Source organism: Pinus tabuliformis, chromosome Q, assembly GCF_031772625.1.
Source record: "Pinus tabuliformis cultivar Carrire ecotype Pingquan chromosome Q, CPIR1, whole genome shotgun sequence".
Taxonomy (NCBI): domain Eukaryota; kingdom Viridiplantae; phylum Streptophyta; class Pinopsida; order Pinales; family Pinaceae; genus Pinus; species Pinus tabuliformis.
Genome location: NC_142296.1, coordinates 596,097,607 through 596,169,695, shown reverse-complemented (window position 1 = coordinate 596,169,695; position 72,089 = coordinate 596,097,607).

Below are 72,089 nucleotides of genomic sequence, written 5' to 3'. Positions count from 1 at the left end.
GTTTAATCTAGAACTAGAGTAAAGTCCATGTCCATGGCCTCATCTATCAAGTGTATCCAAGAATCTTCCATCTTTGACTATGTCATATCTATCCAACATGTGCCCACCATGAGACCTACTACCATATGCTCCATTAGTCTTATCCTCCTGGCCATGACTGATCCTAATTGGCCCCTATCTTTGCAAGTCTGACAACCTCTGAAGAATCACTGCATTGACCTCTGCTTGTTTCTCCTCTGCCCTAGAAATTATCTCTTGTGATTAAATGATTCATTCGTTATCTTCTTTGGAGCTCCTTATTTCTACCTTCAAACTTCTTAGAGTGTCTGTTATGTGAGGAGAATATCCCTCACTGATCGAGGTGCCTCCAAACACATGCAGAAGTCCCAGAGGACTCAGAAAGGGTCAAAATTAAAAGTGGTTAGATTGCTCCCAAACCAGCACCAGATCGAACTGCTCGTCACCTTGATTCCAACGGTGCAAACGACACTCCAATCCGAGCTCGTATGAGGGAGAACAAGCCAGTTAAAGTTTTGGTCAAAGTTGGGCAGTGGGCCAGGTTTAAGTGTCCTACAAATTCACCGTCAATCGGCGTGGGAACCTAGCTCCTGAAATTGGTTGAAATTATGGCCTCTTTAAATTGCGCAATATCCCTTATTTTTTAAGGAATTGAAATTAACTATTATTATGAATATATATATATATATATATACATATATATATATATATATATATATATATATATATATATATATATATATTAAAATGGGTGGCGGGCCATGACCCCCGCCACCTCCACCGAACCCAAAATCCATTACATAACAAAATTTACTTTTAAAATGGGCCGGTGGCCATGACCCCGCTAGACCCTCCAACCGCCCTTCGAACATATATCTCAACATTACGTTAAAATGGTTGTGGGCGGGCCACCTCCGATGGACCCGGCCCACACCCAACCTTCGCTGCCATGTGGTGAACCGAGGGTGGCAGGGCTTGAACCCACCCAGACGGTGTGGCCAGCTCGCCTCCCGAGCACCCTCACACTCTGCCATTTATACAGCCAACAACCCAAAGCATACACCAGCCCAACTTAAAACATGCGACGGTTAGCATCATAAATGTAACGGTGTGTTGGGTGGGTCGCCCAAGGTGGGCCCAGCGCATATCAAAATTTAATAAAAAAGGAATCCATGCCCTTTTTAAACAAACTTTTTAATGGATGGCATGGGCAGGATTTGATCCCCTGTCCTATCTGCCTTATTACCTTTGCCCTAACCAACGCTCCGTGGGCGCTTCATTGTAATATCCGCCAACAAAATTTTATATAAAGCCATTTCTTCAGTGCATGAAGTCTAAGGAAAGCGCGAAAACTAAGACACATATTTTTTTTAATTGATTTGCGGGTGGAACCATGAGCCTCGAAAAGAGCAGGCGGAACCATGATTGCACTAGATTTCCAGGAGGGAAAATTTTTGCTAGTGTCCAAATTGGACAAAATTTATGTTGATCCTACACCTCTCAACGACACAAACCTGAAGGTGCAGACATAATTTTGATCTGAGTAGAAAATCTTCAAATGACTTGGAGGAGGGAATCTTTGACGAATTTAGGGGCAATCTAAAAGATTCCTATAGCCCCAGATTTTCACTTTGCCCGAATTCAGAATTTTGATAGTCGATTTTACACTATTCGACGCCACGAATCTAATGGTGCAATCAGATTTTCCATTTGATCATTCCATTTTTTGGTCTCTCTTTAAAGTGGAGCACAGGTGTTAGCATTCAATGTGCGAGCAGTCATTTCTATGAGATTCGATGCCATGAGATTGATGGTACAACTATATCCAGCAGTTTATCATATTATTCTTCAGATAACTCCTTGATGTGAGGTATATGCAGTGTGATCATGTACTTCTTTGTCTCTTTGCTTGAGATGCATTGTGATGTATAGATCCATGTTTGACATTTGATGTGGGATCTTGTTTTGTTCTTGATGTGGGATGTACTTATAATAATGTTTTGATTGAGATCCCTTTGTCATCATGTTGACGGGATACTCATGAAGACAAGCAAAATCCAGTTGAGCTAGAGGTGATTTGCTCGAAGCACAGAATAATAAGTTTTAACAACCACTAGACAAGTGCAGAAAACAACCAAAAAGTTGACTGGACAATCAAAGAACCGAAAACTCCCACAGAAGGCTCGACATACAAAGCCACTAGATACTCTAGGGCTGGGATATAAAATCGATGGAAATAGGCAAACACCCGAAGGATAACGGTAAAAAACCAGTCAAACAGAGTTCTGATACAATCCAGCAGCTGAAAAGGATGTAAAAGGACAAAAATCTGAGTTTGAAAAGCTTCCAACAAACAAACTAGCAAAGTTCACAGGACTGGCGCGACTGTCAGCCTGTAACTAGCGCTATTAAGGAATTAGCGCGAGTTGCTTTTGTGCAACATGCGCCAACTGGCGCGACTGTCAAACAGAAAAACGCGCCAACACAGTTTGCTGGCCCAAAAAATAAATAAAGCAGTCCAGGGTCTGGTCGACAGTATTCAGACAGATCCAACAGCAAGAAACAACTTTAAAACTGACCCAGAAAGCTCATTTACGCAAGCAAGCAAGAGAAAACTAACATGCAAGACAAATTCCAAGCTGTTCGGTTCGTAAACCAAACCGGAGATTGACTGAAGTAGGTGTTGATCTACTTTGCTAATGCAAAGCAATAGCGTTTCAAAGGCTGCCTGGTCGTACTTCAGGCTCCGTCCAAGGTTTATGAATCAAACAACAAATAGCTCGTCCCCAGTGGAGTCGCCAAATTGTTGGAGAGGTAAATCCCCTCTGCGGATAGAGGCGATCCCACTAGCCCAAAATGGGTCTAGCAACAATCAATTCACGCTACCATGCAAGTTCCTAGTTGCAAATCGAAAGTGGATTATGAAAACCAACCTGGAGTCCAACGCTAATGTCGAAGAAGAGTTGATACTCCCGTTCCCTTGCTTCGGCAGGTCACGATCCTCACGATCCCTGCGAATGGATACCTGCACTTGCAAAGAACGAAGCGAATACAAGCATAAAATCCACTAAAATACAACTATATATCAGTCAGAAAGGAAATAGATCAAACATTATCATAATGAACAGTAAGATCAAAACCATAATGATAGTCGTTTATTAATGAATAATCAACAGAGAAAGATACAACCAAGGTTCTGACGTTGAACCTCTCCTCTGGCTGGGCGAGCAGCTATGTACATCTTGCAATAGACCTTCTCTCTCTCAGACTTCCGGCAGCATAACCTTCCTATGCTTCAAGACTCTTACTATCACTCAAGACAAGCGTTATCACAACTAGCATTACTCAAAAACTAGCTTGTCAAATGCATGAGGACAGACTTTTATAGATGGAGAAGGGGAAGAAGATACAATGCACCAGGACACCCATTATGGATTGGCATTATCTCCAAAAAGCCGCTATGGATAGATGTCAAGGATAGATGATGACTCTCGACATCTAGAAGATGAGCTTTATCCTCAAAAGACTTCATGACTTGAAGGGAAAAAACATTTAGGCGCGCGTTTGTCAAAAATCTTTACCAAACTTGGTTGGCGCGGGTGTTGTTCTAAGACAGAGCGCCAATGGTCGCACCCTCTTTTGAGGATCTCATTGATTGGCGCGGGTAATACATTGTGGACCCGCGCTAATGGAAAAAGGGCACTTTTCAGGGATATTTTGCAGGAGGTGTCTTCAGGGAACATGAAGTACATACTTAGGGGAACATAATGCAAGTGTTTTTAGGTTATGTCACTGCTCACAGGTCCCGGAATGAGTCCTCCAAAGTATGGAAACAGGGGTAATAGGGACGGTGACCAATGGTGACAAATTACTGTGTAACACATGTGTTGCCATGTATGTTTGAATTGAGATCCCTTTGATGCCATTTTGGTGGGATGCTCATTATTAACATATGTGAAATTATGTCATGTTGATAGGAGTCCTTTTTGAATGAGAGTTCCCAAAGTGGAACATCTCTTGGAGCCACTCCTGTGTGAGGGAATATTCCTTGTATGATAGAGAAAACACATGCATGTACATCATCACTCTTTCCAACACGTAATGTAGTGGCCTACACCATCTTGACACTGGGGCCCGGAGACGTAGTACCTCCTAGACGAACTGCATTATCAACGTCTTGTGTTTTATGTTGTTGATTCTTGTCATGTTCCTTCTTCTTTACATCATGCATACATGTTCCTTTATGCTATTTTAAATGCAATTCTAATCACATCACGAAATAAAAAAATCTTCATTAAATCCGAGAGTTGAGTCAACTGGATCAAGTTAGGTATCAAAGCGATCTTCCCGTGGATGGGAATTGCAAACGTGAACAATGGAATGTTCAATGATGGAGGATGACAAAGAGATGTACGAGACCATGCTCAAAATTTCCCAAAAGGTGGAAATAATGTATGAAGCTCTACAAAAAGAGACAAAGGAAAAGAAGCGAGTGCAGCTTTAGTGCGAGCCACGGAAGAGGCCCTGGAAGAACTGAAGCACAACAACCAACATCTTCAAACATAGAACACTAAATTGAAGATGCTTCTAAATGAAGAGAAAGAGGAGAAACATAGTTTGTTACGACAGCTACAAGCTAAAGACGAGGCCCTGGAGAAGCTGCAGCATGACCCATGTGAGGTAAAAAGTAATTCTCCATCTTCATGTATGTTTCATGATGATGAATTTGCTGTTTTTGAAAATCATATCACAAGAATTGGCTCCAAAATGTTGAGGAAAATGGGGTATGAAGGAAAAGTCTTGGGCATTAATGGCCAAGGCATTGTAAACCCAATCAAAGTAGTGGAATTACCTTATCGAATAGGACTTGGGTATGTCGAAAGGGAAGTTGGGCAATGCGCTAGGATAGCCAGCGAACCACCAACAACAGATGATGAGAAGCCCTCATCAGTTATTTCCAAATCAACAGTGAAGGTAAAAGATGTTGATTTCCCTTCAGTTTCGCCTTCACATAGTATGATTTCTATTGGAGATGTGGAGATACCAATTATAGGGACAAACATGAGACTCCTTACCAGGATGAGGTACACAGAGGAAAGAACTTGGTGTTAATAACCAAGGCATAAATCAACCATTGGAGGTCATGCATAAACCTTAATTTGCAGGCTTGGGATACACTGAAGGAGAATGCTCGAAGGTGTCAGATGATTCCGAGACATTGATAAAATCCTCAAGGGAAGAGAATGATGGGAACACATCACCATCATCCCATGGCAGTTCCCATTGCAGGGAAAGAACTGAGGCAAGCTCTCATCGCCATAATGACACCAGAGACAGCAAGGAAAGGTATAACCAGTGTCGATATTCAAATGTTCATTTCGATTATAATCATGTTGCTAATGATGAACGTAAAACATGGCATCGAAAAACATGTACATTTTATGGATTACATAACCATACATTTTCTAAGTGTTGGAAAAGAATAGCAGCACACAAAAGGAGGAGGCATGGAAGACCCTCTCAATAGCAGGTAAAGAAAAATGTTAATTAGATTTGGAGGAAGATATATTACAGACATTGCAACAGAGGTGGCCATCAAAGAGCCACTTGTTGGAGGCTCCATCCAGAGAAGCACCTTAAAGACAATGTGTCGGTGCATGAACCAGATGAAACGGTTGTTCGACCATTGAATGCGCCACAAGGAGACGACCCATTTACATTGATAAGTAAGAAATGGCTCTTCTAGGCATGATAGAATGTCATGGCCTTATTCTTTTTTTCCAATCATGTGTTTCATTTTAAGAATGTAAAAGTGATGATGTGTTTGCCATCACTTGTTAAGCAACAATGATGTCTGGTCTTATTTTGTGATGCATTTTAAACTGTGAAAGTGATGTTGTGCTTCCATCACTTGTCAAAGGAACAATAGTATTTGGCCTTATTTTTGTAAATCATGCGTTGTGGTGATGATATGTTTTACATCACTTGTTGAAGCAACAATGATAATTTGGCCTTGTTTTCATAGCTGGGGTATTGTTTCCATCGTGATGTAAACTTGACCACCGAGTATGTGTTATAAACTCATGGCAAGTATGGGATGCTTGGGTAATTAGTTGGTCATGTGAATTAAGCATGTAATTCACAGAATTGTACAATAGGTTTGCAGAGGGTGGTAGGTGTTGGCTCATCGCTTATGGCTCCGAAGGACAAAGGTGAAGGAGAAGGAAGGGTGACTTATCAGACATTTGTAAGTGCAGACAAGGTACAAAGAAGTTGTAGATTATTTTTCATGCTTTTGGAGGATGAAAATCTCCTCAGTGGGGAGGATTGATCCAGGTGGCTCCAGACACATGCAGAAGCCCCAGAGGACTCAGAAAGGGTCAAAATTCAAAGTGGTTAGATTTCTCCCAAACCAGCACTAGATCGAATTGCTCATCACCTTGATTCCAACGGTGCAAATGACACTCAAATCGGAGCTCGTATGAGGGAGAACAAGCCAATCAAAGTTGGGCAGTCGACCAGGTTTAAGTGTCCTACAAATTCACCATCAATTAGTGTGGGAACCTATCTCCTGAAAACAAGTGAAATTGTGGCCTCTTTAAATTGCCCAATATCCCTTATTTTCGAAGGATTTGAAAATAGCTATTATTATGAAAAAATAAAAATAAAATATATTAAAATGGGTGGCAGGCCATGACCCCCACCACCTTCACCAGACCCAAAAACCATTACATAACAAAATTTAATTCAAAACTGGGCCAACGGCCATGACCCCGCTGAACCTTCCAACCGCCCACCAAACATATATCTCAACATTACGTTAAAAGGGCTGTGGGTAGGCCACCTCTGGTGGACCCGGCCCACACCCAACCTCTGCTGCCATGTGTTGAACCAAGGGTGATGGGGCTTGAACCTGCCTGGCCGATGTGGCCGGTCCACCTCTCGGGCACCCTCACACTCCACCATTTATACAATCAACAACCCAAAATATACACCATCCCAACTTAAAACATGCAATGATTAGCAACATAAATGTAACGGTGTGTTGGGCAGGCCGCCCAAGGCGGGCCCAACCCATATCAAAATTTAATAAAAAAAGAATCCGTGCCCTTTTTAAACAAACCTTGTTATGTATGGCGCAGTCGGGATTTGATCCCCTGACCTGTTCGCCTTATTACCTCCACCCTAACCAACGCATCGTGGGAGCTTCATTGTAATATCTGCCCAAATTTTTTTATATAAACCCATTTCTTCAGTGTGCGAAGGCCAAGGAGAGCGCGGAAATTGAGACACATATTTTTTTAATTGATTTTCAGGTGGAACCATGAGCCTGGAAAAGAGCAGGCAAAACCATGATTGAGCCAAATTTCGAGAGAAAATTTTTTCCAGTGTCCAAATTGGACAAAATTTATGTCGATCCTACACCTCTTAGTGACACAAACCTAAAGGCATAGACAGAATTTTGATCTGAGTATAAGATCTCTAGATGACCCGAAGGAGGGAATCTTTGGGGAATCTAGGGAATATAAAAGATTCATGTAGCCCCAGATTTTCGCTTTGCCAGAATTCAGAAATTTGATAGTTGATTTTACACTATTCGATGCCACGAATCTGATGGTGCAATTAGATTTTCCATTTGATCATTCCATTTTTCGGCCACTTTTCAAAGTCGAGTGCATATGTCAGCATTCAATGTGCGAGCAATCATTTCCATGAGATTCGACAACATGAGATTGATGGTACAACCAGATCCAATAGTTTATCATCTTCTTCTGTAGATAACTCTTTGATGTGAGGTATATGCAGTGTTATCATGTACTTCTTTGTCTCTTTTCTTGAGATGCATTGTGTCGTATAGATCCCTGTTTGATGTTTGATGTGGGATCTTATTTTGTTCTTGATGTGGGATGTACTTATTGTCATATTTTTATTGAGATCCCTTTGTTGTCATGTTGACGAGATACTCATGTGTTGCTATGTATGTTTGAATTGAGATCCCTTTGATTCCATGTTGGTGGGATGCTCATTATTAACACACGTGAAAATTATGTCATGCTGATAGGAGTCCTTTTTGAATGAGAGTTCCTGCAGTGGAACATCCCTTGGATCCACTCCTGCGTGAGGGCATATTCCTTGTATGATAGAGAAAACACATGCATGTACATCATCACTCTTTCCAACACTTAATGCAGCGGCCTACAACATCTTAACACCGGAGCCCGGAGACGTAGTCCCTCCTGGACAAACTCCGTTATCAACATCTTGTGTTTTATGTTGATGATTCTTGTCATGTTCCTTCTTCTTTACAACATGCATACATGTTTCTTTATGCTATTTTAAATGAAATTAAATCACATCACGAAAGAAAAAGATATTGGTTAAATCTGGGAGTTGAGTCAACTCGGATCACTCACCATGCTTCTCATATGATCTATAGGGATAATATCAGAGTTGTAGTTTATGATCTTGTCAGTCATCTTTGATCTTCTCTTCATGTAAGGTATATCATGTCATCTAAACCAAATTATAAACAAACCAATGTATATTAGTGTAGTTCAAGGGAGGATATCTCGTCTGCAAAATCAACCATATTAGCACAATACATGTATAATCATAATCATCACAGTATATAGACATCATCTCAATCAACATCAAATTACCATGCATGATGCCACAACTACAACATCAACCAGACACAATGTATGCATAAAAACATGTGTATGACACACATGCATACACAATACATACAAACACTGCCATCCATTCATGACAAACACATTCCGACAATAACACCATTAACTTCTGCATGATATCACAATGGCAACCATGACAACTACCATGCATACACAACAAGCACATAAACCACAAGCATAAGGACACATATGCAATCGACATGTCCGTATGACAACACATTCATCCAAGGAGAATGGAAACCAGACATCACTCAAGGAGAACAAAACCATGCTTTGATACCACTCGATAACTCCCTCCTCCCACATTTACACAAACTAGATCGTGCTTTAGGGAAAACATGTGACGAAGAGTTATTATGATATGATTCAACTCCCCATGTATAGTTAAGGAAGTGGAACCATCATGACAAGACCAAATTGACTTTCCTCAAAAGCTATAGAACCTTCAAGAGCCAACCAAACCCTTGAGGTGTCCAACCCCAAAGAGAACATGCTTTTTCATTCCCTAGATTCTTGGCCACTCCCATGACAAGGAATACATAAACCAGGGATCCTCTAGTCACTCCCACAACAAGGAATCCATGCAAATGTGGCATTTTTCAAGTAGTTATGTGCTAGCAACCTCGAATTCTATTCCACTTTTTCAGGGCTAGGACTCTAGCCACTGCCTAGAACTTCATGAAACTTTTAGAAATTATAAATAACATAGAAAAGGGGTACTAATGCAAACTCTTGAACAAGGAATTGACCTAACTCCTACTATCCATGACAAGCATTTCATCAAACATATCCCAAACATGTAATGTACAAGTCACAACAACAAATATGAGCATAAGGGTCTCATACTTATCTGAGAATAGTGAAAGAGGACTGATATCTCCTCAAAATAGTTGCATTATTATCTATTATGTCATCCATTCACTAACATTTCATATACTAATCAAAACATGATAGGAGCCATACATAATAACTATCATAAAACATAATTATAATGAGCAAATAATGAGAGATATATCAATGAGGAAAAACCATTAAAGCCACATAATATCAATCACATTTACTCATGAAAGTAGCAAGGAAAAATAGCTCTTATTAACATATGAAAATCCAACCAAGTTAGGGACTTCCACGTACCACCCGAGCATAGATTCAGCTGAACCAAATCTCTCTTTCAGCTAATCACCCCCGTGCCATATTCCAAACATGATTGTGGGATCTCATGAAACAAATCAATGAAAGCCAAACTAGGGCTTGTAGAGGCCAAACCACCTCAACCCTTAACCAATGATTCCACCTTATGGTCACATATTACTAACCATCACCAGATTGGTCTCTACTCAAACTATCCACGGCTCTAGAGTGTTTAATCCAACCAAGGCTTGCATGACTAGTAACTCAACCCAGAGTTGTTGTCGAGCTCCAGATCATTTGTCCAACCAAGGATTCCAAGAATAGTAACTCAATCCACTAAGGTCTCTAGATAATTTTTCCAACCAATGCTTCAAGAACTAGTAACTCAACCCAAGTTGTTACAGGGCTTCAAAAGTGTTTGTCCAACCAAGGCTATAGGAACTAGTAACTCAAGCCACATCCAACGTAACATGAGAACCAATGAAAAAAAAGGAAATAATCCCACAACATCATGACTATCCAGGAAAGAAAAGGCTAGGAAAAACATCTGTCAATCCATGAAATCCTCTACACCAATGACATATCATAACCAAGAAACCACATGCATGTGTCATACATGCCAAAACTAGCAAGGAAATCATACATGCAATTTGTTACCTACAAATAAAACCCACTGTAGCTACAAACACTGATGCCCTTTTACGCTTTCTTGCTCTTCCTTTGCCTTCTTTCTCCAAATCCCAAGTATGTCACACTCCTCGAAATCTTCTCCAAGAAAACTCTAAGTGTCCAAGAGTATGAGAGACAGAGAGAGAGTATAAAATGAGAGCTCCAAAACTAATTTGACAAAAAGCTACAAACTGATCCTTAGAAGCCTTTTTATTAATGAGACCTCTATTTTCTTCAATTTTCCATTATTTTCCTTCACTTTCCTCCTCACATGCAACCTATGGCCTTTCACCTCCCTTTTCTCTTATTTTCCATTATTTTCATAAATAAAATGTTAATTAATGCCACTTTTCCTTTCCAAAGCCTTTTCCATTTCCTTTGCCAATTTCCATAGCCATTAATTAATCGCAAGTGATCCCCATCGCTTATGTTTTTTCTCAACATTCAACTTGGAATACATGTCCCATGACATTGGTTATTATTTTTCCTTTATTAACTTTATTACATGGATTTTTGACCAGAGTTGTTACAGTGTCCAATGCCTTGGTCCTAGTTTTTTAACAAGTGATGTTTCCTATCAAATCCTCATACAAACAATTCATTCCTTGATTTGGTAGTTCATAATTATGTACAAACCTATGAAAAATTTTTAATCACTAAAAAGGTACCAGAATTCGAACTTCTTTAATGATGATTTTAGATCATGGGAGTTATGTTCAAGGGTTCAATCCTTTTCTCAGGAAACTCGGCCTTCAGTGAGCTATCTCCTTAGCCTTTTTGCCTTCAAAAATAGTGCTTCTATTCTCCTAATACTTCTTTGTTGTCCAAGAATAAGTATGGAGCCTAGTCACTGTAATTAGTGTAATGCCCCACTTAAATCTTATCTTGCAAATTTTATTAATGTTTACATTATCTGAAAATATTGAGAAATATTGGTCTAATATAAAATTCATGATTTCTATTATTCAAATTCCCAACTTACCTTCTCAAATTGAATCTTAGGTAGGATATGGTCTCCTTCCATTATTTCAAATAATATATGTATTTATTTCACATTCCCCAATGTACCCTCACATTTACTAGGGAGATGACATGGTCCTCTCCAACTCATTATCAATATATATATTCATCTCACATTCCCCAATGTACCCTCACATTTACTAGGGAGAAGACATGGTCCTCTCCAACTCATTATCAATATATATATTCATCTCACATTCCCCAATGTACCCTCACATTTACTAGGGAGAAGACATGGTCCTCTCCAACTCATTATCAATATATATTCATCTCACATTCCCCAATGTACCATCACATTTACTTGGGAGAAGAAACAATCCTCTCTATTTAATTATCAATATATATATTCATCTCACATTCCCAAATGTACTTTCAGATTTACTTGGGAGAAGACATGGTCCTCTCCCATTAATTTCCCAATTTTATATTCATGTCACATTTCCAAATGTACTCCCAGCTTTACTTGGGAGAAGAGAAGTCAACTGTAAGGATGGATGAGAAGTTAATGACATTAATGAGAGGTGGTTGAGATGGAGAAGAGAGGGAGGGTATAAAAAGGGAAGGGGGAAGGGAGAAAAGGGAGGTTGGGCCTTGCTTATGATTTTGGGGGTTGGTTGTGATTTTAGGATTTGTTGTGATTTTTGGAGACCTTAGGAACCTGTGGAGGTTTCTTGGGTTGTTGAGAGGAGGGAAATATTGTTCATCTTGGTCTGGATCATTCATCTTGGACACACACACTACATCTGGTTGGACTTGGGCTCGGAGGGCTAGGGAACCTGTGGAGGTTTCCTGGGCTAGGAATTATTTCCTAGTTGGCTGGGAGGTAAATCCAGTTGGGTCAGTCAAGAGGAGCATTCAGCAGGAGCAGCAGCTCAAAGGCATCTCCACCAGCCACTAGTACAGGTATTCCTCTGTAGATTACTCAGGTAAATTTATTAAAATAAAATGTTCTCCATAAGTTATAAGGATTAGAATGTAAATGGTAAAATTTTATTTGATTAAAAGCCTTGTAAGAAAGTAAACTATGGCCTCTTATTGCATTTAAATTCATCATAAATAGATCTGTTAAAAGACCCTAGTATTGGGCTCTCTTGTTAGAGTGCCCAGAAATAAGATTTTCTCTTTCTAGGAGCTCAATCTTAGATGACCAAACTTCTTTGCTTGACTATAAGTCCTTGTAGTCTCCATCCTATCCTTGTGAAAATGAACCAAGATTTGATACCATGTTGAGAAATCTAGGGAAACACAATTAGGGCTTCCCATTAATTCAATTTCTCTTTTACTTAACAATTTCTTGTGATTAGTTATTTCTTCTTCTTCTTCTTTATTACATTTTTATCATCAAGACAATTTCCAAAACTTCAAAGAAAACAAGAAAAGGAAATATATAAGCACTCATCCAGGGAAAAACCCCTAAGAAGGGGAAAATCCAATCAAACTTTTCCACTAGTATATTCAAATTAGATTGAGACAACCATGACCATAGATATTCGTCATCAACCAAGTACTTCTTGAAGTCAACTGTTTATCCTTCCTTTTTCTTCATAAGTAAACAAGGTTTGTTTCTTCCAAACGAGTCCATAGGAGTGTTGGTCCGATCCATACTTCTAAAGCTTTATCTTCAACCCTGTAGTTTCATTATTCTTCTTTGGATTTGAGATAGAACTTTTTGACTTCCAAAAGTCTCTCCTTCCTTCGTTGTAATAGTTTCTTCATAGGGACGACAAAAGACTTTTATTTGACCATTTCACACTTCTTTCTTTATATTTGAATTGTATATGGTGTTCTTCTTCCATAATAAGTTCAATGGGAGGTTATTAATAGTTCTTTGAAGCTTCACTTGAGGTCGACTTGTAAATTTTTTTGAGGCCAACTTAAAGGACTAGGAATCTGACTCAGTGGAGGAGGGGAATATACATAAAAATATTTTTTCTTTCTTTCTTGATATAAAGATCCCAAGAAGGGTCTAGACTATAATAATGATTATAGTAACTTAAGACATAAACCTAGAAGCCTACAATGGAGGCTTCGACCTGGTGAGCAATGACCCAAGCATGAAACCCATGATTTAATACGTCAATTTTCATTTACAATAAAAATTCATTTTTTTCTTTCTTTTGAAAAATACAGTTATGAATACTGACACTAGTTACATTCTTCAACAAAGAGGTCCCTTTAGTTTTGACAAGATCAATAAAATATATTCAACATCTTTTTTCTCCTTGCCACATGCTATTAATTGAGACAACAATGACCTAAATTGAGCAAGATACTCCTCTATAGAGTGATGCACATTAGTTACTAGGGTTGATAATTTAGTTTCCAATTCTAAAGCATTGAACTCATTGACACCTCCAAATACAGAGGCTAGTTTATCCCAACTTTCTTTAGAATTGTTACCTTCTTCATTGTGAAATAATAAGTTGTTTGAAACATGCATCCCAATCAACCCCATTGTTTCATCTAGTTTTTTCTTGTAGGAAAATCTTCTAAATTCTTTTGTAAAATTTAGTTGCTTTTCACTTAACATTTGCCAGAGTCCCTTGGATTGTAGCAGTTATTGTACGAAGTAGGTAACTCTTTTATCCTTAACTCGGCGATAATTTCAAAACCCCAATTTTACAAAAACTATAATAGAATGCCCAAAAATAGCTTACCCCCTTTCTTTATAAAAAATTGTTCAAATCTCTTTTTTCCTTAGTAAAAATTGCCAATAATTTTTGGTCAATTCTTTTCCTTTTTATTATTATTATTATTATTATCCAATTTTAAAGTCATGGCTAAGCTAGACACCAAATTGGTATATGAGACCCCTTGTTTGTGAAACAAGGGACCCACCTCCGCCCAACAATTTGACTGCTTAGTCTACGAAGGAATATATACTCTACTCCCTATAGTTTTGGACTTGTGACCTCTTAAGAGGAAACACATACTCTTAACCATTAAACCCAAACTCAATAAAAAAATACCAATAATTTTAAAGCTTTTTATCCCATAAATTTTCCAAACAATTTTACCCTTCATATCCTAAAAACAAAAACATTTTATAAAATTCATTTTTTTTAATACACCTTTCTCCTTTTTTTTTTTTTTTTTAACCCAAAAGTACTTTTTATAATAGCCTTTCTCCTTTTTTAAACCCCAAAATCACTTTTTATAATAGCCTTTCTCCTTTTTTTTAACCCTGCTTTCCTCCTTAAGGAAAAAAAAAATATGTGGGGAAATTAAAATGGCAAACTTTGTCAAATTTGTGATGCCTTGAGAACTTACGGTAGACTGCCAAATTAGTCCTCAAACATGGAAACCTCCACGCTCTTTCCACACTTCTTCAACTCACTGGTATGCTCACTGGTATTTTCAACGCATATGTGTGCGCCATGATAAACCTTTCCTTTTCCAGCTCGAGAGAATTACAACGCCTGCCACCACCCGTACGACGATAGATTCGTTAAATGAAGCTTCGAATCACCACGCTTATCGACTGCTGAAAAAAATATCGAACTTCACTGTAACTGACTAGTTAAGTGCAGAGTGGTGCCCTTCATGCGGTTATTGTCAGCTTTGAATACATGGCTGGTTGCCAGGTTTCAGATGTAAATACTCCGCGGAGCTTCTGTTGCACAGGGAAAATGTAAGCCGAAGACAACAAATTTAAAGTCTCCGACGATATCGTGAGGCTGCAGACCTAAGCATACAGAGCCACGACAATATTATGCCGATCTAGAAAATGCGGGGCTGGAGTCCACATAAACCACCACTGATCCCTTGAAAGAGAGATTGCAAGGGGCCTGGGTTATGTGTAGCAAAGGTGCACAACTGTGAGATTAGAAAGGGAAGTATCTTCACTTACGCGTTGCCTCTGAAAACAACAAACCCCAAACAAATCTTGATCCAAAACTAGATCCTAAGAAACTTTAAAGTAGATCTCAGAAAAAAGAAAAAATACAAGAAGGGAGTTTGTAGTAACGCTATAATACCAGGAAAGAGTATTAAAATTCCCACAGATGTAAAGGTAAAAAATTATTTACTAAAATATTACAAGATGAAGAATGAAAAGAAATAAATTCCCACAGATGAGGATGTAAAGGTAAAAAATTATTTACTAAAATATTACAAGATGAAGAGAAATCACACTTCATTACTTGAGAAAATTTGATTTACATGAACTTAATTTAAAAATAGAGATTGACTGAGTAAAGAAAGAAGTAACAACACAATTTATAAGATCGTTACATAAGCTTATGAGTTTCAAGACACTTTTATTGGAACTCTCACATATTTTCTATCTATGTACTAGATGTCCCTTAATTTTTTAAAGGAAATTCTCATCACCATTGAAACTCTATTTTGTATTACTCAATAGTAGCATATGGATCTTGGTAAAGACTTCCATTTTTCGTACCCAATCATATTACACAATCTTTTATGGTGATTGTATTATGAGCACTTTTTTCCATCTATAACCTCATCCTTTGGAGAAAATGGATCTCTAGTTTCGTTACACAAAAGCCCAACCTAACAAACCTCCATTGTGAAGACACTTTTCGTTAAGTAAGCTTCCATGGTTTCATGTGAGGACTCTATAGAAGCATTGCTTCTTATCCGTGACACCATGGATAGATAAAAATGATTTTTCTAATTTTCAATGATCTAAATGGAACTCACCAAACATTTAGGTATAAAATCTCAATAAATTATCCCAGGATGTCAATATTAGTCTCTCCCTTCAAAATCTATTTCTTCTGAAATGAAATATATATTTTTAATTTTTTTTGGTTGTATCCATATCAAAATGCTTCCTTAATTTAAAAATTAAGTTTGCCCCATTTGTATGTCTACATTACCATCAAGTAAATCATGCCACATATTAATAGGAGGTGACAACTTTCCAATCCTTTATCCCTAACTACTACTAAAAATATTTTATGGATATTTTGCGGAGGTTAAATCCCTACCATCTACCAAATAATTTTTAATAAATAAATTAAAATTGTGGGAACCCTATTTATAATAAAAATAATACTTACATTTAACAAATTAAAAAATAATAATAACAAAACAACTTTCAATGTCAACTATAAATAAAATACCTTAATTTTCACCTTAATTTGACATCAACTATGTATAATGATAAGTAATTAGAAGTAAAAAATAATAATTTAGTCTATAATTCATTTCTACTTTTTAATATGAATGAGATATGTAATTCATTTATTTCTCAATATGGAGTTGACATGTGACATGTAATGCCCATTTTCTTATTTTGTTATGCTATAATAGGTTGTTAACCTACCTATTGTGAGGTTGCTTAATGTATCTTATCCTATTATGCTATGATAGGTTGTTAGCCTACTTCTTGTGACATCATTTGATGTAATAGATCCTTATTACTGTTATTTGTATAGTTATGAGGTTAGTGTAATTAATGCTACACCTTATGCTACGATAGGTTGTTAGCCTACTTGTTGTGACATCATTTGATGTAATAGATCCTTATTAGTGTTATTTGTATAGTTATGAGGTTTGTGTAATTAATGCTACACCTGGCATGAATGTGCTAGTATAATTAATGATTAATTTTTATTAATGATTTAAATTTTGATTACCTTAAGCTTGATTAGTAGTTAATTAAATGATTAATTTTTAATCATTTATGTTGATTGATTGCTAACTTAGATTTTATAATGATTAATTTAGTATTTAAATTATTTATATTTATTATTAATCCTTGATTTTACCAACCTTTAAAAGATTATATTATTTTATATTGTGATTAATAAGGGGTGTGTGAATGAATTAGACTGTCCATGACATTAATTAGGGACAATGGGATACATAGGAGACATAAGGTGGGGTGGGATTGAGTGTCTTTAAATAGAGTTCGGCGACATTTATAAGGGGATACTTTGGGAACTCATGGGGAGATGACTGTGAGGGAAATGACATTAGAAAGTGTTGGAAAGGAGGGATCATTAGAGAACTTTTGAGGTCTAAAATGGACGTCCTAAGAAAAATGTACAACCAAAATAAAATTTATAAGAAATAGGATTCAAGATGATGATGTCAACCATTGGGGATGATTCACCATCTTTTGGGTAAAAACATAAAAAGTTAAAAAATAAAATAATAATACTACTTTTTAAACTTATCTCCCTAAGGTTTTACTCAAATTTCAAGCGGAAGTACTCATTGGATGCAAAATTTAATTCCTCATCCAAGGAGTGTCTATGTTGCATACTTTTGAGGGACCCTGGTACACAAAAAAAAAAAAAAAACATGAAAACATGTGATTACAATCACATTTTTCATGTATTTCTCATTTTTCGTGTAGCAGGATCCATCAAAAGTATGCAACATGGGAAATCCTTGGATGACGAATCAAATTATGCATCCAATGAGTGTTCTCACTAGAAATTTGAGTAAACACATAAGGAAATAAGTTAAAAATACGAGTTGAAAAGTAGTTTTTTTCTTTTTTCCCTCTAAAATTTGATGATGTAATCTAATATTAGTTTATTATTTTTGCTATAATTTTATAATTTCTTTAGGAGGCCCATTTTAGACCTCAAAATTCCCCTAATTGAAGAGAGGTTAGAAGAAATTGGGACAATCAAGTTAATTTTGGAGTTGGTTATTGGGAACTTGTTGGTACTTGAGAACTCAAACACACTAGGACTATTGTTCTAAACTTCGGCTTGCAGAATTTTAGGAAATAGGTTGATCTTAATTGGAAGGGAAAAATATTCTATCCAGTCATCTCAAATTTCTCAGAAGAAGCACCATTCAAGGGAAACAACCACAATCAAACAAGGTTTGTTTTGTTATTTGTCAAAACTATTTGAATTTTCCCCATTCTAAATGATGTTTTGGTTCTAAACAACGCTTTATGGGAAAACAAAGAGATCACAAAACACCATAATTTGTTTCACATATTATTTTTCTTCCTCCTCCTAGAGATCTTAGAAATGAGGTATTATGATAACGAAATGGAAATCGTATGCCAAAATTACGATCCCAGGAAGTTGGCAATCCAATTTACCCCAATGAGGCACAAAACTGTTGGTGCTTCATCTCCTAGGGTTAGGGTTTCACACTTCTTCTTTATGATAAAAAGGCCTCTAAACCTCCTTGTAACACACTTTAGAAGGCATCTAGCTGCATGTCTCTTCCCAAAGACAGGCTACCATTTCCCAAGCTATTTTTTCCCATTCTGTATGTAAACAATTTTCACTACTTGCTATTAATTAATTGAAGTTTTATTTTTTGCTATATCTTTGTGTTCTGTTTAAATCTATATTTCATTTCATTCCCTCATATTTTTGTATCATTCACAACCCCCGTCACTCTAGTCATGAATTGGTCAATGTTCTCATTCTCCTTCATCTTTAATGTCTCAAATTTCGTCCGGGGATTTGAGCTTCACAACCTTCACTTTGTCATTACCTTGATATTTGAATGCCTGGATATCCCAAGGTTGCTTTGCATTGGATGCGCCCACTATCTTTGGAAAAAATGCATCTACTACTGAAATTTGGATAGAAAACCTAGCCTCCTTTTTCCTCATTTCTTCAATTTTATTTTTATGGTTACTAGACACGCCCTGCAAAGTTGCTTGATATGGCTTTGTGAAGACATTCTCAATTGCTTCTCTACATCTATGTAACTATAAGAATCTCTTCATTCTTATGGAGTAAAACTCATAGTTCTTTCCAACAAGAACTGGTCCCTCTGCCTACGCCATATTACTTGTAGAATATATTAATAAAATAAAATAAAATCTTATAATACCAACAAAAAAAAATCTTTATTATTCTTGCAATTACACCCTTCTCAATTATTCTCTGTAAAAAAAACATTTTTCAAATAGAATAAGAAAAATCCATAGATTTTCTTGAAAACCAATTTTAATCATTATTTACTTAACACAATAAATAAAACATTTTACAACTTGAAGGAACCACCTGCAATATATATCTCTTATCTATCGTGCATGCTTGTGCATAACAAATATTTTTTTTCATAAATCACTTTTAGTTTTAGTTTTTTGGAGTGAAGGGAATGAAATAACCTTAAAAAAAAATTAATACCTACATGAATTTATGGCTTTGGATATTACCATATATATCTCAATTTCTGATAGCTAGCTAACAACTATAATGATCGTTAATACTCTTCTCTCCCTTCAATTGTTTAAGGCTCAAGCAAATATCTTTGGTTGTTAGGGTAAGGGTTGTAGGTCCGCCTTTTCAGCTAAGAAGTGGTTATATGAGTGAATAGGCCAACTCTTATGACCATTAAATTTTCAAAGCATGTGGCTGGCTTGATTGCTCTACAAACAAAGGTTGCACACTACTTTCAAGGAGGTTACAATATTATGATTGTCGTGATAGTAGCAGCAACAACTCTATTTACAATGTCAATAGCTTAAAACTCACAAACAATGATTTGTTACAGTGGACTATGCCCTACTCTTCCTAGTAGACTTGGAAGCAACAATTCTATTCACAAAAACACCGAATTTTTTTTGGGATTTGACTATCAATTTTTTTTTTTCTTATTTGTAGTGCTCTCCACTCTATAAAGAGGCTTAAAACTACTCATATATGTTGAGTGCTTCTTGCTCTTTGCTATTGTTCACAATTTTCTATACTCTCCACTCTATGAAGATGCTTGGGCTTGCTTTGATACCATGAAAATATTTATAGGGAGGAAGAGAGGGAATGAGGAAATTACATTGATTCAATTGTGTCGTAGTCTTTTTGTAGCAATGGGGTACCAAAAGACACCTTCTTAGCAGTTGGTTGTTCACTACAAAGAAATCATAGATAGAATTGGTTATTGTTAGTGGAAAAACATGGATAAACAAAGAACTATAAATGGTGAAGACAATGCATACACAACATAATCTAAAAAATAAGAAAAAACACATAAATAATGCTTGATGAAGAAAAACAAGTCAACAAAGTAATGGAAAATGACTCCCTTTATTGACTATTGAAAGTAAAAGATGAATACTAAACACTTGGAGAGAATTCTTTGAGCAATGATGCTCAAAATCCTCAGCAAGGGGGTTCCTTTCCTCGCTCTCTTTGCAAGCTCTTCTCTCTCTCAAAGAACTATCAAGGATCTCCTAATGGTGAAATCCTCTCTACACTAGAATGCTAGATTGTTGAGAAACAATTTGGCCAGCATAACAATGCTCTACTTCTTGTTCACCAATGGAATGCAAGATTTCTTGCCAACAATTTTGCTAGAATAACATTTCCTTTGTCTTTCGTCTTCCAATGACCTTTTTATATAGAATTTTGAATCCCTCTTCCCTCTCTTGTTCCATTAATGAGAAAATGATCCATGAGTAAGACAAGAGGATCTCTGGGGGCTGCATATATCTAGGGTGACTCGAATTTGACTATCATTGACTAGAACACGTCAGTGAATCTCAATTTCCAAGTGTGTGAAGCGGTATTGAATTGTTGAGTCGAATTTTTCTTTGATCGCATGACTATCGAAGGAAAATTTGCGAGGTCATCATTTTTTACCTTTGTATAGGCCACATAGTTTAATTTTATACTTGATACCTTTGGAAAACTTTGATTTTTATCTCTTATGATGTCTTCAGCTGGAATGTCTTCACCTGTACACTTTGCTTGGATGACTTTGGGTACCATTTGAATTCACGGAAAATTTTAAGGATGGAAAATTATCTTGATGTTTAAAAACATTGGCGAATCTCGCTAGTCCCTAATATGAAAACTATAAAATGTTTATAGATGTATTTGTAAAATTATTCAAATTTACTATGATTTTATATAAATTCTCTATATAATTTTGGTGATTTTTAAGGTAAAATAATTTTATATTGTAAAATTTGGGCGAACCATTTTTATAAAAAATGGTAATTGGCGAATCCTTTTTTTGGAAAAATCATGGAAATTTAGCCCACCTACGAATATTAGCCCCTAAAATTTTCCATGTCTGGATTGTACAAATGTATGTAGGATTTTTCCATGTTAACAAATTGCTTGAAGCTACCTGATTAAATAGTCTCAAAACTTCTAAGAATATATATGCTAATTTTAGCTCACACATTTATGATTAAGACTTTCTAAATTTATACTATATGTAGATTGCCTAAAAACTAAAAGCTCACTTAGTGTAACTAAAAGCTCACTTAGTGTAACTGAGACTAATTATCTCCAACACTTTTGGCCCTCACTTGCACATAAATGTGCTCCCTCTCTTGGTAGTAAATTTCCCCTTTATGAACTGAGTCGTTTGATGTGGCATACTGGAAAGAATGTAAGTAATGTACACCCAAATAAGACCGAGGGATCCCATTAACTCCAGAGAAAACTTAGAGAGAAGGGAATAATTATGTGAAGAGCGGTCCTTGGGTTCATATTTTTCATGGCACTGAATCTGTTTATGCATTAAAAGATGTATTTTAAATAGAAACAACATAAAAAAAATAGATCTGACCAAAAATTGTTTTGTCGAATTTTAGCCAATAACTCTAAAGGTAAAATATTTAGATAATGCCAATTAAATTATCCTTTTCATGAAGTATAGTGCATGTCACGAACAACCACACAAAGTCTTATGCTCTATTTTATGGGCTACTCCAATCGATATCACACAATCTCTTTAATTTGATTGCAATAAGGGACTCCAACGTTGTATTGGCACATTCATCCCTGTTTATTTCCAATAGATTTCAACCTTACTGTCCTATTTAAAAGTATTCTATCCCATTTGAAAATTTTCAATGAGTTCAGAATGGTCCATATTTTTGGACATAAACTCTATAGTGGACAAATTAGCAAACTTGGCAACATCATTAGAAATTGACATCCTTCTTATAAACAAGAGGGTAAGTCGCATGCCAATTCCCTATTATCATGACACGTGATGTTGAGTCTTGGACTTGGCAAGTTGTTGAGGAAGTAACATTTGTGTATATATGGAAAACTCCTTCAACAAAACTAGTGAGTCTCCAAATAAAAAAATACCAAAATACTTGAACTTAAACTATGCAAATTTTTTTTATTTGATATCATAATTGTATTAAAAAAATTACATTATTAAAATTTAAAATATGGAATTCATGTAATTAAAATCATGTTATCATACCATGTTTTCGGGAAATTAATATTATAAATTTTTACTTCTCTGTTTATGATATAACAATCCTATATATAAATTTCTTAATATAACATTTTCATTTACAATTAAAAAAATTAAAATTAGAACTTGTAGTAAGTCTATGATTAATTTCGTAGAAGCAAACATTGCTTATGATTTAATAAGTAATGATGTCGTCATATGTAATATTGTGGTCTCATATACACAATATTGTGATTCATGTGTGTGCTATTGCGTTTTAGGTGTTTCATTGTAGTAAAACGTACCATTCATCCCCTCAAACCTTCCTTTGTTGGATACTTGACATACTTATTATATATTTTGAAATTTTTTAACGGATATTTTGTATTTAAACTTACTTTTAAAAAGGATTTGTTAGAATTAAAGGATTTATTAGAATTAAAAATTTGAGTGGTCAAGTCTCTAAGAACCCGAATTTTTCAAAAAAAAATTATATGTGGTCAAAAATATGTTCTAAACAACAATAAATCACATTTTAACCAAAAATTGTTTCACTAAATTTTAACAAAAAAAAATTCCAAAACATATATAATAGTTAGAAGGCACCTTTACATATCATTCTCAAGCAAATGGTGTAAATTTTTTCCGTGTAAATTTTTTCCGTTCTGTTCCTCATTTAACTTAAGCATATACGTTAGACACTTTGATGTGAATATAAATGTGAAAGGTAGTTAGATGAATGATTGATTTCTAATTTTTTATTTGAAATACTTTCAATGTTGTTTTTTTAAATATAATTTTGTGATTTATCATATTGTTTGTAAATTATGAAACTAACTTATGGTTGAAAAAATTGTAAATTAGATCCTAAAATTCATAAGAGCATTTAAACCTATTACATTTAATGTGGACTATATTAATCTTTAATATTATTGGATTTTTTTGGTCTTAATCATCAATAATTTTAAACCATAACCCTAAAAATCCAATAATTTTAATAAAATTTTAATTTGAAAATTGTATAATTACCTTTTTAAATCTCTCTTTTTATATTATTTTGCTCAAATAATTTTATAAAATTTCAACGTTTCCACCATTTTACTTTGATATTATATATATGTTTCAGATAACTCAACAATATTCCTAAAATTGTAAACATTATTATTGTGGATCCTCGATATTAACTCTACTTTTTTACTTTCTGTTTTAATTAGAATGTCTTTGATATTACTAATTTTATTTTTAATATGACACAATATTTAAGAAGTAAAATCAATAACAAGGGTTTTTTATATCACTTTTATATTTGAATGTAATAATAAATATTTTAAAAACTCGAGTTAAATTGATCGGAAAATAATTTTTTATAATAAATAATAAATCACAGAATTAAGTTATTTAGAAATTTTATAATAAGTTTTAAATTTTAAATTAATAAATTTGCAAAAAAATATGTTAATGTAAAGGAGTATGTATATATTTGTAATGGGGAATAGAGTAATTGTATTGCAGTTTTATGTGAGTTTATATTTAGGGTTAGTGTAATATCAATAATTTATTTTTTATTTATGGTATAAAAGGGAGATTTTCCTTCCAAGGCGATATTCAATGCTCATAATTTTTAGTCATTTGAATTTAGTTTGGGTGGTTGGGTGAAATAGTCATAATCTTCCCCACCGAGCTTCAAGTCTTATAGATTCACATGTTTACGCTCTGGAATAGAATAAATGTTGCATTCTTAAGTGGGCCTATTTGAGGGATTGCCTATTACTAATGACCTCTCTCCTCTCCTGGCTAAGAGGGAGGCTAACTTTCTTCCCTAGTGATACCCAATGTCCCAAATTGTAGTCAATTGGACTTATCTTCGGTGGTTGAGAGAAATGGTTCTTATCTTCCCCACCCATATTCAAATCCTTTCTAGTGACATGATGAAGTATAATACCCTGATAATTGTTGTTGTAATGGGATTGTGCCTATAAGTGAGTATACCTATGGGCTTGTCTAGTACCAACAACTCCACTCTAGCTTTGCATCTTCATAAAAAAAAATAAACTGTAGCTCTATAGTTGAGAGAAAGACTAATTTCTTTCATTAGAAAAAAATACTCTAACCCTTCAGCGCAAAAAAAGACTAATTTCTTTTATTAATTAAAAGAAAAAAATAATTTAAAACTTAAAATTTTATGCTCATTAAAGATATTTATATATAAAATGAAATTTCGTAAATTTATTAAAAATAATAAAATGATTTTTTATGGTTTAAAGATAATAATAATATATTCAGTTGTATAAAATTTATTAGACTTATTCAAGATAATAAAAAGCTTTTAACTGATTAAAAAATACATTATTTTTTAAATTAGTTTAATATATATATATATATATATATATATATATATATATATATATATATATTTATTTATTTATTTATTTTCTAAATTAGTTTAATCTATTAATATAAAACAAAAATGTACAGAGAGGACCAAGCCTTAGCAGAGTATAACATAGTGTTTCAGAGTATATCTAGACTGCTCACTATTGGGGAAACCAGTCCACAGAGACAAAAAACCAGATGGGATATCAATCCTTAAGCCCGGAAACAACAAAAACCAGTAAATTTTTATCCTGACAAAAAGATCGAGACAGTTTCCAATAGAACTAACATAACAAAAAAACCAGACAGAAGAGACCTGGAAACCACGACAGATCATTTGAATTCGTTGGGATGGGTTCCTCAACAACTGGACATGCCCATTCATTCTCCACCCACATCGACACTCTGCTGTGTGGCCCACTTCCTCCACCATGTGGCTCATCAGCTGGATGGACGTCGCCATGGCTGCCAGCCGCCACCACTGGAGCAAACCATTCATTTCCGGTTCTACCTAGGGAACGCGTGGCACCAGAGCTGCCACCCTCAGCTTTCTTACCGCCACTAGTGCTCTTGCCATGCAGAGCAAAATTGCCTTTGTCCAGCAAATTCTTGCCTATGTCTTTGCCATTTCTGCAATTGAGAATCTCCTCTTGTTGCACTTCAGAATTATCCTGCTGGGTAGCAGGCTGCTTATTTTCTTTGGTGAAAAGGATGGTGATAGTAGCAGTAATTAATGGCTTGTTCAAAGCGCTACGAAATCTAAATTGGGTTGAGTGGGGAGCGGGGTGAGGGGGCAGAGGAAAACTAGCCGAGTGAACCGAAAAATCTCTATGACTTGCACCAGGAGACATAATACGACCCCTATACGACCCCTTCTGCTACGAGTACTGGGATATCTTTCGAAACCATGGCTCTGGGGGGGATACAGTTCAGGGGAAGGAGAGGAGGCAGCAGGCTCAGGATTCGGCTTAGTCCGAGGGTGGTAACTACCTCCCCGAGTTCCTCCTCTGCGACTTCTCATTCGATGTCACACCATGTCAGAATTTCTGGCTGAGAGTTCAAAGGGAACAATGACTGTGGGATTGAGAAGGGGAGCAGAGTCAGGCTGAGCTATGGTTAGATGGCAAAATTTGGAATGGAAATGGTGATGCCCATTTCCAAAATCGACACAACAAGTTAACCAGCAGCGATGCCCAGTAACTATGCGAGAGCTAGGCTCAGAAGCTTGGAGTGGGCAATTACAGTGGAGCAGGGGAGAGGGAGAGACAATGAGCCTAGGGGAATCCATTTCTGAGTAGTAATAGCCCTTTCTCGTTTCGAGCCTGCATTAAATGTAGCTTGCGGTCTGTCAAGATATTTGTTCGTGGTTGTATGGGGAGGGGCGCCATCGGGCAAGTGACTCGTCCTCTCACCACCGTTCTTCATGTTTCCCATAAATTCACTGTGTGTCACCCACATCTGGGTGCTCTCCTTCTTCTTGTGCATTCTCTTTCTTTAGTAATTCATTGAATTCTTTTATCTGGGCCTCCGTGGCTACAGTAGATAATGAATTTGCATTCAGAACAGTGCCACTCTCCACGCCTATGTTGGCAAGAAGGTCAGCCACTTTATTTCCTTCCCAGCGAATATGTTTGAAATTGACTGCTCTGTGGGTCCTGAGCCAAACCTCAATAAGTTCCAGTCTTTCCACTAGTCTCCAACTGTTGCCCACTTTGTTTGAGGGAGACCCTTGCAGAATCTTATTCACCATATTTATTAGGATTTGAGAGTCACCTTCAATCATGAGTGGGAAGAAACCATGCGTTTGAGCTAGAAGGAGCCCTTGCCATAACCCTTCGAGTTCTGCTGAGTTATTTGTATCCCATCCATTTGAGCCTATGAATGTTAGAAGGGGAGCACCTTTATGATCTCTGAAAATTCCTCCAAACCCTTCTTTACCTGGATTGCCTTTCGAGGCCCCATCGAAGTTTAGTTGGATCACATGCAGGGGTGGAGGAAACCATTTATTTGATGTTGTACTTTTTGTTGCAGATTTAACTGAGGTTTTCAATTCTTGATTCCATTGTAGATTCTAGTTGTCCTAGATATTCTTTTCCCGTGGCAAGGAGGGAAGGTCGTCGTCATGCCAAGTTTGAAGTAGAAGAGTTTCCTTGAGGTTTTAGCAGACAGTGTTCCAGAGGTTTTCCAAAGGTGAAGATTGATCCTTGAAGATACGTTTGTTCCTCTCTTTCCATATATTCCACATGAGGAGACCAGGGATGAGTTTCCATAAGGAGTTTAGTACCTTACTCTTATATGGATTCGTTGCCCAATTGCGAACAGTTATGGGAATGTATTCTTTAATTCTGTTGTCCCTTTGGCATCAGAAACTAACTTTTTCTCAGAGCTTGTGAGCTAGTGAGCAAGTATTCATGAGGTGCAAGATGGTTTCTTCTTCTTGTTTACAATTGGGACATATGGAAGGTCCGTGAAAGTTTCTCTTCAGCAAATTGTCCCAAGTGAGGATTCTGTTTTGACAAGGCAACCAAAGAAATGTAGACACCTTCGACCAGATATTGAGGGCCCAGATTGTGGTCCAGAGTGGATCTTTGAAAGCATAATCTTTTATGATTATGTTGTAAGCTTCATGCGTGGTGAAAATTCCTCTTGCTTCATAGCCCCATCTGAGCACATCCTTCTTATCTGAGTATCTTATGTTCCGATTGGAGAGTTCTGTTCCCAAGATTTTCTGGTCGGACTCCAAGCCGTTCTGGATGATGTGATCAGAGTTTAGCCATTGCCTGAATCCTTGGGTTATGGTAGGTCTCCAATATTGATTGATCTTATCAAGCCTTTGCGTTTCCCAGTTAGGAATTTGGTGGGGATTAATCAATTCCTTTAGCCTAGGTTTTTGCTGCCAGGAATCTTCCCAAAATCTTGCAATAGTGCCATCCCTAACTTCCCAGAAGCTGTGTTGCTGGATTAAATTCTTGTGTTGCTTTGCTGCATTCCAGACTAGGGAACCTGGGCCTATGTCAGTGAGTCGGATGAGTTCTTCAACAGGTCTGTTGTTGGCGTATTTTGCAATCCATAGAGTGGCCCAAGGAGTATGTGGTGCCGTGAGCCAATTCCACCAGATGCGGGCTCCCATAACTGCATTGCTATGATATGGATCGCGGAGTCCTGTACCTCCTGAGTTCTTTGGAAGACAAACTGTGCTCCATTTGACTAGAGCCCATTTGCGGTTTTGTCCTGAGTTGCCCCACAGAAAGGATCTTTGAAGCTTTTTTATATCTTTGAGGACCCATTTTGGCGCTGCCAAGACAAAAAAGAGATATAGTGGCATAGACTGTAGAACCGCTTTTATTAAAATCAAGCGACTAGCCATATTGAGGGACCTGTGAGTCCAAGAAGAGAGACGAGTTTCTAATTTTTCTAAGAGCAGTTGCCATGATGAGTGTTTCAGGGCAGTATCAGTCATGGGAGCTCCTAGATATTTGGATGGGAGAGTAGCTATCGGAAAACCAAGGATACGAGCAATGGAAGTTTGAGTTGCTGCAGGGGTATGAAAGAAGAAGATTTGGGATTTAGCTTGGTTTATAGTAGCTCCAGAAGCATCTGAGAAAACATTCAACAGGGATTTTAACTTAAGAGCTTCCTGGACTGAAGGATGGCCATAAAGCATGTTATCGTCCACAAATTGTTGGTACGTAAAGATATGGGAATTGGGAAAGGAGAGGCCTCTTAGCTACTGGGAGTGAAGAGCTTCTTTGATACATCTACCAAGACCTTCCACCATGATGACAAACAGAAAAGGAGATAAGGGGTCTCCCTATCGAATTCCTCTAGATCGATGAAAAGGGGAGGAAGGGATGCCATTAATCAAAATGGAGAAGAAGGTGGATGATATGAGACTCGTGACCCATCTAACCCATGGGGGGGAAGCCAAAGGCAGTTAGCATTTTTTGTATATAATTCTAGTTTAAGCTATCAAAGGCTTTAGAGAGATCTATTTTAAGGAGCATACCTACTTTTTTATGCTGCTTCAAGGAATGAATGATCTCATGTGTAAGAATAATGCCATTAGCGATCTACCGACCTTATATATACCTTGATTGCTCTGGTGAGATAAGTAAAGGGAGCAGCAATTTAAGCCTCAATATAATGACTTTGGAGACTATTTTGTAGATGACATTGCACAGCGTGATAGGCCTGAATTTGTTAGGGGTTCGAGATTGAGCTTCTTTTGGAATGAGGGTGATGAAGGTTGCATTCAGGGAGGGTAGCATCCATCTATTGGATCTTGATTCTTCAATGACCCACCAGACTTCCAATTTGATCAAATCCCAGAAATTATGAAAAAAATTGGAAGTAAATCCATCTGGGTCGAGCACCTTTCCTTCTTTTAATTTATGTATTGCATTTTCCACCTCCTGTAAGGAAATAGGTTTGAGAAGCAGCTGATTATGTTCCTCAGTGATTATTTTTGGAATAGACTTGGTTATTTTGTCTATGGCCTTTGTCCTATCGGTCTGAGGCTCTTGATGAACCTGCTTGAAGTAGGTGAGAAGTTCTTATTCTATGTCTGTGTGAGTTTCTACTCTTTCTCCTTGTCTGTTTTGGATGTGAGTGATGGTATTGTTCATTCTCCTTTTAACAGTAGTACGGTGAAAAAACTTGGTATTTCTTTCACCTTCCTTCAACCATCTAACTCGAGATTTTTGCTTCCATAGAACTTCTTCTTGCTTAGCTCTTTCCAAGATTTGAGATTGCATGTGCATTTCCTGCTCCGAGAGTTCCTATGTTCTACCTTCCATGATGATCCTCTATTGTAGCCTTTTCATCTCTTGATCCAAAGCATTTTGTGCCTGAAAAATATTGCCAAAAGTGGAATGGTTCCATTGTTTGAAGTGGAATTTGAGATTTTTGAGTTTTTGCTGGAATTGAAACATTTTTGTACCCTCAACTGGTATGAAGCTTTTCCAAACTGTATTAATGAAATTGTTGAAGTCTTGATGCGTCAGCCAAAAAGCTTCAAAGCGAAAGGGCCGACGTATAGTGTTTCCTGGTCTTGTCCATTGAAGCGCGATTGGCCAATGATCGGAACCTGTGAGGGGCAGGATTGAAGCTGAGAGGTCTCCGCCTAAATGGATTGCATTATCAGAAAGCAAGAATCTATCCAGTCGAGAGGCAATTTGATGAGAGCCTACTCTTTTATTATTCCAGGTAAAAACTCCATTATTAAAAGGCATATCAATTAGCCAGTTGTTTTGGATGAAGTTTTTTAAATGAGAACTCTCCTTATCTAGTTTGTTTCTGCCTCCTCTTTTTTCTTCCAATTTGGTTATCATGTTGAAGTCACCTCCTATGATCCATAGCGGGTGGGTTCTATCAACATTGATCAAGGATAGATTGTTCAGTATGTCTATCTTGTGCATGGCCTCCTGGGGAAAGTAAACATTAGTTAGATGTCCATGTATATTTGTCCCTGTTATGTGGAATGTAGCCTGAATAAAGTGCTTGTTCTTATGTATATTGGTAAGCGTGATGGTTTGTGCATTCCAGATGATTGCAAGGCCACTTGAAGCTCTTGAGGCATCCACTGCTATTGCTTGACTACCTGGCCATGCTTTTGCTATGGTTCTATCCAGAGTTGTAGAGTTGCATTTAGTTTCTTGCATGAAGAAGATGTGGGGTTTCTCCTACTGAATCATACTTTTGATCAGTCTATACTTCCCAGGGCTATTGATCCCTCGAATATTCCATGAAATGAGCTCCATGATGGGGTATTGGGAAGAATGTTGTAGTACTTTGTGAGCTTGGAATATCTTCCTGATTCCACTAGCATTTCCCCAATGCGGATGGTTCGTTGGAGATCCATTTTCCATCCTCTCTTTTTATTATCTTTGTTGAGGTTCTTACCGTCCCATTGGCTTCCAGGCTGTATGCCAAGGGTTCTTTATTGCTATGCTCTGGATAGAATTACTTCCAGGTTTTCCAACTGTCTTTCTGGAATCTTGTCATAATTTTTTGTCTTACAGGCTTGTTCTAAGCCTAGTATGTCCAGATCTCCTATATCTATGCTTTCTGGTTCCTCTTCCATGTTCTGGAGTTCATTTCTTTCCTCTGTATTTTCTATTGCTTTTTTGAAAGTGGCCTGCGTGTTGTCCACATCCATGCTTTGAATATTCCAAGCGGGGATTACACTGGAAGAGGGGGAGACGAGGTCAATGGCTTGCTTAGATTTTTGGGGTTTCTTTGTGCTGGTGGAGGCAAATTGGACTTTTGACTTGGTTTGCTCCTCAGAGGGAGCAGGGGTTTCAAGGTTGTTCAACTCTGGTTGAGCCAGGGTTTCAAAACTATTTTCTGTGGACGACATGGAAGGGTTATCAGTAAAATTCTTGGGGTTTGGGCCGGATTTTTTGGGGTGCTTTCTGCAATTGGAGACTTTGGTGAAGCCATCTGCATCAGATTTATCAGAGGGGGATGGGCCTGAGGTTTTCAGAATGGATGGGCAATCTCGAAACAAATGGCCAAGTGCATGACATTTCCTACAGTGAAACGGGACATGTTCATAGTCTATTGATTGGATCCATTCAAAATCGTCATGGAAAAGGCTTACCGCATTCGGAAGAGCATTGCTGAGATGCATGTAGATGCATATTCGAGCATATGAGGTGTATCTTCGAAGCTTAGTCTCCTCTGCAATCTTGACGAACTCACCAAGACCATTACCAATATCTTGTAGTGAAGCCTCATCCCAGTACTCCAGAGGGAGAGAGTAGAGGCGGATCCAAACTGGTGCCCAACTAAGATCTTCTTTATCCGGGTTGAATCTTTCAACCCAATCTCTTAGATATAGTCCAACAGCGTTGAAGAAATACGGCCCTCCATCCAGGATTCTGTTCCTGTCCTCTAAAAAGTTGAAAATTGTCGTGAAGAAACCTTTAGGGCCTAACTGCAGGGTTATGTGTCCTTTCGGCTTCCATTTGGTTGCTATCCAACCCTGCAGTGCTTTTTCTATGGGCCAAAAGCTAATAAACTTCCCAATCAAAGCATTGTCCTTCATATATTGGATTTGAGTATTAATCCTGCAACTTGGGAGCTCAATCTTTGGTCTCTTGGTTGCAACCGGCTTGCAAGGCATCGAAGTCACTTTGGGATTCTCCTTATTGGTTTCCTTGTCTGTTTGTGTATTTTGTCCTTCTCCCGTTTCTTCTTGGACATTTTGCTTGCAGGTTTCTTCATGCATTGGAGTGTGTTCGCTTTCATTGGGGGGAGGCTCTATGTCCTCCCCCTAAGGGAGACTCATGATTTGCGTGCCTCCCTTGTCCCTTATGGTTTGTCGTTTTGCTGTAAGAGTAGGCAGAGTTACTGCAAACTTTGCAGGTCTGCCGTAGCGGATTGGTTCTAAACCCTAAGCCATCATGAACGCCAGCGCTTCCTCTTCTTCTCGATTCTGCCTCCTCTTAAAAAATATATATTAATATTCATTTGAATTTTTTTTAGTTTCTTTTTTATAATTATAAGAATAATGTTATCTTTAATATTATTTAAAAAAAAATTATAACAACTAATTTTATTTATTTTTAAATTAACAATGAACGCCAGCGCTTCCTCTTCTTCTCGATTCTGCCTCCTCTTAAAAAATATATATTAATATTCATTTGAATTTTTTTTAGTTTCTTTTTTATAATTATAAGAATAATGTTATCTTTAATATTATTTAAAAAAAATTATAACAACTAATTTTATTTATTTTTAAATTAACAATATAATTGAATATAAAAATATATATATATATATATATATATATATATATATATATATATATATATATATATATATATATATATATATATATATAGATATATATATATAGATATATATATATAAACTCATACTATTGTGTTAGTTAATTTAATTAAATGTGTTAATGAAATTTGTAAAAGAAAGGTAAAATAAACTTCATTTTGTGTTGTAGATTAAAAAAAAAAAATTATCATTTCATTTGATATATAAAGCAAAGAAAAATATCATTGTTTTGTTTCATATATAAATCAAATGTCCATATCATAAAAAACAAGGGCTACATAGTAGCTAGTACTTGCAGCTTAGCTTAAATATAACTTAATTAAACTAAAAAATAATAAAGACAAATTTCATCACAAAAATAAAAGAACTAATAAAATATTGTATTGTTGAATGTCATCACCAAAAATTAAGAAATATGATTAACTAATATTGTTTATAACCATATATATATGTGTGTTTTTTTGTTTTTTATTAATATATATAATTTTTTAATTAAATTTATTAAAATATGTTTTTAATATAATAATCAGTCATCTCCAATTGAAAATATGAAGAAAAAAATATAATTCATGTAAATGGAAATAATATAAGAAAGAGAAAAAAATATCAAAAAGTTAAATACAAAGGAAATAAAACAAAAAACAAAAATTAGTAACTAATAGAAATTGAAGTTGCTAAATAGCCCATAATAAGACCTCAACCAATCACCTTAAAGATAAATAAATTTAAATAATAATAAAAAATAGCAAAAAAAAAATTCTTAGGGTTAAACTATGGATAAGCGACATAAATTTTTGGTCAAAGACAAACTAACACACAATCAAAGTAAAAACTGAATGTGTAATACCATTCCATGCCTATGGTAGGTATAATAAGTGTAATATCATTCCATGCCTATGGCAGGTATAATAATTATTAGATAATTTTAGCCTATAGGGTGTAGTATAGACGGTGATGGGAAGTCGTGTTAAGGATGTCCGTGAGGCGAAGGTCACCGATATGAAATTTCATGGGCTAAAATCAATCCATGTTAAGGGTTGGCATGGCCCATTCTCAAGCCAAAAGTTAAGCGTGCAGTCATCTCAAGACTCACACTACTTTGCAAATAAAAACAATATTAAATAATTTTTAAAATATAAAAAAAAAAAAAATTTGTATATTTTTAAATGAGTAATGAATACAAAATTAGAAGTATTTTTTTTTTAAATATTTATTAATTGCTTTATATTGGTGACTATTTTTACTTATATTCACTATACCTTAGGGTAACCATATAAATTAAATGCCTAGATAATGTTGATATCCCTAAATCCATAATAAATATCAAAATACTTATTTTATTATACATGTCACGTTGTTAAAAAAAATCATAAAAATCAACTAAATTACAACTTTATTTTAAATGTATTATTTTTATTGATTAATTAAACATATATCCATTTAAAAAGAATATGTAACAAAATTATGAACAATGGATATTCCAACCCACTTTAATATGGAGATTCTTACCCTATTAGTAGGTTTTATTACAATACCATAGGCTAATATGATAGTTTATTAATACCACATGCCAAAAAAACATAACTCATTTCATATGACATTTTTTCGATTAACCAATTTCATTAAAACGAAAAAAAAGACATAACTACTTTTGAGATAGATCTCAACCTTTGATTTATTCCATGGTGTTTGAATGAATACACATGAATGAAAACTAAATGACCCAATAGGGTGAACTGACACTACATCCACTAACATAGTTTAGAAGGCACACAATATACAAAAATATCCTCCTCATATAAGTTAATTTCAATTGATGAATTAATTTTTATTTCACTTGATAAGTTATGGAAGGGTAAAAATTATTCAATACACAACTGTGGTGGATACTATACACTCACATCAAGAATTTTACAAATATTAAAACATTAAACTATGTCTCAAGATAGAAACATTATCTTGGACATGCAATCAATTGGTTGAGGGAATATCTCAACCACACTCCAATATAGGAGCTAACTAGTGAGAGAGAATATCTCAACCAAGTAGGCACCCAATGCCTACTAACTAATAAGAACAAACTCCTGGTCGTAGAGCCTAGAACTCTACCAATATCTAACAACCCTCGTTAAAAATCCATGTAAAAAAATATATAAGGCCACGGCCATGGGACACATATTCCAAGACAAATGGTGGGTAAAACATCCTAGTGGATGTTCATTTTGGTTATTATGGGTAAAGGAATTTGGAAAAGGAAAATGCTAAGGCTTTAGAAAGGCAAATGGTATTTTTGGCACATACATTTATGAAAATAATCAAAATTAGGAGAAAGGGAAGGTGGTGGGCCCCAGTATTGTAGCAATAATGCTACAACTCCTGGAACTCCCTTCTTTAATTTTATCAACCCGGTAGTTCGTAACAAACTTGGAAGCGACGGTGCTGTATGCACAAGTACTAGCTCTTGTCGCAGCTGTCACTTGGTCAGCTGGCACAAGTCCGCTAGGGCTCAAGCCAACTTCTATATGCTCTTCAGAAGAAGCTTTCTAAATGATGGATGAAGGCTATCTCGAGGGAAATTGATCTACTTTGCAACAGTGAACTGAAAGCCAACCAAAACATGAAATCCTAGTAAACCCTAATTTGACTAGTTTGACCTCTATGATGCAATAGTGAAAGTGCAAATGTCTAAAAAGGATGCCATTACCTCTAATGATGTGAAATGCATGAACTCAAACTACTTCTATGAAAAAGAACATTGTTTTTGTATTTTTGCTTAAGTGGATGGAGTGATTATGACTTTGTTTCTTATTAGGGTTTGGCTGTGCAGAGGTGGTGCGAAGGGAGAGAAAGCTTGGGAAAGGTCAGGATGGCTAGGGGAGGTCCCAGAGGGTCCCTAGCATCAGTCCACAGAAGTCTACACCGTTCAGATGCTCGGCAACCAAGTGTGCAGGCTTCTACAGGATGTCTGCAGGGGTTTCTACAGGATGTTCAGAGATTTCTACAGGATGTTCTGAAAAGAGGATTTTGGAGCATGGATGGAGGGAAAAAGATGATGGAATGAGTATGGGGGTGAAATAGGGGTGTGAAGAGGTCTAGGACTTGGAGGATGGAGTTGAGGAGAAGGTGTGGATGGCTGGACTTGTTCCAAGAAGACTGGAGTAATGTTGCACAAAAAGATGAGAATCATGGCAAAGTAAGCGAATGAGGTAAATGCAAGGTAAGGGTTCTGAGTGAAGGATGAAACAGGTCGGTTGGATGGGGTATGTGCAGGTAAGGAAGGGTAATAGGTACTCTGCAAATGGTTTTCCAAACTGAACGAACACACACATATAAAACCTATGACCTAGTGGCTTTAATCTAATCTGACCTAACAACAAAAGGAAATGGATGGAAGTTTATTCGAAATGAAATACGTGAAATGACTCTACAACTAAGCAATCATAAACTGAAGCATGCAATCAAAACTGATATCAAGTTCGACCACTAAAAATCCAACACTATTAATTGCATGGTGAAGCAAAGAATGTGTTTTTGTAAGCAGCAAGGTTACATTGGTCCCAGCTCATGATTCCACTGAAGGGGAGGTGAGATCCAAAGTACTTGGTAGCCGTTTTCTGAATATATTCCCTGTGATTAACATATCAAGTAAATCTGAACATGAAAAGTTATTTTACTCATCAAAAAGACAAACTAAATAACAAAACAAAATAGCAGATTTTATTCTCAGAATGCAGCAAAACACATAAAGATAAACAAGGGAGGTACTGGGCGCTTGAGATGGGCCCAACCCCAAGAGCTACAGCCTCCCAAGAGAGATTTAGAGCTGGTGCAAAGCTGGATTCATCTTTATTAAACAAGAATGAAGAGTTACATCAAAACTGTCCACAAGGAGAGCTTAAGAATGAGCTGAAAGCAACGCTAATCTATTACATAAAAATCGAACTACAAACTAGCTAACTAATGGCTAAAACCAAATGACTAACTAGCTAACCAAATTGACTAACTACTAATCCCAAAAATGACTAACTGAAATGAGGTCTTAAGCCCTCTTATTTATACAATTTGAGGACCCAACAGTCCTCCTAAAATTTAGGGACTTGGCTGCCCAAGACTTGTAGTTAACAGCAGTCCAACTTGACTTGCTTGGCTGCCCTTGAGCTGATTGATTCGGTGGCCCTTGAACTCTGAGCTGATGGTGGAGAATTCGAGGTAAGGGCCCATAAATGAGGGGGACACCTTCCTACAAATCCTCTAGCTTGTTCTCCCACGAATTTGGCTGCCAAGTGCTCATTAAGACCTTCAATTTTGTCTCCAAGTTGACCAAAAAGGCTACACAAAGCACCCATTAGACTTGTTGGCATAATGACTAACCAAATTCACTCTATTAACATAAAAATAATCAAAAACATGCAATAAACAAATGAGAATGGTGGACTAAGCCAAATTAGGAGGTTGAATGAGCCCAAATAATTGTACATTTTTGGGGCTCATCAGAAGGTGAAAGGTCACATGTTGCATGTGAGGAGGAAATTGAAGGACAAAAATGTAAAATGAAGAAAATAGAGTCCTCATCAATAAAAAGGCTTCTGAGGATCATTTGGCAAGATTTTGACAGGTTTTTGGCGGAGCTGTCTTCTATTCTCTCTCTCTCCCATAATCTTGTACACTTAGAGCCCTCTTGGAGCATTTCAGCATTGGATCAAGAAGGAAAAGGAGGAAAAGAGGAACAAAATACCAAGCAAGGAAGAACAGGATCAAGAAACTATAGCAGGATTCTTTACAGGCATCGATTTTCATGTGTGATTTACTAGCTAGATTTTGGCATGCATGTTATTGCATGTGGTTCTTTCCTATCATGGCATGGCTTTTTCCAGGTGTGACAATGTTTTCAACCTAGCCTTACCATTTTCGGATAGCCATGGTATGATGGGGTTCTTATGTTTTTTTTTGAGCTAGATTTTTGGATGGATTCAACGCTGAGTGAGGTGGATCTCTCAAATAAATAACACATGGCCTAGTGATCCCTGAACTAGAATGTGGATTGCGGTAAAGCCACTACCCTAGTGACCCATGAACTAGACTGTGTGTTGTGGTAAAGCTAGGTATTATGTGCCTCGTTGGGCCTAGGAATCCTTGTCGATGAATGGAGAGATATATGGTAGAACCTAGAGGTGTTTTCCCTTGATTAAGTCTAGGAATCCTTACTAGTGAATGGTGGGATATACGGTAAATCCTAGAGGGTGGTGTCTCAGTTTAGGGCCTAGTGATCCCTGGATTGAAATGTGGATTATTGTAAAGCCTGAGAAAAAAGGAGGCAGGAAAAGTCCTCACGGTGTAGGTGAATAAATCTAGTGGCATCCATGCTTGTTTTTTCCTAGTGATCTGGTGGAGATCATGGTAAAGCATGTCATTACATGTCTATTGTTTTGGCCTAGTGATCAGGTGTGGATTGGGGTAAAGCCTGGTTTCTATTGATAAGGGTGAGGTGTTTTAGCCTTGAGATGCCCTAGTTGGTTATTTTGGTTTAAGCCCCACATTCATGCTTGGAATATGGCATAGGGGTGATTGGCTGAAGAGAGATTTGGCTCGATCAATCTATGGTCGGGTGGGACATGGTAGTCCCATACTAGGTTGGATTTTGCATTCATTAATAATAGGTTCTTTCCTTGGTATCATATGTGTAAATGTACTGCTTTATATGTGGATTCTATGGCTAATGTATCCTTGACATTTCTATTGTTATTATGTTGGTTATAAGCATGTTTTATTATAGTGATGATGTATGGCTCTCCTCATCTTTTGATTTGTAAATGAACGAATAATGTATCTATGATTTAATAGATGATAATGAAGCTAATGATATAAGGGAACAATGTTTCTTAGCGATTCTTAGATAAGAATGAGATCGCTATGATCAGATATGTTGTTTACACCTGTAGAATACATATTTGTGACATGTTTGATGAAATGTTTGTCAAGGCTAGTAGGGGTCCAGTCTAGACCTTTTCCTTGCAAATGCATCATTGTTATGTGGTGAAAATTCATTTCTGGGAGTGTCATTGAGTTATAGTCAGTGACCTGGGCTCTGGGCTTGAAAAAGTGGCTCAAATCCCAGAGACATAGGCACAACACTAGCTAGAAAAGTCCCTGGCACATGCAGACCCATGTTGTTGGAGCATCTAGAGCCTCTTGGACACATGCATGTCCATATCAAGGGAGCGTACGGGTGTTTAGTGGTCTAAAAATTCAGTTGGTCTTAGGGGTTGGTTACCCGAGTGGTTGGGTTAGCTCCTAGGAGTCATGTTGCTAATGTGGAGGGTTTGTGTGGTACATTTTCATCGATTCCACTTGCTAAAGGTCTCCTAGGAGGTTGAATCCCATTATAGTAGCCTCTCATCGCATGTTTAACCCGCTTGGACGGTTACTTGGGTGGATGTGGGAGGAGGATGTTACAGAGTGGTATCAGAGTGGGTTGCACTCTCTTTGGGTCATGTCTGATACCACAGAGTGGTATCATAGTGGGTTGTGCTCTATTTGGGTCATCTATGATACCAAAAAGTGGTATCAAATCACGTTGTACTCTCTTTGGGTCATGTCTGATACCATAGAGTGGTATCAGAGTGGGTTGTGATCTCTTTTGGTCATATCTGATACTACAGAGTGGTATCAGAGCATGGTTCACCCCTCGGACTAGATGGGTGGTCTGTTGGTCATGCATTTATGTCTATTTCATATGTGTTCCTTATTCTTGTAGTCCAAGTGCTTGTTGCATTTGCATGGTGTTGATCATGGTTGTTGTGATGTCACCATGTGAAGGTTGATGGTGTTGTTGTTGGGATGCTTTAGTCATGAATGGGTGTCAGTTGTATATGCATTTGTTATGCATGTCAATGTCTATATATTATTAAGCATGTATTGTCATGATTATAGTTATACATGTGTAGTAGGTCAAACATGCATTGTGACATCATTGTATGCATTTTAGGTCGTCATGATGTTGTTGGTTGTTAGGATGATGATGTGTTGGCTAAGATAGATCAGGAGATGTAGATCACCAGAGCAAGATTGCAGCACTAGACTTTGTGGTAAGAGCATATCTCCATGCAAGTTTGTATGGTGGGCATGCAGGTATGTGGTTAATGGTCGTTATAAGAATTAGGGTTACTTACACACTTGTCATTTTATTGTTGTTATGGTTACATGTATGATAAATGTTAGCTGATTAGTGTAGTCATATGCAAATGTGTCATATAGTCATGAATGATAGTAACTTGTTGTTGTATGAATTATGGTCATATGCATGATGGTTATGTTCATTGCATTGAAGATCATGATGTTACATGTATCATGATAATGTGGATTGGTGTATGCATATGATTATGGTTATCGTATTCAGGTAGGGGACAACTTATTTGTGAGAGTGTGTTGTACTAATCTAGGCTGACTCTACATATGTGATTGTTATGCATGAATGACAATTGTTTATGGGCTTATGATGTGAACATGTTAGCTAGTCATTTTTATGGATATCATGACCTTATTTATGTTTGAGTTGATATGTTTTAAAGTTATATTGTGCTAATGTAGATTGATTGTGTAGACAAGATAGCCTCCCCTGAGATACACTAAGATATGAGTTTTCTTATGTCATCTATTTAGTTTTTGAATGTTCGACGATGTCATTTATTTAGTGTTTGAGTGTTTAGTGTCTATTATGTCATCTATTTGTTGTTTGAATGTTTGATTACTTGAATGATATGAGTATGTGTCTATAATATTTCTTGGAAAAATGATCTTGTTTTAAGATGGTTGTACTAATACATATGTATTGAGACAGCTGATATGTACCTGAGTCTAAATATGTGATAGTTTTAGCAATATGTATTATGACAGATGAATGTGAGTTGATTGTTGAGAATGACATGGTTGTTAGACTAGGTTGAGTTCAAATTAATATACATGATGCCTTGATCTTTGGAACGTGAGACTGACATGTGTGAGCAGGTGTAAGGTAACATGCTTGGCATAAGTATGACAAGGTAAGGTAACTAGTATGTTGTTATGTTTACTTAATAACTGACAGTTATGTGTTTATGACAGTATGGTGCATGGGATTGCATGGAAGAAGAGATTGTCATGAAATCTTATAGAAGGCTCAGGTTGAGCTTTCCTTAGGAACCATGGGGATTGAGTCATGGTGTTTGTTGTGACTCTTATGATTTTGGTCTGTTATGATTTGTTTTAGCTTGGTTTGTGGGTTTTGATTGTGTGTAGTACAAGGGTTTGCCACTTCTTTTGTGATGTCGTATTGTTATAGCTCTTCCATGGTTTTCTTCTTGTTTGTGTTTTTTCTTTCCTTTTATGTCTTAGGAAATGATTGGGAAAGAGGAAAGTTAATGGAGCTCAAGGAGAGTTGAATGAAACCTAGTAGATAATGTAAGACCCGAATGAAGCTTGGTGCATGAGTAAGGGAAGTTGAAGGTAAGAATATGAAAATCAGTTGGCTTGGTTTGGTACATTAGTGTAAATGGACACTGGAAATACAACCATGAGAAAGGTAACATGAAAGGTGAAGTAAAAGGATCTGAGGCATCAAATGCCTTGGGTATGTTCAGAAAGATTGTTCTCAATGTTTTTCATGGTGTGCATAGATAAAGGGAGTTTTCTTAACCTGGACCTTATGCTATCTAGTAACTATGTTATGATCTAGTATCTAGTCATGGATCACAATTGTTTAATGCTAATGTTTATATGTATATATGTGCATATGTATGTCATTTTCTAACAGGATCATGATTTTTTTTATGTTAATGCTTACGTATATGTATGTATGTATTCATGTATCTATGTCACTATCTGATAGGGTTGTTAGGGATCATTCTTGTGGAGGAATGGTTTCTTATGCAGGTGAATGGCATGACGAGGTTCCTGGTCTTATGGGGAATCAAGTGGGGAGAGTAGTCATGACAAATATACAAGGTTGGGATCATGTGGATATGAATTGATATTGTATGCTTGTATTGCACTTATGTTTATGTTATGACAGGTAACCATGAGGGATACTTCAGCCGAATGAAAGTAGTGAGATCCAAGGCATTCTAGGATAAGCATGGATGGCGAAGAGACACTAGAAGCAAGGTTTCTTGGTAGAGACAGTGTGGTTTTGTACAGATTGCATCGGTGATGCTATGTGCATGCCATGTTGTGCATATATAGTGTCTGCACATGTTGTTTATGTAATGTTATGTACAGGGTGGTACATATAGTGTTGTGTGAATGTTGCATATGCAGTTATGGGTATAGATGTTGCTATGTGCATGTCAGATATGTGGTGTTGTGTATAAATTGTGTTGAGCGCGCGATGGGTATGCAGCGTTGTGTGCATATGATGTTGTGCGCATGTTGGATATGTAATGTTGTGTACATAGGGTGCTATATACATGTTGTATATGTAGTGCTATGTACATATGGTGTTGTGTGAATGTTGTACATGTGGTTCTGTGTACATATAGTATTGTGTGCATGATTGTACATGTGGTGTTGTGTGCATGTGGAGTCGTGTACATGATGTACATGTAGCGCTGTGTGTAGGTGGTGCTGTGTACATCTTGTGCATGTGACACTGTGTACATATGGTGTTGTGTACATGGCATGCATGTGGTGTTGTGTACGTGTGGTATTGCCTACACATTGTGCAGGTGGTGCAGTGTGCATGTGGCATTGTGTACATGTTGTGGAGATGGTGTCATGTACATGTGATGTTGTGTACACATTGTGCAAGTGGTGTTGTGTACAAGTGGTAGTGTGTAAATGTTGTACATATGGTACTAGTGTACGTGTGGTATTGTGTGCATGTCATACAATTTTTTTTGCAAGCACGTGGTACTATGTATGTGCATTTTGTAGTCATGGTATTGTGACGTGTATTTGTTGTTTTGTGCTCTGTGTACGTATATGTATTGTCTTGTACACCAGATGTAAGTGTATGTATTTTATTGTGTTGTACACTGGGTGTAGGTGTATGTGTTGTAAGTCAGGTGTAGCTGCATGTATTGCATGGTGTTGTATGTCGTGTGTGGTTGTATGTGTGTGATGCACACTATGTGTTGTGCACATGATTGAGGAGAAGGCATTGGGTGTTTGTTAAGTGTGGCATCTGATCCAGTTTGCGTACGGAATAAAGACAAAGGTAGCAGCTAAGGACTGATTAAATGATAAGTATGAGTATTTTATTTTAGTTTTATTATGCACATGATCTATGATTCTGACTTGTCATGGTTACATGTGATTTATGATTATGGTTTATGATGATTTCATGTGATTCATGATTTTAATTTATGATGGTTGAGTTTTAGCTAACCAGATGTGATATGTTTATTCATGATGATGTGATCAAATGGTTAGTTTGAATTGTTGTGACAGGAAGTAAATGGGATTGCAAGTGTACCTTATTGACGAGCTACCAATGAGGAATGATGTGAATTTATTTCAATTTATTTTAAATCTAATAGAAGTTATGTGCTTGGTACAAGAAAACATGAAATTCCCAGTTGGGTGGTTGAAACTGGCGACAAGCATTAACATCAACAACAAAAGGAATTTGAATAGTTAGTAGTATGTTGGTAAAGCATTCAGGAGCAGGGCCATTGTGGAACACTGGTAACCAATAGTTTCCATTGATTTCCATGAGCATGTTATGATCAGTATGATAGTTTTGATGCAGGTATATGCCTTGGTTATTTTACCTTCCAATGCAAGGAAGCCTTTCCAAGGAATGGATCGCCCGGGATAGGGGATGTCGGGGAACTTGGAAGGTGAGTGACTACACATAAAGGGTGACCAGATTTCTTGAGGGACTGTGTAGTAGAGAAGGGAAGGTTGGGGATGGATTAGTTTTTCTCATTATCATTGCCAAATGGAATCAGACGCACATTGGAAGTGCACCCTGGAACAATGAGATGATAACTATGCAATGAGAGGACAAGTGGCACAAGATTATAGCGATGGACATTGGATGCACATTTGACCTTTCAATGGATTATGGAATTCTTGGGAAGGAGTTGAATCCTGGAATTAGCTGAGGGTGGAGGTGTGAGCCTCTGGATTCCCTTGTTTCAGATGTAGGAATCATATCCTTTTATTTGTTGGTTGAGAAAATGTGCATATGTGTATATGTGTGTATTATTTTAAATATTGTATTAAGTTGGATTTATAAATCTCCATAGATAGTATGATTATTTGTTGGGTGAAGCACATGTATATGTGTGTATATGTGGTTATAATAGTAGATATTGTAATGAGCCATGTTATAAAGCTCCAGTAAATGATATGTCTTTCATGTTTCAACAATGGTCATTGTAAATGCTGCAACGATTTATGTTATAAAGTTCCATGTGAAGTATGTTTTGTTTTCAACAATATTGTTGGTTATAGGTGTCATTGAACACCGAGGACAGTGTTCCCCGAATGGGGAGGGTTTTGTAACAACCCTTGTTAAAAATCCATGTAAAAAATTTAAGGCCACAATCATGGGACACATATTCCAAGCTGAATGGTGGGAAAAACATCCTAGTGGGTGTTCATTTAAGTTATTATGGCTAAAGGAATTTGGCAAAGGAAATGACTAAGGATTTAGAAAGTCAAATAACATTTTTGGGATATTATTTATGAAAATAATGGAAATTAGGAGAAAGGTAAGGTGAAAGGTCACAGGTTGCATGTGAGGAGGGAATTAAAGGAAAATAATGGAAAATGAAGAAACTAGAGGCCTCATTGATAAAAAGGCTTATGAGGATCAGTTGGCAAGCTCTTGACAGGTTTTTGGTGGAGCTGTCTTCTATTCTCTCTCTATCTCTCTCATTCTCTTGGAAACTTAGAGTTTTCTTGGAGAATTTCAACATTGAATCAAGAAAGGAAATGGAGGGAAAGAGGAAGCAGAGACCAAGAAATGAAGAGCAGGATCAAGTAACTATAGTAGGATTATTTGCAGGTATCGATTTGCATGTGTGAATTCCTTTCTAGATTTGGCATGCATGGTATTGCATGTGGTTCTTTGTTGTCATCACATGGGTTTTTCTAGGTGTGACAATGTTTCCGGCCTAGCCTTGCCATTTCTAGATAGCCATGGTGTGATGGGGTTCTCATGTTTTGGTTGGGCTAGATTGTCGTATGGATTCGTAGTTGAGTAAGGTGGATCTCTGAAAGAAAGAACACATTGCCTAGTGATCCCTAAACCACATTATGGATTGCGATAAAGCCACTAGCCTAGTGACCCTTGAACCAGACTGTGGATTGCAGTAAAGCAAGGTATTGTGTCCCTTGGTGGGCCTAGGAATCATTTTCAGTGAATGAAGGGATATATGGTAAAGCCTAGAGGTGGTTTCCCTTAATTAGGCCAAAGAATCCTTGCCGATGAATGGTAGGATATACAGCAAAGACTATAGGGTGGTGTCTTAGTTTAGGGCCTAGTGATCCTTTGATCAAACTATGGATTGTGTTAAACCATTGGAGATTAAGAGACAAGAAAATTTCTCAGGGTTTAGGTGGAGAAATCCAGTGGCATCCATGCTTTTTTTAGCATAGTGATGTGGTGGAGGTCATGGTAAAGCCTTTTATTACATGTTTATTGTTATGACCTAGTGATCCGGTTTGGATTGCAGTAAAGCTTGGTTTCTATTGATGAGGGTGAGATGGTTTAGCCTTGAGATGCCCTCGGTTGTTCTTTTTGTTTAAGCCCCACATTCATGCTTGGAATATGGCATGGGGGTGATTAGCTTAAGATAGATTTGGCTCAACCAGTCTATGGTCAGGCGGAACGTGGTAGTCCCATATCGGGTTGGCTTTTGCATTCATTAATAATAGGTTCTTTCCTTGGTATATTATGTGTAAATGTACTCACTTATATGTCGATTATATGGTTGATGGATCTTTGATATTTATGTGGTTATTATGCTAATTATAAGCATGTTTTATGAAATTAATGATGTATGGCGCTCCTCATGTTTTTATTTATAAATGAATAAATAATGTATCTATGACCTAATAGATGATAATGCAGCTAATAATATAAGGGAACAATGCTTCTTAGTGATTCTCGGATAAGTATGAGACCCCTATGCTTGGATATATTGTTTACACCTGTATATTACATATTTGTGACATGTTTGATGAAATGCCTGTCCTGGCTAGTAGGGGTCCAGTCTAGACCTTGTTCTTTTTTTTTCAAATGCATCATTGTTATGTTGTGAAAACTCATTTTTGGGAGCTTCATTGAGCTCTAGGCACTGACCTGGGATCTAGGCGTGAAAAAGTGGCTCAAATCCTAGAGACATAGGCACAACACTAGCCATAAAATTCCCTAGATACATGCATACCCATGTTGTGGGAGCATCCAAAGCCTCCTAAACGCATGCATGCCCATATCAAGGGAGCCTTCAGGGGTTTAATGGTCTAAAACTTAGTTAGTCTCATGGGATGGTTACCTGAGTGGTTGGGTTGGCTCCTGGGAGTCTTGCTGCTAATGTGGAGGGTCTGTGTGGTATGTTTACGTTTATTCCACTTCCTTAAGGTCACCTAGGAGATTGAATCCCTTTATAGTAGCCTCTCGTCGTATATTTACCCTGCTTGGCTAGTTACTTGGGTAGATGTGGGAGGAGGGTGTTACACAATAATAACCAATAAAATCAATAATAATTAAATATATGATCACACACACATATAACACAAGTAGTAGTTACATATTCTAACACTCCTCCTTAACAACTACTTAATCTCAATCAGTTGAGGTCCTCACCAATATGTTGTTTGCTACAACACATTCCATTATAAACTGAAGCACCTCCTAATTAGCAAAGTCTATCAGTAAACCAAACTAGAATTTATAAACATTATAACAAAAAATGTTGACATCAATATTCAGGAACAACAATGCATGAAAATGCATGTGTCACTAGCCACTGCAATCGTTGGTTTACTCGGGTGTCCCTTCAAAGACATGATTCATTCAATCATCCTTACTTTCATACCTATACCTTTAAGCCCCCCTATGCCACCACCATCATCACCCTGTTTTTCCTAGGATGATACATAACCATGCTCTGGGTTTTCTTTACCTCCCCTTAACCATGCTTTGGGTTTCCTTAGTTAGCCCTCAACCCTGCTATCTATGTTCATGCATCACACAGATTCTACAAAAATCGCTATCTACTTCCCTCTCTCAAGTTCTTTCTAGATTACCACAAACATTCTAGGGATACACCATCATTTATCTCAAGTACAATTAAAAAATTCGTTCATGGATATATCAGGTACTCAATCAACTGAAACATAACTCTATAGACTTTCTTACAAATACATGTATAACACACATTATATGTCTACTATATTCCACACAACTCTAACGATTGCACCTTTTTTTTTCCCATCATCACAAAATTTCCCTTGTTGTTATTGCAACCATCTAATATCCATTGTCACCATCATGCTTCAATAATCATTCAATCTTCCATAAATACTATTATTTTCATTCTCTGGACCAAATGCCAGAGATCACTCTATTGTAATCAAAACCCCTCTATCCTCCCTACTGCAAACTCATATTTCCACTTAGTCTGCACCCAACACTTTGTTATCTCAAGTGAGAACAATGTAACTTGATTCCACCTCAAAAGGTGTCCATGCTCCTCCCTTCATCTGAAGAACTGGTATTACTTACTAACTAGAAACCAATGTACCAGTGATACTTCAAATCAATCAAGAACCTATTATACTTCGAGGTCTAACATTAATATGACCATAAAGATTAATTCACTAACCATCCTATGGACTTACTTTTATGTATTAAGATACATGGGTGCCATTTGTTTTGCTTGCCAATTTTCTGGGTAAGTAGTATGGATATGGGATGTATCCATATCCGTCTTACATTCTCTGCACCTACCGAAATGAAAGTCCTAATTATAATCCACCAATTGAAAAACAGTTTAATGAGAAAACTCGTAGCTAGAACTCCCTTTTTACTACAACATTTTTTCACTGTGCAGTCTCAAGAATGAGTTTACATCACAACACATTGCAACATTACATACATTAGAAATAGATATTAACAAAATCACATGATCATTATTTTCTTCTACAATTATTTCATACATTGGTCATCTTTTGATGTTTCATCGTAAGCATCTTCATTCAACATTTTTCTTGGATTCCCTTGCTACCCCTATCATTTGTTAGAGTCACAAATTTTGACAAAATTACCACATTTATAGATTGAGTTACCTAGGATCAATATATAAATTTATGACAATGTTACCAAGACAAAAAATCACCTCCTCAATGATACTTCACACAACTTGAAAGTTTCCTTTAGATAGATTATGCTCCAAGTAGCTCCATACATGATGTCCATGCTTCTTTACACAACTTGTAGGTTTCCTTCACACAGATTGTGCTCCAAGAATCTCCATACATGATGTTGCAACTATGTAATAGAGTTGATACTAGGGTTCATGCAACTTAACTCTCTCTCTTAATTCTATCAAATTTTGAAAGCTCGCACTTGATCTCTTTGCAATATCCTTCTCTCTTTCTTGTAAGGCTACAAAACCTCTTGGAATTGAACTTGGATATATTGCGTCAAATATGTGGTCGTACCACTGCATTCGCCATGTCATATCACACTTCTCAATAACACATAAACAAACACCTGAAACCTCTATAGCTCGTTGCAACCCATAAAGTATCCATAGATGCAGGCACAGGGACATTATATATTGTTGTTGCATTCTTAGCAATTTCTTTCAAAATAAATATAGCTATAAACTGAAAATAATCCCCCATAAATGCTTGCGAAATTCCTCATGCACATTGCCCATACTTTATTTGTCATTTAGTAAGCCTTCCAATAACATTATCAACTATACTATGTCGAAAAATTTGTGAATTGAGCTTCAACCTCCAATTACATCACAACACACAACCAATAGATTTCCCTATTATCGTTTTCATGGTAAACCATGACCACGACTAGTATGGAAATATTTAAATAGATTATATAGAAGAGAAGAAAATTGCATTATTTCTCCCTGAGCACATGCTAAAAAATAAACTATTTATGTCTCCATTAGGTCCTTTGTAAATGATGAATGCACACACAACACGGGCTCAATATTTCACAACAACTCTACATTGCACTCCAATGATTCTCCAAATACAAAGACTGACATGGGCCCATGTTTGGTATGAACAATCCTCCACTCTAGTGATTATTTGAATGTCCATCAACATATATTTGTTAAAGCACTCATGCCAAAGAAAAATGTGCACAAAATCGATCAACTGACTTGACTAAGTGCAAGGTAGAAGAAGTTAGGCTTGATACTACCACAAAACCTATCCCTCTTCCCCTACACTCATGTTTTCATTTCCGCTCATTAAAAAACATCACAACAACAACTATAATGTGTTGATAATGCTACTAAGATGTTGCAAAGACATGCAAAACAAACAACATTGACATATTCAAAGGTAAAATTTAATCACCATATAAATTCCTCTCATGAAAAACTGTCGATCTTTCCCCTTCTATTTCTCTTGTCATTCCAAAATACTCAATGAAGTAGTCAAACCATTGGCCCAAATATTTCGTCTCTCAACTACGTTTGCAAACAAAATTCTGTCAACAAGAAAACCAAGCTCCTTGATAATGTTAAGAATCTTCGTCCCATAGCATACTCACTTGGTTCATACTCTTTCACCTTCATAGGCACACTGACTTAGTTCAAGATCTTACACCATTAAATACTTAGATCAAAACACCAGACTTATTGTCAGAGTATGTAGGGAAGACTTGTTCTTTCTTCATGGGAATAGTTATGTTCTGTGACATCAAAACATGTTGGAAATACTAAATTACTCCCATATGCATGCAACACATCAAGAGTTAGTGTGATTTAGTTCGAGTTCGATCTATATTTGGAAATGTATAATTTAACGTGAGCTTGCATGAACAAGTTAGTTGGAGTTGAGTCAAGTCAAGTTAGAGTCTGTCATGATTCCATGATAAGTAATTGTGGTCTTTATATACCTGTGGTTGGGTCATTGTAGCGTGTGTGAAAATCCAGAGCCGCAGCTTTATGGATGGTTGTATGTAAGAGAGCTTTATGAATAGAATTTTTTTTATTTTTTTTTTGTGTGAAATTTGTGTTTTTCCTCCTCTCCCTTTCCATCAAAATGGTATCAGAGCTTTATATCGAAGAAAATTTTGCATTTTGACAACCCAAAAATCAAAATTTTTACCAACAATTTTTTATGCTCAAGAACTCCACTGTAACGTGGATAGTGAAGATTATTTTGAATCCCACTATGATGAGACATATGTGGATGATGACTGCAAAGTGAGATGTTAATTGCTGAACTCAACAATAGCCGATGAATTTGGTGAAGTTGAAATTGTTAGTGAGCACATGCATGCTCAGATATCCCACCATAGAGTGGATGAAATATATGTTGATGATATTTGTGGTAAACTTTTTGAAACAAGGATTGATCATGGAAATATGGTAAGTTCCATATTTTATGAAGAATTGATGGTTGAAAATTCCATTGTAGCAACAAGTTATGAAGGAAAAGTTGGAACTTCTCATGAAGTAGTGTGTGGAATAGAAGCAGTTGAGTTTGTGATAGATAAAGATACCAATGGAGTAGAAAGTGGTTTATTGAATGAAATTGTTGATGTTAAATTTAATAAATAATCATTAACCGATGATGAGTGGTTGCACATGATGCAACAAAAATATCTAATTGATATGTTGTTATTTGGTGAGAGAATCCCACTTGTGTTTAGAAGCCAAGTGGAAGACAACCTGTTCACGGCAACAAAAGTTTGTAAAGAAGTGGAAAAGGAGGCAGTGAAGGAAGAGGAAGAGGAAGAGAAGAAACCTCTCACCGCAGACCATAATGAATATATTTCTAATATTTATTTTGAGTGTGCAACTACACAGGATAGCAGTCCAGTTGAAAAAGAAGATGAACAAAAATATGTAGGAAAGGACATGAAAGTTTCTGAAGACGAAGAAGAAAACAATGAGATAATATTTCCATAATGGATCAAGAAGAGATCAGATTTTTCTATCAAGAAATATGGCAGAAATAAGATCAAGAATGGGAAGCGCAAGAAGTAGAGAAAAGTTCACAGTTTGAATATGAAGAGTTGTTGCAACAGTCCATCAGCTAAAGAATCTTTGAAGAGGAAGTTGTATAAGACATGATCAGATTGCTTTTCAGAACAAATAAAAGAGATGTCGAAGACAAATTACAAAAGCAACAAGTGAAGAAATATGGATCTTACAAAAAGAAAGCACAAACAAGAATTAATCAATTTCGAGGGTATAGAATTTGGAAGAAACGAGAAAGAAAATTTCAATTTGTAAAAAGTTTTTCATTGTAAGCCTCGCTGAGACTTAGGCCAATAGACATGTTTAAGTGATGATTGAGTCAATTTTTATAGTAAGACTAGCAAGCATAGTTGAGTCATGTTCATTCATGTTTGAGTTATGTTGATTCATACAGTCATAATTAATGGGGAGTGTCAAAAATAGTAAATTACTCTTATATGCATGCTGTGTATGGAGAGTCAGTATGAGTTAGTTCAAGTTCAATCTATATTTGGAAAAATATAATAAATTAGTGTGAGTTTTCATGAATAATTTAGCCAGAGTTGAGTTAAGTTGAGTTAGAGTTTATCATGAATCCATAATTAGTAAGTGTGTTCCTTATATACCCGTGGTCAGGTTATTGTAGCATGTGTGAAAAGGGAGAGCCACAACTCTGTGGACAGTTGTATTTGAGAGAGATTTATGAATAGAAATTTATTTTTGTGTGAAATTTTGGTTTCTCCTCCTCCGCCTTTCCATAAAAACAATCATCACTCCTCTAGCAATTTCCAATTCAACAGACAATGTAGTAACATCCAAAGACAAAATGTATTGAACCTTCTCATTTCCTTCTTTACAAAGAATTGCAGTTGCATTGCAATACAATAAGAAACAACTTCATTGGGATAGGCATAAGTCCTCCTTAAACAAAACTGCTTGAACTACATGTAAATTCATTAAGAGAGAAAAACCATAGCGAATCTACATAGCATTTGAAACAGACTTTGGCTTTGCAACCTCAAATCTAACACATTCATCATATTTATACTCTATATCAATGGATCCAAGCATTCAAGAAGTTAGTATGAAATTAGATCAAGCTTCAAAGCTGACAGATCAATAAGATCTAGACATCAAATATAGAAATTCAAATAATAGATATACCCTTATAGGTCTATGAATAGATCCATCATTTTCCAACGAATTATTGAAGTTCACTTACTTGCAACATCCCACTCTCACGGTGGATTGATTTAGAGCCTCTTCCTTCTACAATGACCTTCTGCCAGCTAGAAAAGTTGTCAAGGTGATTATCTTATGGAAATGGAGACACATAACTCTCTGCCAATGTAGTGATGAGGATAATCTTTGCCATTGCTTCATTTTCTTTCTTGAAAATGGCATGCACTATGCTAAAACCTTTTAGCCTTTGAGAAAAACTGGGCGCACCACAATCTTTGTGAACATCTGAGTACTGAAGCATAGACTCTACTTCTTCAGCTCTTCTGTCAAGTTAGTCCACATAATCCCTTGTGGGAACTCTCATGATCTCTAGAAACATTGTCCAATCAAAGCTTCTACATTGTCAGCAGTCATATCTAACTAAATAATTCCATGCTATATATCGACTCCAACAATTTTGACTTCTCCTTTGTCGCATACTCCCTTTCAAATGAGCCACTACTTGTGTTCATTAAAAGTGTGAGCCTCATTCCAAATTCCACACTCCAATGTATGTAGAAAAAGAAAAATCAAGGGGGAGATTACTTGATCAGCATGCAAGAATTAATCCGTCAAACTTTTGGATTGATAATCCATTCCACACACGTCCTCTGCTAGATCTCTGCGGGTAGAGCTTTCCCTCATCATCTTTTTCTTTTCTTAATCTTCAGAGTGTTGTTTCACATGTTTCTTGCACCTCCTAGTGTGTTTCCTGCTAATTAAATGGGTGAATGATGCTCTCTTTCCCAACAGTCAACTCCAACAATAAATACACTTGGATGATACCAATCTCCAAAGCCATTGCAAGGTCTAGGTGACACACCCTGCAATATGATGGGCATCAATAGCCAAGCTATACACATGACTCATGAAGCCTATGGTTCACGCAGTAGTTTGTTTTGTCCCCACACTCTATAGCATTTCAAATCAAGAACCACTCACAACAAGGATCCACTCTTCCACAACTCAGTAACAAAAGTCTAACTCCAAGAAATTCATAGGTAGAGACAAAAGTGTCTCACAGAGACGGATCACTTCATGGAAAAACAAAACACTTCAAATTCATAATAACAAACCGCACTCATCTACAAACACTTCTACTCCCCTACTTTCTACAGTTTTCATATATGTGTCCTCTCTCAGATCTTTTTCTTTGATATCACAATAAGTCAAGAGTAGAAATTATTATATTTGCTGGTATTAGACATTGGATTTTTATTTTGATCTAGTATTACTTTTCCTTTCACCAAAAAAAATTATGCAATTTTTTGTAGCTTAACATTTTAAATTAAATTTTATTTTTTTTTATTAATATTTAAATTTATTAATCTTCAATATGATTAGTTTAGATATCATTATATAATCATTATACTAAGTAAATCTATCACCCCATATATAACCATATCAAAATACAATATCATCTCTACTTTTTTTGTAACATCCTCATCCTTAAATTCTACTTAAATTACTAATGAATGAAATTTAGATTTCATTCCTGGAATGTCATCCTCACCCATCTCATGCCATTTGTATTTTTTAATGTAGTAATTTCCATAAACAATTGAAAATACATGGACCACATCGATTCAACTATATTTAAAAATTTGTATTTTTTAATGTAGTAATTTCCATAAACAATTGAAAATACATGGTCCACATTGATTCAACTATATTTAAGAATAACTTTTCGCAGTGGCCCTTCGTCCCCATTTTGCTGATCGTCGACTTTTCTAGATGCATGTGTGCAACTTGAAGACTGACAAATTCTAAATTTGTTAAAATTTTTCCACACAGCCATGACGTACAATCCTAAAGCTCTACTATAATGGTGGGTGAAATTGTGCAATTATTATTTAATGGGATGCCATAAACTTGCATTTAACGACACTCCAAATACATGACAGTTGACTTAAATTATGTGAACGAAAATTTAAGTTTTTTTACAAAATATTAAATAAAATTGATTATTAAAATTTACTTATACATATTTCAATTTTTTTTCAAAATTGAGTTTATATATATATATATATTACTTATACATATTTCATTTTTTTCCAAATGTGAGTATATATATATAAACTCTAATATTTTTTTATAGAGATTTTTAATCAATCATTCATTTACTAACATCAAATAACTATTTAAAAAAAACAAATATAATAAATAATAAATGTAATAAAAACTATTATATTTCTTTGCTTAAATGTAATTGTCTTATTCCTATAAAATAGGATAATGTAAATTTATTTTTTTTATTGTTTTTATTTTAATTTAAATATATTTAAATTAAGAAACAAAGAGTGAGTGTTCTATATTGGCTTCTATAATATTACAAATATTTATACATCAATTGTCTCAGGCTTTAATCTAAAAAAAACTAACTAAAATAAAATCTCTAAACTAGCTAAACCCTAACAAATTCCTAACTAATCAAATGAACTCCTATTTGTAAAACCCAAAACTCTACCAATAAATTTTACAATAATTAAATATATAATCACACATACATATAATACGAATAAGAACTACATGTATTGCACTAATCGACACAAACCCAACTATTATAATATATAATCCACCATGATGAGGGTGTATCGAATATTCCACTCAAAACTCTACCAATAAATTTTACAATAATTAAATATATAATCACACATACATATAATACGAATAAGAACTACATGTATTGCACTAATCGACACAAACCCAACTATTATAATATATAATCCACCATGATGAGGGTGTATCGAATATTCCACTCACTATGTTGGGCATCGAAAATTTGGGTGCAAGCCGCACAATAGCAGGAAGCTTATGCTTCAACAAGAGAGCCAACAAGAGAGCCTACAAGCCGCACAATAGTGCCTTACTCTTCTAGCCAAAACACAACAGGTCATATATATACTCAATGAGATTTGAACCCTCTTCTCGTGGATTTCACCCAGCAGAACTTACCATTAAACCCCATATCACTATAATATTACCAACATGCCTCTATACAACGGGAAGAGTATTATTTTTAATCCTCTAATCATAGAGGAAGGATCATGACTTGTCTGCTTGCGTCAGTTTGTGTTATCATTTTATATCCGCCCAACATAGATATAGTGACAACATGCAGTTCTATAACGACAACTTGCTGTTTGGCTCCACATCAAGCTTAAGGTTATATTAAAAATACCAACGCATAGTCAATGGTGGTTTATATTAAGATTGATAAGAATTTGTAAATTCAATTTATTAAAGTGTATTTATATAAATTAAATTGTTAGTGAATGTTGATAACATTTATGTTATAATATATGCTATATTGTTAAGATTTAATAGTATTATAAAAATTATCTAAATTATAAAATACATGTAGGAATATCTTTAATCATGGAAATGTATTTTTATTTTGTCATTCAAATTTATTTCCGTTTTCTTATATAAAGATTCATAATTTGTAGATAGGATTTATTATTATCAATTAAAATTATAGATTTATTAATACTACATGCCCAAAAAACCATAACTCATATCCATATAATATTTTTTAAATTAATTAATTTAATTGAAAAGGTAGAAAAAGCATAACTAATTTTAAGATAAATATTAACTTTTGATTTATGGATATTATTAAGAATATTTTAAAATATTCCATGTAGATTAAATCTTACTATCCACTGGATAGTTATTGATAATTGAATTAAAATTTTGTAAATTTTATTCCAAAATAAATGTGTATTGATATAATAAAATAAAATTATATACATGTTAAATAAAGAAATTTAAAAAAAATGTTTATCTCTCACTATATATTTAAAGAAATTGTATATTTCATATGGATTTAAATAATTCAAATATGGTTTCCCCTAATAAATTCAAAATCAAAATCTTTTTATGGAAAGTAAAAAGGACACCATGTTTAATGAATTCATATCCTCTCTAAAATTAAAAAATAAAAATGATAAAATATTTAATAGGGTATAAAATAAAATTATATTTAAAATTTGAAAGATTTTTTTAATTTTTAATTTTGATTGTTAATAAATTAAAATTAATTCTTGGTTTTTTTTAAAATTATTATTATTTAAATTATATTTTGAATATATAAATAAATTTGGCATATTTAAAAATGACATTTAAAATTACATGTTTTATAATTCAAACTTAAAACATACATATTTCACAACTCAAATTTACCATTCCAATAAATATTTTAAAATTTTAAAATAAAATTAATCAAAATTATATAATAAACTAATTTAGGAAATTTAAACTATAACATATTCAAAATATTTTATTTTTATATAGATGTGTGGTTTAAGGGTTTCTAGTTGAGTTGCAAGATAAAAACATAATATATAATTATAATTACTTTATTAATTTTTTTTGTAAGCTTGGCAGGACTGCATCTTCATCATGTTCAATATTTCACATAAAAAAGTGCCTTAACAGAGCACCCATCACCCTGGTTACCAGAAACAAGACGATGGGAATCGTTTCTTGGAGAAACCGCTCTAAAAACCTGACGACATGGAAAGCATCGTCTTATACACCCATTTTCGTTTCCAACGGTCAGAAACATGTTTCCTGTGAAACATGTCGTTTCTGGATTTCCTGTCCAAACTCATGTTAACTCTAGTTTAGTTCAAAAAATGTCAGTTTCCTTTTCGAGTTATACATGCAAGTTATTTTCCTTTTATAGCTCTGTAGCCACCCATGCAAACCAGTTATCTTTTCAATCTATACATGCAAGTGATTTTTCCTATTTAGTTGTGCACTTGCCCGTTGTTTTTCAAGGATTTAAGCTACAGAGGAGAGAAAACTCATCACTCATCAGATGCAGGCAAGGCACAAATCATAGCTGACTCCCAAGCCAAGCAGCTTCACGCCCCTAACGACTTAGCTTCAACGCCATTGTCTCTTTCTTCTGAACAAAGATCTCAATTCTTAGGTACAAGCTACAATCTCTCCAGTTGAACTTTTCCGGAAAAATGTTTTGACTTACAATTGGCTTTCCCTCCAATTACAGCGAATAATCTCTTTCTTAGCCAGTTGTTTTGATTCTAGTTGTTTATTCTACTTCATAACTTCGTGCTTTTTGGTTTTGTTATGCTTGCCTAACCAGTATTAAAGAATTCATTGAAAGTATCAGACACTAGACAACTGCATTTCTAATCCTCTATTCCAAGTTTTCAATAACACGAAAAAATTTCATTAAAGCAAGAATAAAGACCCATTCAATTGAATAAGAAAATAGATCACGAGTAGAAATTAGAAAAACTAAGAATGTTTTAGATATAACTACTATGTAATGATTTAGTTATTTCTGAAGATTAAATTATCTGCGGCCTGGCATAACCATTTGTTGTTACTGCATTTTAAAATCATATGATTTTCATTTTGATATCAAAGAATAAGTAGTCAGCGAATGATGGTAAAATAAAAAAATAGATAATCTCCTTCGTATTCATACCTAAGTTTTATGTCACTTCTCTAATAGAGGAATGAGAAACTTCAATCCAAGTCAAATAGAACATAGCATGGAAAGGATTTGTTGCCATATTAGCAAAACTACATGTCCCCAACAATTTTTTCTTCAGAATGTATGTCAAACATTTGGAGCGGTAACATGTTGTGTCCATGTAGAGAACAAATGCTTGACACGGTAATCAAGTTCGCACCAATATCATAACAATTTTATCGATAAAAACTGAAAAATTATTATTTTTTAATTAGATGCTATATATAAATTTAAAATCTTTATAGTGTAATCTATAAATATAGATTTTATCCAAGGACCTTCAAATTCTGTAAATTTTTTTCAATTCTGCACATAATGAAATGTCATCAAAATATAAAATCGAATTGTCTATCTTTATGTAAAACTGGCTAGATATAATTTGTAGAAATTCTGCAATTCTCTACAAATCTCGCTCTAAGACCATATAGAAAATATGACAGTAGATTAACCCGATAATGCAATATAACCAAAGAAAAATAGTATAAACTACTTCTACTATCAATTTACTTTGCGGAAGCTTAAACATCGAGCTGAATCAGAGCTCAACATATATAACCATAAGAAGAAGAATCAATGCACAATACACTTGAAAATACTTTGGGGAAAGCCTCAGATAAAAACACCACTATCTATATTATCATATAAGGTGGAAATACATAGGAATTATACAAAGCTCCGGCTCTCACAGCTAGCCAACTCTTAACACAATCCTCACATATGCTCACAGGCAATCCAGGCTTCTCACAAGCCTTCTCATCTGTTCTCCAAGCTCCTATTTCCTTGTGTTGTTCCTCTAGGATGATTCACCTTCAACCAAGTGGAACATTGCTCTTACACACTATAAAACTGTGCAATACTCAAGGAACCTTACCTTGACTGCATGCATGAGTTTTGTTTATAGCAAAACACATGCAACTGATAGTACACTATCCTTGTCTTTAATCTCAACTGGGTCTTTCTCATAATAGACATGCATGAGTTTCTAATGAGGGAATATTTAGTTAACTGGAGTACACTAGTTGAGTGCATGCATGCATCAACTGACTGATAACTCACCATTAGTTCCTCAAACAGTTTGGAACTAATTTAACTGGACTTAAATCAATAAACTGAGCTGACTAGTTACAACTCAAATATAACTTAATCTTATCTCCTTAATTTAAGGCTTATCTCCTTAATTTAAGGGATAACTCTTGCATGACTTCAGAAAGACTTCTAATTTGAATTTCTCCAACTAATTAATCCATAATGAATTAATTAACTATTTCCAAGCAACTGGTGAGACTAAATTCGATTTTAATTCACAATTTTAATTCAAGGACAAATTAAAATTGGAATATTCTGGATTCTATTTTTATCATTTCTTGTTGCTATTTTCAACACTCCCTCTCAACAAGAAAGGAATTCAACTCAATCCCGACCATGAACCTTTGGAATGTTATGCATGCAACACTTCTCTCTAGTGTTGTTGCTCCAGCAACTCAACATCCAACCTGAATCAATATGATGCATCTGTCATCAAAGTCTCAGACTGCTATTGTCTGTGTCAACTAAAAACTTTGTACTTCTGTTGACTCTACCTTTCTGCACTGATGTTAATCCTTCTCTGCGCCCTTCAGTATCTGACTTCCCTAGCCTCTGTCACTTTGATCTCTGACTGCATCAATCCCACTGATTCCTCCACCTACTATGTACTTTGGGCTCTCGTAGCAAGGTATGATCCATGAGATAAAACCTTTCAATGGACCCTGCCCAATTTCAGCCTTCTTGGGACTATCAATTCACATCGCCCCACCTCACACCTGGAGGTATGGCTGCATGTCATCCCTCTACCCACTTGGATCGAAATTCCCCCCTAATGCAAGTATCTACATGAGTGGAACTCTTCACTCGGTCTCCTCTCTGCTTCTCCAATTGTGGCTCCTCCACAATTGTCTCAGACTTCTTCTGGGACTGCATGTTGGGAGGTAATTTACTCTCCCTCTCAACCACCAAGTCTCTAACATTTTCCTTGCTCCTCAAGGCTTTGCATGCATCTTGAAACTCAAGAGAATACAGGTTCTTAACTCGTGAACCGATCTGTTTCACCTGTCCCTTGGTAATGTGTCTAAGGAAAACCTTTCCCTTACTAAAAAACACATCATAGCCACGGTCTTCCAAAAAGCGACCAATACCAAGTTCTTCTTTAGTCCAGGCATATATTTCACATCTGTCAAGGTGATAGGAGCTCCATGCTCCCTCTAAAAGGCAACCGTGCTCACTCTTGAGACACTATACCTTTCGTCGTCACCCATCTCTATGCACATCTTGAGGTCTTTCTCCTCCAAGGCATTGAAAAAACTTTTATCACCGGTCATGTGGAATGAGGCTCCACTATCAATATACCATACACAACCCATCATCGATGACACCATGCATGTGATGAGGGCAAAGTCCATTTCGAACTAAGAGGCTAGTGCCTCACCTTCCAATCATTCTGAGGATCCCTTCTTGGACTTCTTCGATGGGAAATTAGTCACATAATGTCCCATCTCAATTGAAGTGTGATATGAATTCGATTTGCACCTGCAACCTCGAATTTCAATCTTCAAATTCTCTTCTCTGTATATTGTTCACAACTCCGATAAACTCGGCTCCGATACCATGTACAAATTCTGCAAATTCTCTACAAATCTTGCTCTAAGACCATGTAGAAAATCTGACTGTAGATTAACCCGATAATGCAATATAACCAAAGAAAAATACTATAATCTACTTCTACTATCAATTTTCTTTGTAGAAGCTTAAATATCGAGCTGAATCAGAGCTGAACACATATAACCATAAGAAGAAGAATCAATGCACAATACACATGAAAATAATCTGGGGAAAGCCTCAGCTAAAAACCCCACTATTTGTATTATTATACAAGGTGGAAATACATAGGAATTATACAAATCCTTAGCTCTCACAGCTAGCTAGCTCTCAGTACAATCCTCACAGATTCTCACAGGCAATCCAAGCTTCTCACAAGCCTTCTCCTCTGCCCTCCAAGCTCCTATTTCCTTGCGCTATTCCTCTGGGATGATTCACCTTCAACCAAGTGGAACATTGCTCTTACACACTGTAAAACTGCACAATCCTCAAGGAAACTTACCTTGATTGCATGCATGAGTTTCCTTTATAGGAAAACACATGCAACTGATAGTACACTATCCTTGTCTTTAATCTCAATTGGGTCCTTCTCAGAATAGACATGCATGAGTTTCTGATGAGGGAATATTTAGTTAACTGGAGTACACTAGTTGAGTGCATACATGCATCAACTAACTGATAACTCACCATTAGTTCCTCAAATAGTTTGGAACTAATTTAACTGGACTTAACTCAATAAACTGATCTAACTAATTACAACTCAAATATAACTCAATCTTATCTCTTTAATTTAAGGCTTATCTCCTTAATTTAAGGGATAACTCTTACATGACTTCAGAAAGACTTCTAACTTGAATTCTCCAACTAATTAATCCATAATGAATTAATTAATTATTTCCAAGCAACTAGTGAGACTAAATTCGATTTTAATTCAAGGACAAATGAAAATTGAAATATTCTGGATTCTATTTTTATCATTTCTTGTTGCTATTTTCAACATAATTCTATAATGTTAGTTTAATTATAAGAAGAAATATTTCGACATAAATCACATTCAGAAAATCATTGTCGACGCGTTTCCAACCAACCAGTGTGGTTCATCGTCAGGACAAGTTGAAAACTCAGATCTAACTTTGCCAGTTAGTTTAACTGGCAAAGTTAGATCTGAGTTTTCAACTTGTCCTGACGATGAACCACACTGGTTGGTTGGAAACGCGTCGACAATGATTTTCTGAATGTTCTTTATGCCGGAATATTTCTTCTTATAATTGTTATGGATCATAGAAGCCTCAATTCAACCATGTTAGTTTAACTTTGCAAAAAATGAAATGTCACAACAAAATATGGAATTTCGCTATTTATGAATGTTTCTTTATAATTTCAAAAGAAGAAATATTGGATATTTATGATTAATGATTTGTTTATATTGTTCAACTTTAATCTTGATTTTTTCTCTCTCCTAGTTTCTTATATGAGAAACCTCCAAACTTCATTTATCGTATCGTTCTCATTTCTTGTTCCTTGTTTTTGGTAACATAGCCCATCACTATCTATCCAAGGCCATAGACTATAATTATTTAATTAATTAAATTAAAAAGAATTTAGAATTTTTAATTAGGTATCAAAGTTGTTCTGATTTAACTTTCTCAGAGTAGGGAACAAAATCAATTAGAAAATATTTCAGTAATTAGTTACATTCATTTGTCCATGGAGCAAACTTTTTGTGTAGAAGTGATAAGCTACAAATGTTTGAACAATAAGAACTCAATATGTGCTAAGTTATTGCATCTTGTTGCTACCATTGGTGTCCACTTCGGGATTCTATGGAGATCGTTATAGGATCACATTGTTTCTATGGATGTACCTGCTAATAATGTTTTTACTCATAATCATGCTCTACTGCTTGAAGGCCTTAGCCTCTGTGGTGACCAAAAAGATGCACCAGACAACAATGCACATGGGCGTGCAAATGGACGATGCCAGGGCGTTGAGTGGCATGCTCATGGCCATGAGTGCCTAAAAGTGAGCTTTGGTGAGTATTGTTGCCACTTCTATTTCATAGAGCGTGACACATTCATATTTGATGATGTTTGATTGTCGATGTGCAAAGCTAGTTCCATCGAAGCATTGATCAAGAGAATCGTGATGAAGGTTGCCACAACTTATGATAAAAGTTCCAGGAAAATAGAGAAGAATGATTAGGGACTTGCATACTAGAGACGAGCTTGTTATTTATTGTTGGAATCACTTATTTTCCTCCCTTCCTTTGTCAAGGCCCAAAATGATGTTTTTGCCAAATTTTTTATTATTATTGTAAGACTATAAAGTTTGTCGTGCAAAAGGTTATAAGAAGATCTAAAGTTTTTTTTTTAACTGTAAGACTATAAGGTTGCTTGTGCAAAAGGTTATAAGAAGATACGTGTTGATTTTCACGAATCTCAGTGACTTCAATAAGTTTAAATGGTGTAGTGGCAGAAGTGGTTCTAATACGAGAACATAGTTACTAGAATATTGGGGTATCCTCTATTGTTCCAAGTGGTTGGACATTGCCAAGATTGATGTGTTTGAAGATTATAAAGTGATAATTAAGTGGGAAAATTAGTGATCCACCGTGTAGGTTCAAGCCCTTTCACAATGGATGATAAAAATCAGGTCTATGATTTCATCATTTCCTAGAATTGAAGTTGATTTATTATCAAAACAAAGGTGTAGTGAGATCGTGGGAAAGATATATTACTAGTTCTATTCCAATGACACTTTCTTGTGGAATGGACATGGAGATATGAGGGTAGTCATGTCATATTTTCTTTGTTTATTTTTGTGTGGCAAGGGCCCATGCCTCTTTTTGTATGTTTTAACAAAAGTCTTTATTATGTTTATGGAATTGGTTCTGGGATCTGTCATGATCGGGTACTCGATAGATTAGCAACTTTCCAAGATGGAGGTTACAGATATTAAATGGTCTCCCTTGTTTTTATTAATTGGAAAATGGGGTTGGATGGGAAGGATATCACTAAAAAAATCCCATGTAACTCTAAAGTTTCCTTCTTTTTTTAATGGAAAGAAAAATCGTTTTTTTCCTTCAGAAAAAGAAGGTGTTGGTAATTGTTTTACTATAAGACTATAAAGTAGTTGCAGGTGCAAAAGGTTATAAGAACATAAGTGCTACAATTACCAAATATTGGGAAATTAGGGATGACGAGGACATAAGGATCTGAGTCATGCTTCATTCCACATCCGGGACTGGCTACACACCCGACTGTAAGTTTTGTTTAATATGCACAATGCCAAAATATGCAGTTGGAGCTACAACAGTTGGAACTGCTGCAAGTGCAGAAAATGGGTATGGGTTTTGAAGGCAAAGGATAATGTACATAGGCAGAATAAACTCCACAAAGAAAGACAATCATATTAATGATAAAATCACTTATTTATACATGTGCAATTCTAGGTACAAGAAAATTGTGTCTCAGTAAGTTATTAAATATAAAAACAAAAGATGAAACTAATTACATATTATACAATAACAATCATGAAGGATTAGTTAACATTTCCCCCTTTAATCCAAAGGGACATCTGACATGCCAAGTAACATTATGAACCTTTCAATATTTTCGCGTCCCAATGCTTTTGTAAATATGTCTGTGATATTCTCTGAAGTAGGACAATGTGTCAGATGAATAACTTTCGCCTCTACATAGTGTCAAATCAAGTGATATTTGGTATTAATATGATTTCTTTTATCATGAAACTAAATTGCAAAAGAGTTTTCAATGAATAGTGGAGTTGAAGTATTTCGTTTCTCCTACAAGTCTTCAAGTATTTTGCAAATCCAAATGATTTCTTTTGTAGCTTGAGCTGCTGCAAGATATTCAGCTCCAGTGGTAGAATCAGTAGGAACATATTACCTTCGTTATCTCCAACTGATGGTTGTTGATCCAAGACTCATCAAATAACCAAAAGTAGAGACTCCATTCTCCTTATCTCCATCAAAATCAGAATCTGAATAATCGGTGAGATGCAAATCAACAACTTTAGAATATTTGATGCCATATGTTCAAGTTCCTTTCAAATACTTGAGCACTCGCTTTACTATATTCCAATGACCTTCACATGGTTGATGCATGAACCTAAAAAGTATCCCTACAACAAAAGCTATGTTAGGTCGAGTAGTAGTTAGAAAATTCAAACTTGCAACGAGTTGCTTGTACTTTGTTGGATCTTCAAAGATACTTCATTTGGTGGAAGTAAGCTTCAAATTCTGCGCCATAGGAGTAGAGAAAGGATTACAATCTTGCATCCCAAATCTATTCAATAGCTTTCCAATATATATTTTTTGAGAAATGAAAATGTATTTAGGTTTTTTATCAACTTCAATCCCTAAATAATAATGGAATAAACCCAAATCTGTTATTTCAAAAAATTTCATCAAGTCTTTTTTGACAGACACTATATAGTCATCATTATTTCCTGTAATAATCAAATCATCTACATACACAACCATATATACAACTAACTTTCCAATGTTCTTAAAAAAAAGAGTTGCATCATCCAAATCAAATAACTTATAATTCAACTTCAGAAGGTGTTCAGTTAATTTTTCATACCATGCATGAGATCCTTGTTTCAGTCCATAAAAAGCCTTCACTAACTTACATACATTTTCCTCTTTTCCTTTGACAGCAAAACCTTCTTGCTAAAACATATAAACATCCTCCTTCAAATCTCCATTCAAAAAGGTTGTTTTAACATCGATATGGTGTATCTTCCATCTATTCTCAGCTGCAAGAGAAAATAGAGTTCTAATCATGCCCCATTTTGTTGTAGGTGCAAATGTCTTTGTGTAGTCAACACCTTCCTTCTATGTGTAGCCTTTTTCTACAAGCCTTGCCTTGTATTTATCAAGAAAACCATCTGTTTTGTATTTTATCTTATACACCCATTTGAAACCAATGGGTTTGACACCTATCATGAGGATCCACTAACTTCCGAGTTCCATTCTTAATAAGTGCATCATACTCTTTTTTCATCGCATCCTTCCATTCATCACAATTAGCAGCTTCTTCAAAACAACTGGGTTCGTTAATTTTATAATGATTGAATTCATGAGAAACATTACCTAAATCCACTTTAGAAGGATTTCCTCTTTCAAAATCACCATATTTACTTGGAACTTTTCAAGCACGTGTAGATATTCTTAAACATTGTTGAAGTGGCTATGATGGTTGTCCATCCTGAAGTACAAGTTCTTCAGGAACACTTTTTGACCCTGTAGAAACAACACTATCATCCAAGTTTTCCTTAGAAGAAACATCCTAATGAGTCAAAGATGGAAAAACCACAAACTGATATAGAATGGGAGCCCCCCTTCAGTGCATGGAACATCATTATCAGATTCAAAATAAAACTTTTTAGATGAAAATTTATCCAAATGAGTAAGTTTCCTAGCAATAGTGGAATTATATTTATCTTATTAAATAAAAATAACATCTCTGGAAAGAATGAACTTATTATTTTGTTCAACAGACAACCTGTATGCTTTATATGTATTAGAATAAACCAAAAATATACATTTTTGACTTCTTGCTAATTTATCTTGTTATTGCTTAGGAATCAAAGCATAGCATTTTGATCCAAAAACTTTGAAATGTTGAAAAATTGGGAGTTTATCATACCAAATTTCATAAGGAGTTTTGTTGTTAATAAAAGAAGAAGGACAATGATTTGTAATATAAGTTGCACAATTAATTACTTCACCCCAAAACATCAAATTCACATTCTTAAAAAAAACCATAGATCTAATCATATTAAGCGAATTTATATTCATTCGTTCTGCAACGCCATTCTATTGTTGATTATAAGGTATGGTAGTTTGGTGTTTCATTCCATTTTCCTTCAAATATTTTTCAAAGTCACGATAAGTATACTTGTCATTGTTATCAATTCTGAAAATTCCTATATTCTGTTGAGTTTCATTTTTAATCATCAAATGAAAAGTTTTAAAAACTTCAAACACTTGTGACTTATCTTTCAACAAATACACCCAACACATTCTCGAGTAATCATGAATAAATGTCAACACATATTTATTTCCATTTTCAGTTGCAATAGGTGTAGGTCAATATAAATCTAAATGTACGAGACCTAGTTTTCATGAAGATCTGAAAGAAGAACTATGAAAAGGATGTTTATAATGTTTTCTCAAAATACAAGCATCACAAGGAGTAATCTTTCCTATTAATATAGGAAGACCTTTAATACCTTTATTTTTCATAATTCTGATGTTGTGATAATTGGTGTGACCAAATCGAGCATGCCACAATAGTTTGGGAGATGAGATATCATTTTGTTGCACCAAATGAACAAAATTCTCACGAGAATTAGTAAATGAAGTACCATTCAATTTTAAAAGTGTACCTTCTTCCACACTGGTCATAATAACTTCATGATCTCATGCTCTTTGTATCTCGATGATGCCATCAAATATATGAATAGAATGCCACTACTGCCAAATATGGTTAAGAGACATCAAATTTCGTTGAAACTATGGAATATAAAATATACCATGTAAAACATAGTCTGCAAGATTCGGTATCTTCAAATGAATAGACCCAATTCCAGATGATTTAATTTGAGACTTTTCAGTAAAGTAAATAATACCATCAATATCATCACTGAAAGTTTCAAAAAAATCTCACCTAAATGTCATATGACAACTGGCTCCTACATCCAAAATCCAACTATCTCACCATGAAGAAAATGTAGTGTTGAAAACATCATCAATATTAAAATTATAGTGAGCAACAATGTAATGTGCAAACTCTGATGATTTTCCCTTATCTGGTGGTGGATGATCCTTCAATTGTTCTCTCCTCTCACTGAATTTCTCCCAAGGTATTTTACAGTTAGTAGCAGTATGACCAATTTTACCACATCTAAAACATTTGATGGTTGGTCTATCATTCAAATTCTTTTGTTGTTTATCATTTTCTTGTCTGTCTCCCTGATTATTCCCCACCCATGCCTCTATAATTTCTTCTACCACGACCTCTACTACTTTTATCATCTCTAGAAGTTTCAACATGAGACTTTTGATCCTTTTGTGCAAGGAAAAAAGTTTCTATGTTAGAGTTAGATGGAGTCTGTTTCTTCCCAAATGCCTTTTCTCTCTCAACTATTTTGTTTACAAGTTTATAAAATGTAATGTCTTTTAACTACCCACTAGCTTGGAGAGATTCTAAATAGTGTGAATAGATAGGGTGACGAACTTTTATAGAAGTTGTGAGTTTTAAATCGACTTCAATTCAGTGGCTTTTATATAATGAAAAATGGTTTTTATTTTAGAGGCGCTCTTGAGAGGATCATTATCCTTCATCTCCAAATTAAACAACTTCAACAACAACTGAATAATTTCGAGTTCTGAGTGTGAATCATACAATTCTTTCAACTTCTTTAATTCTTTGAATGTAGTATCAAAAGAAAATATATATTGTCTTACCTCTTCTGTCATCGATGCAGTTATTAATGCATATGCTATTGAGAAATGGCAACAAGAAGTTCTAGTTTAATTTGTCCTTGAATTAAACTAAGAATTAAAATTGAATTCTATTCTCATAGAAACTTGTAAATTGTTAATTAAGGTTAATTAACTTAATTATCTTAGGAATTCTAAGTTGGAAGTCTTTTTGTAGTCATCTATATGTTCTCCCTAAATTTTAGGGGTCCAGTATGAGTTTAAATTGAGTTGTAAATTAGATCACTCAGTTTACTAAGTTAAGTTCAGTTAAATTAGTTCCAAACTATTTGAGGAACTAATAGAGAGTTAACAGTCAATTGGTGCACTAGTGCATCCACAAGTGTCACTCTAGTTAACTGAAGATTCCCTCATCAAAAACTCATGCATGTCGATTATGAGAAAGACCCGATTGACACTAGAGTGCAGGGACATTGTACTATTGGTTGTATCATTTACTAGAGTGTAAATATCATGCATGCATTAGAGATTGATCCTATATTTGGATTGCGTAGTTTTGGAAGCATGAATTCCCTTTAAATACAGGCTATTCATCATAAGAATTACACAAGAGATTAGGGACTTGGAGAGCTGTAGAATTGGCTAAGTGTTGGGCAAGAGTTTGCTTGTGAGCTGAGAGAGTTGAGCATACTTGTGCAGAATTGTTCTAGTGAGAAAAGGCTTTGTATATTCACTCATATTTATGATATGTGCAATACAAATAGTGGGGTTTTGAGCAATGGCTTTCCCTAGATACATCTTGTGTTATGTGAAATTGATTTATCTTCTTCTTGTTCATATTGTTTTCATCGATCTACTGACTTCCATTGGTTTAAAGTAGAAGTAGATTCTTGCCCCGTGCTTTAGTAAATTGCATGAGCTTGTGAATCTATGAGGTTTTCTACATGGTATTAGAGCTAAAGAATAGTATACTAGAGGAGATTTCGAAGTTATGAGTTTAGGGTTATAGGTGAAATTTGAATTTGCAATACATACTTCAAGATTGACAGATGGCTTTCTATGGTTTGCGGCTCGTGTATGCCTTGGAAGGAAACTCAAATATTATAGCCTGGAGGAACAAAATGGAGGTTGTTCTAGAGGACTATGGCTTGAAGGAATTCGTTGATCAAGAAATTACCAAGCCACCAACATCAGATGCACATAATTTGGCCGAATAGAAGAAGTGTGTGGCAAAGGTGAGGCGGATAATCCTTTAGGGAGTTCGAAACCATTTTGTGTCAAGTCTCCATGGCAAGGAAACTCCATATGCTATGTGGAAATAATTGACGGACTTGTTTGAGAACAACGGTGGGTAAAGGAAATTGGCATTGAAGGACAAGCTTCGAAAAATCAAAATGGAGAAAAGCGAGATGATTCCAAAATACTTGACCATGTTCACTCAGTGTCATGATGAACTTGGAAGTGTTGGAATCATGGTTTCCGAGGATGATATGGTGAGTCTTCCTCTTCTAGGACTCCCAAAGAGTTGGCATAGTTATTAGGAGTCTATCAATGGTCGAGAGAAGCTGCCAGATTGGGAACAACTGTGGTTAGATTTTATGCAAGAGGAGATCAGGAGGAACACCAGGGATGGCTCTTCATCAAACACTGATGATGAATAGAACTGTTCCTTAGCAATTTAGGTGAAGAAGGGGAAAGGGAAAGCTTCCCATTCCAAATCGGTTTTTTATCATGGAGATAAGAAGAAAGACATGATGAAAGTTAAGTGCTTTCATTGTAATAAGCTGGGCCATTTTGCTACAAATTTTCCACTCAAGAAGTCCAAGAAGAAGTCCTCAAGAGGAGTGGTGGGTGAGGCTTTGGCCTCTCAATTCGAACTGTACTTTTGCCTCATTGAATGCATGGTGTCATTAATGATGGGAAGTGTATGGTACTTGGACAGTGGATCTTCATTCCACATGACTAGTGACAAAGAGCTATTCAATGACTTGGAGGAGAAAGATCTCCAAATGCATATCGATATTGGTGATGATGGGAAGGATAATGTTACTAGATTGGGCATGATTACTTTTTAAAGGGAGAATAGGGATCCAATCACCTTGAAGAATGTTATGTAAGTTCCCAAGCTGAAGAAGAACTTGGTATCCATTACCATGCTTGAAGATAGAGGCTATGATGTGATCTTCTCAAAAGCAAAGGTGTTCCTTTGACACATAGCCACGGGTCAAGTAAAGAAGATAGGGATTCAGGTGAAGAACCTCTATAAGCTAGAGGTAGAGGAGTGCGTTTCTTTGAGAAAAAAAAGTAGAAAGTGTGTAGAGCTGAGACATTGGCGAGTTTCGGCAGAGGTGATTGGGACACTTGCATCATGGGTCTTTGAAGATATTTCAATCGATCTCCACCGGTCTTCCCAAAGGTACACTTGAGAAAGTTGATACATGCAAGGGGTGTACTTTGGGAAAATACACCAAGTCTTCCTTTCAAGACAGAGACAGTCGAGCAGAGGCTATTCTAGAATGAGTCCATTTAGATGTGTGTGGACCATTATCAGCAACATCCATGGCAAAACACAGGTATTATGTTATATTTGTTGATGACTATTCTCGTAAATGCTGGATATTTTTCATGCAGAAAAAGGATCAAACTTTCAAAAAAAATTGTGAGTTTAAATCATTGGTGGAGAAAGGGTCGGGCAAGAAGGTTAAAGCTCTATGGAGTGGAAACGATTGTGAGTATGTCTCAAAAGAGTTTAAAAACTTCAATGCAGTAGAAGGGATTAAATGGGAATTGACGACATCCCATAACCCTGAACAGAATGGGGTGGTAGAGAGGAAGAACAAAAGCATAGTAGGGTCAACAAGGGTGATATTGCATGATCAGGGCCTACCACTACACTTTTGGCCGAAGGCATGCAACACAACGGTTTATGTTCACAACCATAGCCCACATCGAATACTTGAGATGAAGACACCAAAGGCGGCTTATTCTGGTAAGAGGCCATATGTTAGTCACTACTGGATTTTTGGGTCATTGGTATATTTCCATGTGACCAAAGATGAACAAAAGAAACTTGAGCCTACAGAAGAGTTGGGGATATTTGTGGGGTACACTGATACACCTCACAACTTTAGACTTAGTTACTGGAGAATCCACTGATACACCTCACAACTATCGGGTCTACTTTCCCACCAACAGGATGACAGTGTTTCGCAGGGATGTCAAATTCGATGAGGAGAAGGAAATGAGAGTTTCCGTTGAGAGGGAGCTTGGGCTGCAAGTGGATGAGGATCTTTTAGCTCCTAAGGTTGAGGAGCCTCATATTGATGTGGAATAGCCACATGCAGAGGATCTAGGAGTGGAGACATCCACTCAGGCAGAGTCTTCGAGAGAGGGAAGAAAGTGCACCAGAGAGGCTGACAAATTGTTGGATGATGCGTGGGAGAATGTGGGAGCACCCACTTCTCAGCGCAGGTATAGGAGCTCACCTAAGAGGTAAACTGGATACATGTCTCTTATGGGTGATTGCGTTGTGACAGAGCCATCTTCCTTTAAGGAAGCAATGCAGCAGCCGGTTTGGATTGATGCCATGGCGGAGGAGTATGACCACATAGTTTGTAACAGTGTTTTGGATGTGGTCCTGAGACTGGAGGACAAGTCAGTGGTGAGCTCTCATTGGATTTACAAGGTAAAGCAAGCTATAGATGGTAGTGTGGAGAAGCATAATGTTAGATTTGTGGCTCATGGCTTTTCATAGGTAGAGGGGATTGACTATGATGAAACCTTTGATCATGTTGCAAGGTACTCATTGATCAAATCTATATTGGCACTATCAACAGAGATGGGTTGGAAGATACATCAGATGGATGTGAATACAACCTTCCTTAATGGCATGATTGAGGGAGAGGTGTACACAAAGCAACATGAAGGTTTTGAGACCTTTTACTATGAGTCACATGTGCTTTGGCTCAAGAGAGTGTTGTATGGGCTGAAATAGGCACCTTGTGCTTGGTACACCAAGATAGATAGCTACTTCACTGGGTTGGGCTTCAAAAAGAGTGAAGCGGTTGAGAACCTATACCACATAGTGGTGGAAGGTAAACTGTTGATCATTGTACTTTATGTTTATTATCTCATACTGACAGGTGATGATTAGTTGATCAAGTCTTGCAATGAGGACCTTACAAGGGAGTTTGAGATGAAGGAGATGGGGCTCATGCATTATTTTCTTGGCATGGAGGTATGGCAGGGAGATGGGGAGTTTTTTGTGTCTCAGAGAAAGTATGCCACCGAGATACTCA